At 33.3% G+C, this 71,582-nt stretch overlaps 5 protein-coding genes across 11 annotated transcripts; all 5 read left to right on the top strand.

Annotated features, from left to right (window-relative positions):
- The first annotated feature begins 24,293 nt into the window (after positions 1 to 24,293).
- On the top strand, positions 24,294 to 27,820 carry LOC131627696 (uncharacterized). Its single transcript, XM_058898534.1, has 4 exons — positions 24,294 to 24,591; positions 25,752 to 26,353; positions 26,764 to 26,850; positions 27,263 to 27,820. Exons 1-4 carry the CDS (start codon positions 24,385 to 24,387, stop codon positions 27,507 to 27,509), a joined length of 1,143 nt encoding a protein of 380 aa, XP_058754517.1. The 5' UTR covers positions 24,294 to 24,384; the 3' UTR covers positions 27,510 to 27,820.
- A 7,570-nt stretch (positions 27,821 to 35,390) lies between these two features.
- LOC131627694 (transcription initiation factor TFIID subunit 12b-like) lies at positions 35,391 to 41,578 on the top strand. Of its 2 annotated transcripts, XM_058898532.1 has the most exons (9): positions 35,391 to 36,082; positions 36,241 to 36,465; positions 37,851 to 38,417; positions 38,504 to 38,578; positions 39,376 to 39,454; positions 40,480 to 40,544; positions 40,719 to 40,754; positions 40,858 to 41,096; positions 41,385 to 41,578. In XM_058898532.1, exons 1-8 carry the CDS (start codon positions 35,555 to 35,557, stop codon positions 41,038 to 41,040), a joined length of 1,758 nt encoding a protein of 585 aa, XP_058754515.1. In that variant the 5' UTR covers positions 35,391 to 35,554; the 3' UTR covers positions 41,041 to 41,096; positions 41,385 to 41,578. The 2 variants fall into 2 exon arrangements, with proteins under 2 accessions (XP_058754515.1, XP_058754516.1); XM_058898533.1 differs by lacking the exon at positions 41,385 to 41,578 and having other exon boundaries at positions 40,480 to 40,596; positions 40,858 to 40,960.
- A 1,186-nt stretch (positions 41,579 to 42,764) lies between these two features.
- On the top strand, positions 42,765 to 46,513 carry LOC131627659 (transcription factor MYB114-like). 5 transcript variants are annotated; one of them, XR_009291545.1, is made up of 7 exons: positions 42,765 to 42,842; positions 42,938 to 43,080; positions 43,174 to 43,303; positions 43,625 to 43,988; positions 44,053 to 44,177; positions 45,485 to 45,538; positions 45,773 to 46,513. XR_009291545.1 is itself a non-coding variant. In XM_058898500.1 (5 exons), exons 2-5 carry the CDS (start codon positions 42,960 to 42,962, stop codon positions 44,068 to 44,070), a joined length of 633 nt encoding a protein of 210 aa, XP_058754483.1. In that variant the 5' UTR covers positions 42,765 to 42,842; positions 42,938 to 42,959; the 3' UTR covers positions 44,071 to 44,313. The 5 variants fall into 5 exon arrangements, 3 of the variants coding, with proteins under 3 accessions (XP_058754483.1, XP_058754482.1, XP_058754481.1); XR_009291544.1 differs by having other exon boundaries at positions 42,766 to 42,842; positions 43,625 to 44,177; positions 45,773 to 46,507; XM_058898500.1 differs by lacking the exons at positions 45,485 to 45,538; positions 45,773 to 46,513 and having other exon boundaries at positions 44,053 to 44,313.
- Positions 46,514 to 46,848: 335 nt separating this feature from the next.
- On the top strand, positions 46,849 to 49,948 carry LOC131627693 (ubiquitin-like protein ATG12). The gene is made up of 5 exons (XM_058898531.1): positions 46,849 to 46,984; positions 47,064 to 47,122; positions 47,584 to 47,652; positions 47,734 to 47,796; positions 49,543 to 49,948. The coding sequence occupies exons 1-5, from the start codon at positions 46,951 to 46,953 to the stop codon at positions 49,600 to 49,602; spliced, it is 285 nt and encodes a 94-aa protein (XP_058754514.1). The 5' UTR covers positions 46,849 to 46,950; the 3' UTR covers positions 49,603 to 49,948.
- A 2,205-nt stretch (positions 49,949 to 52,153) lies between these two features.
- Positions 52,154 to 55,515, top strand: LOC131627658 (AP2-like ethylene-responsive transcription factor AIL1). 2 transcript variants are annotated; one of them, XM_058898496.1, is made up of 9 exons: positions 52,154 to 52,687; positions 52,904 to 53,495; positions 53,596 to 53,678; positions 53,800 to 53,808; positions 53,969 to 54,057; positions 54,236 to 54,309; positions 54,411 to 54,461; positions 54,570 to 54,646; positions 54,753 to 55,515. In XM_058898496.1, exons 1-9 carry the CDS (start codon positions 52,462 to 52,464, stop codon positions 55,352 to 55,354), a joined length of 1,803 nt encoding a protein of 600 aa, XP_058754479.1. In that variant the 5' UTR covers positions 52,154 to 52,461; the 3' UTR covers positions 55,355 to 55,515. The 2 variants fall into 2 exon arrangements, with proteins under 2 accessions (XP_058754479.1, XP_058754480.1); XM_058898497.1 differs by lacking the exon at positions 53,800 to 53,808 and having other exon boundaries at positions 52,155 to 52,687.
- Positions 55,516 to 71,582: the final 16,067 nt, after the last annotated feature.

Below are 71,582 nucleotides of genomic sequence, written 5' to 3'. Positions count from 1 at the left end.
AAAATCAAATTATATCAAGCATTTTGATCCAATCACACTGTCTAAATTGAAAATACAAAACCTAATATAATGAACAAAATCTTCTATTTTAACTCTTCTTGTCAAATAAACTAGGGTCACTATGTTTTGACTTTTAAGAAAAATGATTTTTATAATATAATATATTTTTGTTTTAAATAAATTCATAATTTTTTTATAAAAAATATTTAACTGAAAAATCAATTTAAATATTCTTATTAAAATATTATTTTATGTATTTCATCATTTTATTATAACATTCTTTTGATATCCAAATTTTAAAAAATCACTTAAATTTAATGTTATTTTAAATATTTTTTCATAAAAATTACTTTAAAAATATACCATTTTGAAAAAATTGTGATTTTAAATATGTTTTGATCTTCAATAATATATATATTTGTTTTACAATGTCAAAACTAATTTTTCATTTTATAAAAAACAAATTTAAAAAGTTTTAATATTTTGAGAAACATCTTTATAAAAATCATTTTTAAGAATTCAAAAATATTTAGAAAATTTCTTTAGCCACCTCCCTATGGGGGTCACCCCCAACGAAAATTCCAAAATACCCCTGCTTCGGAAATGAACTTCCGAAGCGCTTTTTTTTTTTTTTTTAAATTTCCACAATTCGGAAGTGCATCTCCGAAAACACCTCATGGGGGGTGTCTTCGGAGATGAACTTCCGAAAACACCTCATGGGGGTGAATTCGGAAATGAACTTCCGAATTATGCAGAAACTGTGTTTTTTTTTTATGTTTTTTCTTAAACTGTCTCGCATTTTAATTAAACGCAAACGCCAAATAAAAATAAGCAACAGATAAACTGAAAATACTAAGATGATAAATCCAATCCAAAAACACTCTGCGAAAGATACAATCCGAAATCAAATCAAAACAAAACAAAGACACGTTATTCTGCCCGACGAGCATTACAAAATACACATCAAACAAAACAAAAACATGTTATTCTTCCCGACGAGCGAACTCCTCCGAATGAAGATAATTATACCAATCCTCATCCCACTCAGTCTCAGAACCATCAGCGTTGATCACGCCTGAAGACTGAGCCTGCACGTCCGAGCAATGGACCCCAAGGGGACGAGAAGCAGAACCAGTCAAAACCTTCTTCTTCTCCTTCACCTCCTTCACCTCCTTCTTTGAAGAACCCTTTCTTCCCTTAGCGCCACCCATTCCTGCGTAAAAATGAAGAAAGAAAGGTCCATGAGACTTCCTTTTATAAAAGAAGAAAGGGGACAAAAACGCTTGGGAAACAGACAAGTCATTAAAGAACAAAGACGTTGGAAACCAGCGACACGCCGTCAAAGAAGTCAGAACGCATGCACACAAACTTCAAAGAAACAGGCACAATAAACAAAGGCGTTAAAAATAAAGTACTTGTAAATTAAAACGGACACTCCCTACCCTCTCTAGCCGACGCAGGCGTTAAAAATAAAGTACTTGTAAATTAAAACGGACACTTCCCTGTCTGATGCGTGCTGGTTGGTTGTCTGACATGTTCCTGTAAACAATTGAAATCGATTAATATGCAAGACAAAATAAAAAACAAAAAAATTTGAACTTCTGATACATTTCGGAAGTTCATTTCCGAAAACTGGGATGGAGGTGTTTTCGGAAATGAACTTCCGAAACACCCCTGCGATGGAGTTTTCTGCAACTTCCATGGCAGACCCCTAAACCAAACTTCAAACCAAATCAAAATGCTTCTAAACAACCTAAATACTACTAACAACCTAACCGTATATCATTTATGCAATTAAAACCCTAAATAACATGCATTTGAATAATGAATCTAAAAATTTCAAAACTTACAAAGTGTTAGGATTGAGGGCTTTTGAATGTTGTTTAGCAGTGTGATTGGAGCCTTGATGCAGCCTTGGAATTCTGTTTGCACAAATTTTCGCCTTTGCTTGTTTTTGATTTGAGTTAGGGTAAATGAATGGGAGGGGGAGTGTTTTAATAAATCTGCAGAACGCGCAGTATTTCGGAAGTTCACTTTCGAAATGCTGTTTTCGGAAATGAACTTCCGAAATAAGACAATTTTTTCAAAAAAAAAAAGACGCTTTCGGAGATGCATCTCCTAAAACGCCTTTTTCTTGCATTTCGGAAATGAACTTCCGAAGTCAGGGGTAGTTTGGGTTTTTCACCAGAGGTGGACTAGAAGGTTGGGAGGTCTATAGAGAAATTTCCTTGATTTTATTCTTTTAAGTTACAACAAATGTGTCCTAAAGCCCGTATTTTTATCCGACTCTTCCTTTTCTTTTACTTTTTTTTCCCTTTGCTTCAACAACAGTTGCAGCTTCGCCACCAAATGTTGTACAAACATCAACAACTCCACCAAAAGGAACTGATGCTAATTTCTCTCTTCCACTAACATTTAGCTTAACAAAATCGTTGTCATTGACTTTCCTTAACAACAATTTAGGGTGGCAAACGAGCATCCTCGTCTCATTTAGGTCTGCTCTGTAAAAGTCCGTTGAAAAAATAGGATGAACATACTTTATGGTGCGGGCCTAAAACCTTTGCCAGTCCGGCACTAAAAATGAAGGCAGGGTAGAACGGGTTTGCAACACTAGACTTTTTAAGTCTATAAATACAAAAAATTATGTAAATGTCTGTGCCCGCAAAAACCAACAAAAAATGGGATGGAGCGGACACAGTAGAGGGTGCAGCCCTAAACCCTTGGTCTGCCCCGCACAAAAGTGCGAGTGAAATTGACATGCCCAATGGGTCGGACTCATTTTTGCCACCCCTAGCAATAACACAATATGCTCATCCTCGTTCTCAAATCCAACTAAGCCTATGATATGTTTGACATCATCGGCGAAAAAGGCTATGTTACCTCCCAAAATGATCAACAAGTATGCTGCGATATATGATCTTCATATTTGACTGGATTGAGATTTTGCAACGACTCCTTATACGAATAGTGTGAGTGTAGATCTTGACAATTAAGTATAAGGTAAAATAGTATTGTAATTTGAAGAAAGAAAAATTAGAAAGATTGATGAATGGTTGAGATGTAAAAAAATAAAAAACTTAGATACAATTCTTTATGTGTGATTTTTACTGATTTCCAATAAAAATTTGATAAGTATATAATTTTCTCCCACACGTACATAATTTTCTCCTATTTTCATCCCTTAAAAATTATTTAAGTACACTTGTCATATTTTCATTGGAAATAATAAAAATCCTACATAAAAAATTGTATATAAATTTTTTCCTTTTAAAAATTGGTAAAATAGCTATTAAAATGTAACATGAAATAATTTAATAGTGAAATATTATCCAAAATTGATTGACGTATATTTCAATAATTTAGGAAGATGTCTTTTAAAGTATCGGTAATCATACATTTTTATTTTAGTGGTTAGTTACATGTACTCACTTCTATATTTATTTTTATTTGATTTTAATCTATCTATTATAGATTTTTTTTTTACGGATATCCATTAAATTAAATTAAATTATCATGTCTAATCACCCTATCATTTATGAGTAACTTAGGGATTTATAATGTTTTTTTTATTGGACTAGTGACCAATATATTTTAAATAATTATTATTTACATAAAGATAAAATACAGTGGTCCTAATTTAAATTTGAAATTCTATATAAAATATCTTTGTAGCTAACCATGTTAATATAAATGAATAATCAATTCTCTTAATAACCTGATCAAGTGTTAAGTAAAGGAAAGTTATTGTGACTTTTTAATTTTCTTAGATAGTTTTTAACTACTCATTATATATCTTAGATAGTTTTTAAATTATGGTAAATAATAAGTCAACATCAGCTATTTAACCACATCAAATACCAGCATCTCTAAATATAATTAGACTAAATCACGCGAAGTAAAAAAAATTAACTCATGTATCAATTTAGATGACTATTTTTATAATTTAAATTTTTATTTTTATGTGAGATGATACCAAAAATCTAGGGAGAATTCGATTAAACATGACACTCGACGACTAAAATACTAAGTTTTTTCAAATCTAAATTGTGATAAGGAGGAGAATGAATAAGATATACGAGTTTAATATTAAGGGTGTTTGACTTAGTGATGCAAAGAACTTTATGGGGAAGTGTATAACTTCTTCATGCAACTATTTCAATACTGGTTCTTATCATCCTCAGAGTTTTAAATTTTTAATATTGAAGGGGTACATCAAATTGGACAGAAGCTACATAATATCATTTTGCGATTGGTATTGGTTAATGAAGTTAATTGCGTTATCTTCTCAATATAGTCACAAATTGATAGAGAGTAGAATTTACTATTTAGTATTTAGATTTATTAAGAATTTATATAAGTACTAGTTTTATTTGTATTGTTATTTATTTGGGCCTTTATTAATATTTGGGCTTTTAGTTTGTTACCCAATAGTAACATTATATATTGTAGTCTCATGGAGACATTAGGGGATCAATGAAAAGAAATGAAATTTATTTTCTTAGTCTAGTTTTATTGTCTCTTTTAGTTTACAGCTTTTATTAGTTTTGTTAGGGTTCCAATCCAACTTCCTAACATTGGTGCTTTCATTCTTGAACTTCAATCCTTCCATGGCATATTCATATTCCCATACTTTCATTCCTCCATCACCATTTTATCATTCCTCCATTTCTCCTTATTATTCTACAGTTACATCCACACCACCTATATCATCTAACCCATATCAACCACCCATAAACTCATACCCTCCATGTTACTATTCATTCTCAAATCCTCCATTTTCAACATTCACTCCACACCAACAACAACACGTAGATTATTCTCCGCCTCAACCTCAAAATTTCTTCTCACAACCCGAAACACTTCAACAATTAGAAACAATCAAACAATATTTGGTTGAAACTCATGAGATCTCAAACAAATATAGAGAAGAGTTGAAAGAACAAATTCAAAATTTGAGTTATTCTTTCAAAAATTCCTCACAAAAGCTCTCTGAATCTTTGAAAAGGTCACGAGAAAAACTCAAGGAAAAATATGCATTCAAGAGTACTGTAGAAAAACAGACAGAAGAACAAAAAGAAAGAGAAAATACTGGTTCGCAGGTAATTTTTCCGACGAAATTTTCAACTCCGGTAACATTGATAACGTCATCTTCAGCCAAACCTTCCGGATCTGTAGCAACACTTGTGTCCTCTCCTCTAGCGAAGCAAATAATTCCAAAGTCACCACCAGCCCAACCAGAATCAAAGTCAGATCTGAAATCACTATATCTCTCATGGAAACCATCACTTCAAACATTATCAGTACAACCAATATCTTTATTTTTAGTTTTGGCTCTGCCATGGTTTCCACTACCTTCAAAGCCATCTGACAATAGACCGTCGCGACTAAATTTTATAATATTTGTTTTTGATCCCGGTGGCCATGGACACGCTGCTTCTTCTCCGCTTCCGGCTAGAGTTTCAGTGGGGAGAATGGATATGTTTGAATTAGAAGAAAGAAACGTTTTATTTTTCTCTCTCCTGGGTTTTATTTCAATTGAAAAGATCCCAGCCTTACAATGAAAAGCCAATCCGTGTAAGGTATTAAAGTTCAATCATATATTGACACGTGTTTAGATTTTAACTTTAAAAAAAAAAAAATTCCAATGGTCCTTTCTTTTGCTTTATTCCCTCATTTTGTGCTGATACACTTCTCTCACATGCTTTCCATAAACCACTTTTTCTCCCACTCAAAATATTCCTCCACCATCCACACAAAAGACAAAACATGTGTCTTTTTTTTTTCACCACAAAGTCTTTTCTCCAAATTCTCATTTACCCACTAATTCCTTCCCACGTAATTTTTTTTTTCAAACCCACAATATAAGTGTCACATGAGTCAATCCTCTTCATTTTGCTAGGTCAAAGTTTGGACAAAAAAAATTGCATGTAATCAGGTATAAAATTTCATGTTAATTTTAGAACCTTGAGGACAAGGTTCAAGTGGACCCCGCGGCAATGATAGAGAGTAGAATTTACTATTTAGTATTTAGATTTATTAAGAATTTATATAAGTACTAGTTTTATTTGTATTGTTATTTATTTGGGCCTTTATTAATATTTGGGCTTTTAGTTTGTTACCCAATAGTAACATTATATATTGTAGTCTCATGGAGACATTAGGGGATCAATGAAAAGAAATGAAATTTATTTTCTTAGTCTAGTTTTATTGTCTCTTTTAGTTTACAGCTTTTATTAGTTTTGTTAGGGTTCCAATCCAACTTCCTAACACAAATCCTTGTGTACATAAGGTTTTCAACCTCTTCTTAACTATTTATTGGTACATTTTTGGTAAAGATGTGTGACATCTTGCTCCTAAGGCATTTAGTACCTTCTTGATCACCACTACTAGAAAATTCGCTTTTAAGTGACCGAATTAGAGACCGAAAAAACTTAAAAATCGGTCACTAAAACGTTTTGAGACCGATTTAGCGACCAATACTTTTCGGTTGAAAAAATGCTAGTCGCTAAATTTTTGCGACGAATTTAGTAACCGATTTTAGTGTTCTTTTTCATAAAATAAAATTAAAAATTGTGATACCTAGGAATTGAACTTTGTTCTTTTTCATAAAATAAAATTAAAAATTGTGATACCTAAGAATTGAAATTGTGACCTCCGTGTATTTTAATAACAACTTGCCACTACAACACTTAACAACTATTGTTATATTTTATATTTAAATATATATATATATATATATATATATATATATATATATAGTTTTTTATAAATATATTATATGTTAAAACAATAAAAATATGAAAATTTTAGTAAAAATTTAAATTTGAAAGAGAATTAAAATCTTTAAAAATATGGAAAGGAAATAGTAAAATAATAAAGAGGATTAAAAATAGAAAAAGAAAACAAAAAATATTAGTGATCGAAATTTCGGTCTCTAATTTATATATAAAAATTAAATTGTATATACAATTATTTTTTATGACCGATTTAGTGACCACTTAAAATTGACTCATGAATATTAAATTTTGATGGCTAATTCGGTGACTATAGTGACTAAAATTTCGGTCACAAAATATTGGTCTCTAAATCGGTGGCTGATTTATTTTAGTGACCGATTTAGTGACATCTTAAAATTTGCTCATGAATATAAGATTTTGGTGACTAATTCGGTCACTACAGTGACCAAAATTTTTCGGTCACTAAAAGCGAATTTTTTAGTAGTGAATCTCAAACTAGTTGAGACTATGACTATCTTCATTTTGAAGGCCGATGCTTCCTTTACTCTAAAGAATTTTTCACCATTATTCTCTATGATATATATGCTTATCAAAAACCATCTATAAAGTTTTGGTTTTCCGCATTTGCGATCTCTTGGATAAATTCACTAACCTCAATTAAAAGTAGCTTTATACCTAAAAGTGGAAACGTAAATAATGATATTATTACAGAAAAGGTTATGCACCATATGCACACAAAAAAGGGAGAAAAAGTTGTTTTCTTTTTAAGATTGAATTCGAGAAAGCTTATGATATGATAGATTGACGATTCTCAAACTCACACTTAAAGACTTTGACTTTTCTATTAAAATTATTGCTCTTATTATGTGTTGTATCACCTATCCTTCTATTGTTTTGAAGTGGGATAAAGAAAAGTTGAATTTTTTTCTTCTAAAATAGGTTTTAGGATAGAAGATACGTTGTCACTTTACCTCTTCCTCCTTTGTGCGGACAAACCGTCCTTTCATACTCAAGAAAATGTTAACTTTAAACATTGGTTACTCGTAAAGATCTTCAATAATTGTCCTCTTCTCTCAAACTTTCTCTTTGATGATGAATGATTATTGTTTACCGAGGCTAAAGCCTCTCAGTAAGGTCAGTTCAAAATATTATTAATAATTTTTGTCGGTCTTCTGGTTTAAAGGTAAACATTCAAAAATATAGGCTTAATCTTTCTTTTAATGTCTCTAGATCCAAATTTTTGAAGTTTTAATCCACGATAGAGTTCCAACATACATACAATTTGGGTAAGTACCTTAGTTTAGCTATGCTTACAAGTAGAATGTAAACTTATGATTTCAACTATTTTTGGGATAAAATTAACGGTCATCATGTTGGAAGATAAACTTGCTCAATAGAGTTAGTCATATGACTCTTCCCTATAGTGTTATAATAATTATACATATTTACAATATGTAAAATCTTTGACTTCCTAGTTATGTGTATAATAATATTGATTTTACTATTCACAATTTTGTATGGTTTGACTAAGTCCTTTTTTCATCAATTGTTACAAAATTTGGAAAGCTAAAAATGAAAAAAAAAAAGTAGTCAAACAGAAAGCCTACTTCATTGATTATAATTTGTATTTTTAACCTATATGCTTTAATTTTGCAAATTTTGAACACTCTTATTAGCACATATACCACAAGGCAAGTAGAGTGGTTACATTCAACTGCTATTGAAGTTGTTCATAAATGAAAGTTCTTTTGACAAACGGAGGCGTGCTAGTTTTGAAGGTCTTTTATACAGTAAGCTTGGCTAGTGAATCCATGATTTCTTTGGATTTTGTGGACGTGCTTATAATCGCAAAACTCTATACCATCCTTAAAAGGCTCCAGTTTGCTTGACTTATGATATCCTACACCCTCTTTGAGTTAGATATCAAATCGACTATTGATTTCATCCCGAAATAGGACAATACTTACCAGTTGTATGTTAGTGTTCTTGACTAAATTTGTGTAATACGGTGAACTGACTTTTTATCGATCGAAATGTCGCGGTAAGCAAGAGTCGCCACCGACTTTTATTTTATCCAAACAATATTCGGAAAGGCAAAAAGAAACAGAAAAAAAACCTTTTAAGAAATCTAAGTTCGGGGGGTAATTTATGCAAAGGGAAGGTGTAAGGCACCCTTTGCATCCATGGTTTTCCATGGGCTCTTAATTGCTTTGCTTGCTCGTTTGTTTTTTTAAAAAGGTAGATGAAAGAAAAAAGTGGACTTTAGCTCGTAAATGAGCGTAGCCAGTTTTCGAAGAATTGTGAGAAAGAATATTAAAGATGAGCATTGCAAGGCAATTAGGGGCAATTACCTTAAACTCAGATGATAGGTCTCTTTTTTAGCCTTTCAGGATGAAAGGGTCTATCCTTGCCATAAGAGGGCAGGAAGCCTTTCGTTTGGAGGTTGAAGGGTCGTCGAAGCATCCTTTGCCATAAGACTGTCCCATGCCATAGAAGGGCAGGTAGTCTAAGGCAAGAATCAGAATAAGCCATTTTCGTTAGGCAACCAGAAGATACCTCAGCCTTTTTCCGTAGGAAACTTCCGAGGGTCGAGGTCATTTGTGTATCGAAGGCAGCATCATTTAGGGTCGTGACCTTTTTATCGAGGCAACATGGCTGAGGTATCCTCGTATTCGAGGGACTTGGCTTATTCTGCAAAAAAACACAAGGCAACAGACAACAAGGCAACAAGGCAACAGAGAGGTTACCCAAAAGCGTGCGTGTGTGCACCAATCACGTGATTATATTCAAATTATATTATCTTGTAAATTAGCGATTCTAAATTTAATTCATGGTTGCCACTCCCTATTTTACTAACCACGCATTTAAATAATATAACCAAAACAGATATGGGGGAGGGAAATTGTAACCAGCGGATCCCTTAATAGGGTTTGACATAAGTAATAATAAAAACAGAAAATATCAAGGTTAGGGTTTAGGGTTACCAATACTCGTAGCTTTGGCAGTCGACAACCCCTGAAAAATTGGAAAAGAAAGAATAAACAGAAAGGGGTGAGTGCATTATCGGTTCAGAGGCAAACGGAATTAACCCTAAAAATAAGGATATAATGAATTTAAAATAATAAAATAAACAAAAGTACTTAGCTTGATTTGATCTGATATGGTTAGTAGTCGGGAGAGATCTCAGGGTTAACCCTGAAAAAGGCAAAGGCAAAAAGAAGGAAGAAGGCAAAACAAACCCTACTTTTTTAAAAGGAAACCAAATAAGATTTAACTCAGAATAAATAAAATACTTAACTTTGCGTTTTGGATCGTGTGCCTACTCGGAGGATCTTTGAAGAGTAGACCTGAAAAGGCATAGGAAGGAAACATTCAGTGCAGGGCATGATCTTCGTAAACCCTGATTCGTGCACAAGTTAGCCATGGTTAATAGAATAAATAAAATCAATTTAATTAATTATTGGTTTTTCAACCTAATCAATTAAATCGGCGAAAATAAGGTTTCGATTAAATATCTAACCCTAGCGTGTATTTTCAATCAATGAATAAAATTAATAATTGACTAAATAATTTAAACAATTTAAATTAACTAAAAAACAATTAAAATACAATTAAAACAAAGAAATATGTTTTTATTATTAATTATGTTTTAGAAAGAAAGAAAAAAAAAAGATTAAGTTTTATGTAAAAAGTAATGTGTTTAAAAGGATTTTTAAAACAAATAAAACAAATAGTCAAACAAAATAAGAAAAAAAACTAAATTATGTAATTAAAATGAAAGTAATTTAGAAAACTTAGCTGAATGTTCTGGTGTGGTGGGCCTGGGAAGGACCATGGTATGTCTGCATCTTCAAGGGCGTAGGATTTGATTTCATGAAGATCCTGTGGTTGAGGCTGAGGGTGCGTCATGAATGCGCCTAGGATGAGATGCGCTGGATCTGCAACTATAAGGAGTCAAAGAAACAAAGAAACAAAATATTGTGGAGGGCGAGAATCGAACCAGCTCCCTCCTGCATTAAGTCCTTACGCGCTTCCTTCTACCAACAAGCCAAGCTCCGTTTGCTGATAACACATTAACCACAACGCATAATATAAAAAACAAATTAAAGGACTTAAATTTTTACGAAAATTTCGCGCCCCAGGAGTCGTCCCCTTCCTTCACGTTCTGTAAAAATGCAAAGACTTTTACCAACGGTTTTCACACCGTGGCCATATGTATAGGACCTCCAAACCTGCAAATCACTTCCAAAAAATACCGAATAATAGCCCAGATTATATAAACAAAACCTCACGGATCGATTGGACTCATTAATTCACCCTGAAATTGTCTCTAACCAAAAAGCCCCTTTTCAAAGGTTGTGAACCCTAACAATGGCAGCCATTGATTTTTGTACCAGAACTCGCAATTGACAATTCAAATACCACAGAAACAATCATGGGAATATGTATGTATGCTTAAATGACATTTAAATAGCATAATTTAACGAATATGGCTAAAACATAATCAAGCAAACCGTGACTGCTATGGTGTTGATTCCGTGCGTCCAGATTAATGATGACGGTGCGATTACGTCCAGAGATATCCCAGGATTCGATTATGATGCTTGGTTGTATCTGAAACGCTCCAAAACTTCTTCTGCTACTTCACTTTGTTCCACTTTTTCTTTGCTTGAACTCGGTTCTGTTATCTCTCAAATCCTTGTCAAAACCCGAAAAAAAAACTTCTGAATACATTTGGGCATTTATAAGGATGCATTAGGTCACCAAAAACTGAATGAATCTTGCTCAATCAAAAGATTGCAATCTTGAGAATTTTGGTTTTTAAACTTTTCTAAAATTGATTCAATTTCAATCTTTTTCCAACCAATCTTATTTATCACGAAATTGAATTGAATATATGACTTGAATGCTGATTGAAATTGATTCCCATGTGTATTTGATTCATATCTTGATTTTCCTTTCGATTTATTTGATTTTAACCATCTTTTAAATGAATAAAAATTCATATAAAATCAAATAAAACTCAATAATTCGTGGGAGTTGGATGGGATATCTTGGATATCATAAGGAACAAGATTGGGCCAAAAGAAGTTGGGTCCCTTTGCAAAAAAATTCAATTTGAGGCCTTTTTATTTCACATTTTCCTCTTAAAATTGATCAACTTTGACGAGGCATGTCTCCCTCAATTTTTAAGATATGGAAGAGTTCTAGGACTTTTTGGAAAGCCCAAGATGTCTTCTACAAGCCACTTTGGAACATATTTTTCATTTGGAGATTTTATCTTGATGATATTCCTCCTGACAAAAAACTGCTTTTTTGCGATCTTCCAGAAGGACCTGTAATGTATTAGCTCATATCTCTTAAACCATTGACCTAAGAGCTCTGATTCTTGGACCATTAGATAGAGGAATGAATTCCCTTTAAAATAAGCTTTGGTGGGAATTTTTCTGATGAAGTATGAATATTTGGTGAATTTTCAAAGTTTGGTTGACTTTTCAGCTCATGCCCAAAATAGTAACTTTTGACTTTTGACTTTTCTGATCTTTCCTTGCATCATCATGATCAATCTTTGATCACATGATGATTTTAGGGTTATGAGGATGTTGTTGACCAAATATCTTGAGCTTTGACTGTATATTGACTTGAAATGACTATTTTGCCCTTGAGAGTCGACTGTTGACCTAGTCAAGATTTGAGGGACTCAACTTGCCCTGATTAGCTTGAAACTTTATATGGAGATACTTTGGGATGTTAATGACCCTATGGAACCACCTTGAGCCATTGATTCAATGATTTTCCATCGAATTAATCAAACCCTAGTTCAGAGCTTTTGTATAGGAGAGTGTGTTTTGGAGCTTTGTCTTTTGTTCTGTTTTTATGTGTGAAAAAATAACATGGGCAAATTTTGGGGTATGACAGCTGCCCCTGTTCAATTATCTTAAACCTGAAGATGTAGAGTGGTCTGGATGCCAGTCGGTATCTGAAGGTGGAAGATGATTGAACACTAGAATACCAAGAAATTTGCCCTAGCTAAAGTAGGGACTTTTGTCGGAGATGGGCTTAAAGATGCCATCTGGATAGTGTGAAGTGAATTAATTGTAGTGACTCTATTGTCATGATTGTTTCTGTACTGAATACCAGGATTAGACATGTGACTTAATCGTTATGACTCCATTGTCGTGACTTCGTTGTGGTGATTCCATCATCGTGACTCAGTTGTCGCGATTCCATCATCGTGACTCAGTTGTCGTGATTCCTTTATCGTGACTCAGTTGTCGTGATTCCTTTATCGTGACTCAGTTGTCGTGATTCCTTTATCGTGACTCAGTTGTCGGGATTCCATTGTCTTGACTCAGTTGTCGTGATTCCTTTATCGTGACTCAGTTGTCGTGATTCCTTCATCGTGACTCAGTTGTCGTGATTCCTTTATCGTGACTCAGTTGTCGTGATTCCATTGTCTTGACTCAGTTGTCGTGATTCCTTTATCGTGACTCAGTTGTCGTGATTCCTTCATCTTGACTCAGTTGTCGTGATTCCTTTATCGTGACTCAGTTGTCGTGAGTTTTTCTGAATTGCGTGTCGTGATTAAGTTTGTTTCTTTCTTTGATTGTGTCAGCACCATTCGTGGTGGCCGAATTAGGTCTTGGAGAGATGATCGTGTCAGTACCGTTCATAGTAACTGAATTAGATCGTAAATATTGTTTATCTGCTTGTACTTGTGTCCTGAAAAAAGTAGAGTTAGTCTTTATGCAATGTTATGATGCATGTATTATGAGTTTCTCAAAATAAATGAGAAACTTGCATGTGAGGTAATGTATGCAATGTATGAATATGTTTATGATATATGATGTCAGGATGTGGTTTGTCCTTGATTGAGAAAATAAATCTCTGCATCATTGTGATTTTGATATATGATCTTTTTTGAAGATGCTCAGCTGGGGATTTATGATTTTTGCTTGGGGACAATCAGTAACTTGATGCACCCTGATTGGGAATAAAAAATATTAGTAAACCATGTTGGAGAAGAGCGAAGTGTTGAAGAAACCGGTTGTGTTGAAGATGTAAACTCTATTGGGGAGCCATATCTTTGTCGGGACGAGAGCATTTGAAGATATCTTCTTAATGATTGCTCTGTGGGGATATGATCTTGTGAACCCGACTCTGTGGGGGAGACATGGGTGTCTTGAAAGTTGCCCCCAGTATTATAGCGGCCATTCATGGATTTGTATTGGGACACACCGCTGAGTATTGATCAAGATGTCGGACTGGACTTGCATAGATTTGCCCCAGTTAGCAGGAACTTTAGAAAGATTCGCCTCGCGAGGACTTTGTGAGATGTATACTATGGGCGATATGCCCCCAGTAATCGTAGGTTCAAGACAGTGTCCCATGTTGATTGGGGACTAGCTTTAGATATACTTGGATGTATGCTCCTGATTGTTCGAGCATCCATGAGAGATTCTCGGAATCTTGACTTGATTGCCCCAGACTGATTGGGAAAAACATGTCATGCCCCTTGTATACGTAAGAGACATGGCTTCTTGGAGTGATTTTGTTTGTCGGGATAACTTTCAGTCATTAGCCATACCCTGTGCAAATTTATTCTGATGCTAACATTTGGAATTACGTAGCAGAATATGTTTAATAATGAATTCATGAGATGCAATGCATACGTTTGTCTTGAGTTTTTAAAAAACATTAAAACAAGAGATGTAAAAGCGAGATATTTGTAAAACATGCTATTTTTGTAGAAGCGAAATATCCACTCAGCATTTTAGTAAACCTTAAGGAGTCGGGATACCTTTTTGGTGACAGTATGCTTTCGAACTAACCATGCTTCAGTTAGGACTTTTAAGGGTTGTAACGTGGTTTGGTTCACGGTTTTAAGAAACAAAAGATAAAGGCTCAAAGTTTATTTACACCCATCCCCTTCTTCGTGATGTTCTTCATTCCTAAGCTCAGTTAATTCAACTTATGCATTCAGGTCCCAAGAGATCTATGGATTTGCGCCTTCGATAATGTTTATGGTTCGCAAGTAATGAGAACATCTGATATGGCAGTCATTTCTTCCTTTTGGTAGTCACAACTTTGTGTTGTTCAAGAATTTATTGACTTCTCTTTTTTCATCTTTTTGATATCCCTAACTTTTGCCTGAACTGTCTATTGTGAGCTTACAGTCAGCGGGATGCCTTGATTTTTGCCTAAGTCATCTTTTTTATTTTTGACTTGGCATGCTTTTCTTTGTATATATGTTTTTCGTTTTTTCCTTTTTGAAAGATAATGACTGCCTTGTTTGATTGATGAACCGTCATTGTCTTTTGATTGATATCTCCAACACTTCTTTGATGTGTGCGGATGAACGCTTGTGATTGAAACCTTTGTTGAAATGTGTACTGAATGATTCTCTTAAAATAGAATGCATAACCAACTTAACTGAGAACTACCCTGCCCCAGGTTAAAAATGCGGTTTTTTGTACAGAAAGAAACTCCTACTTCTAAGGCTCAAAGTGGTTGACAAGGGATTAGCATCCTTATATCTCCGTTATTTTAGGAATTGAAACAATGCCTGTACATCGTCAACATAGTCTGTTCAAAAGCATACTGTATAAGGTTGCGGTATCGTTTTCGTCATCCTCCCTCAAAAGGCTTACAGTTTTAGCAGGAGTTGAGTATCATAAAAACATATGTAAAGTAAAGACATAACTTTAAAATGAGTGATAACGAAATAAATTATTCAAGACAAACATATGCAATGCACTGATGATGATTATTAAAAATAGATAATGTCTATCATAATTCGAATGTTTACACAAACAGAATAGGAATTTGCAAACGAAAGTAAAACTAATGATTAAAAGTTTATCCTTCTAGCCATCCACATTATTAGCAGCTACATTAGGAGTCTCAGGAGGATCAAACTCGACTTCTCCAGCATCGATCATATCTTGGATTTTGTTCCTTAATGTCCAGCAGCTATTCGTATCATGACCAGGACTATCAGAGTGGTATGCACACCTCATATTGGGGTTATAGCTTCGAGCAGAAGTACTAGGATTCTTAGGGGGATCCTTTAGAGTGATCAACTTTAACTTCAACAAGTGTTGTAGTGCTTGAGCTAGTGACATATTGATCTTTGTGAATTGACGTCTGGGTGTAACTTGTTTGTCTTGACGACCTTGTTGAGGCGCCGGTGTGGAGCTCAGAACTGCCCCAATAGATTGATCATGGTTTATCCTTTTCTGCCCATACACAGCATTGGAATCTGCCCTCCCATTGAAATGCTTCTTTGTAGTACCTGAGGATGTCGCTATTTGAATCTTACCACTTCGAATGCCACTCTCGACACGTTCCCCAGTCAGTATGAGGTCAGTAAAGCCAGATGAGGAGCTACCCAGTAAGTGACTATAGAACGGCCCAGTTAGTGTGCCCATGAATATGTCCACCAACTCTCTATCATTCAAAGAAGGTCGGACTCTTCCAGCTAGATCTCTCCACTTTTGTGCGTACTCTTTGAAACTTTCTTTAGGTCCCATAGACATGCTTTGTAGTTGCATGCGAGTTGGTGCGAGATCGGAATTATATTGGTATTGCTTATAGAAGGCAATAACTAAATCTTCCCAGGTATGGATGTTGGTACTTTCCAGTTGATAGTACCATTCGAGTTGACCTCCAGATAAGCTTTCTTGAAAGAAATGGATCCAGAGCCTCTTATCGGCAGTGTGAGGTTGAATCTTCCTTACATAAGACCTCAAGTGTAGTTTAGGACAAGAGACTCCATCATACTTAGCAAAGGCGGGAGCTTTGAATTTTGGAGGAATAACGACCCCAGGCACAAGTCCAAGCTCTTCAAAATCCAGCCCAGGTACCTTCTGAATTTCCACACTTCTCAGACGCTCTTCTAACATCTTGTATTTGTCATCGGGATGTTCGCCCTCATGGTAATAGTCCTCTTCTTCTTCAGAGAGTTCGGCAGAGTCGTGGTTACTTTTTGCATCGGTTTTGATACTAGCATCATCATCTTGCTCATCCTCATCACTGTCTTCAGAGGTTTCAGCATCCCTGAGTTGCAAGATTGGTCTAAGCTTTTTCCCTCGAGTCTTCTTACCCTCTTTGGGAGCTTCAGCTTCTTCAACCTTTTTGAGAGGGCCTTTGAACCTTCTTCCCATATTGAGGACACCTTTAGGTTTCTTGGTCTTCTTTTCCTTCTTAGTCAGAAGGGATTTCAGCTCATCTTGCCCCTTGGACAAATTCAAAATCAAGGCTTGGAACTCAGTGTTTTGAGCTTGGAGATCCTTAACTGATTGTTCGAGATTCATGATGCTGAAATAAACAGCGAGGAAGGATGAGAGACCTATTGTAAGAAACCTGTTATGCGATGTTATGAATGTAAATGCAATGCTTTCGAGGATCCATAGGAAATTTAGTTTGCAACGTTTAGACATTGAATCGAACACAGCTATGCCTAGAGAATTCTGGCTTTCGTCTTTGGACGTCCTTCTTTGAGAATCAAGCTCACCATATCGAGTGGGTCATCGCCTCTGATTCAGGATACTTATGAATTTGAAGATACGTGGCCAGAGGAAAATAAATCCTCTTGCCCCTTGATAGGTACTGGATCTCTGAATTGGAAGGTATGTGGCCAGAGGAAAGTAAATCCTCTTGCCCCTTGATTAGGAGATCAACCTTTGATAAGGGCACCTGAAATTGTGCGCCCTAAATCCCTAAGATCCTTGAAAGGGTTAGTTAAATCATGTTATGCTTATGATGTCATGATGTCATGAATGTTATGCGAATGCAATTCATTAGGCATAGTGTGAGATAGTAAGGGCAAACACGTCCTTTTAACAAAACCTGCAAAGAACAAAGGTTAGTAGCAAACACAAACAAGTCACACAAGTCACACAATTTTTGACTTAAGGCTTGCATGGAGTCTGATCAGGTGTCCTTCCCAAGGGTATTTCTATGGATAAGGAGATTTCAGCAACGGGTCCTACAAGTTATCCAGAATTGTCAGCCCTTCTAAAGCACCCTCGGACATGATGCATTCGCACCATGCAATGATACTTTGAGAAAGAACCTATCTGAATTGTGTAGGATCAAGCGCTTACCACTGCGCTAAAAGCAATTGCTCTTAGTGAGGGCGCAACTTTATTTCCTTATAGTATGAGCCCTCAGGGGCTGCACCTAAAGCGAGGTTTGTAAGCTCTCTCTAGGCGCCATGGGTTGGGATGTTAAGCCCATTCGAATCCCTAAGGGTGACGCTGGATTTATTTATCCAACAATCTCCCCCCCAGTGTCAGCCGGGGGGATTCGAACCCATGACCATGCTCTGATACCACTTGTAGGATCAAGCGCTTACCACTGCGCTAAAAGCAATTGCTCTTAGTGAGGGCGCAACTTTATTTCCTTATAGTATGAGCCCTCAGGGGCTGCACCTAAAGCGAGGTTTGTAAGCTCTCTCTAGGCGCCATGGGTTGGGATGTTAAGCCCATTCGAATCCCTAAGGGTGACGCTGGATTTATTTATCCAACAAATTGTAGTATCGGGTAGCGACTAGTCCTCAACATTTGTCAAGGGTAGTCCCCCCACTACGTTCCTAAAGGCCAGGATGGGTTAAGGGTAACTAAAGGTCCTTGAGCTCCGACGCACCCACAGACACATACATAGACCCCCCTCATTTGAGGAAGGTGTGCATATGCTATGGAGTCCTAACTCAAGCGTGAACTTCATATTGACTCATCTCCCACATATGTGAAAGAGGTCGCCATGACTATGCCACTCCTAATCTTAAGTGTTCTTGAATCCGGGAATAGGATTCGTCCTTCAATTTTCCCAAAACGCCCCTGAAAGATAAAACAAACAAAGCAAACAATAGAAAACATTTAAGTGAATCCTAAACTTTTAAGGTAACCCCTCTTTTATCGAATTTTCATCCCCAGCAGAGTCGCCAGTTCTGTAATACGGTGAACTGACTTTTTATCGATCGAAATGTCGCGGTAAGCAAGAGTCGCCACCGACTTTTATTTTATCCAAACAATATTCGGAAAGGCAAAAAGAAACAGAAAAAAAACCTTTTAAGAAATCTAAGTTCGGGGGGTAATTTATGCAAAGGGAAGGTGTAAGGCACCCTTTGCATCCATGGTTTTCCATGGGCTCTTAATTGCTTTGCTTGCTCGTTTGTTTTTTTAAAAAGGTAGATGAAAGAAAAAAGTGGACTTTAGCTCGTAAATGAGCGTAGCCAGTTTTCGAAGAATTGTGAGAAAGAATATTAAAGATGAGCATTGCAAGGCAATTAGGGGCAATTACCTTAAACTCAGATGATAGGTCTCTTTTTTAGCCTTTCAGGATGAAAGGGTCTATCCTTGCCATAAGAGGGCAGGAAGCCTTTCGTTTGGAGGTTGAAGGGTCGTCGAAGCATCCTTTGCCATAAGACTGTCCCATGCCATAGAAGGGCAGGTAGTCTAAGGCAAGAATCAGAATAAGCCATTTTCGTTAGGCAACCAGAAGATACCTCAGCCTTTTTCCGTAGGAAACTTCCGAGGGTCGAGGTCATTTGTGTATCGAAGGCAGCATCATTTAGGGTCGTGACCTTTTTATCGAGGCAACATGGCTGAGGTATCCTCGTATTCGAGGGACTTGGCTTATTCTGCAAAAAAACACAAGGCAACAGACAACAAGGCAACAAGGCAACAGAGAGGTTACCCAAAAGCGTGCGTGTGTGCACCAATCACGTGATTATATTCAAATTATATTATCTTGTAAATTAGCGATTCTAAATTTAATTCATGGTTGCCACTCCCTATTTTACTAACCACGCATTTAAATAATATAACCAAAACAGATATGGGGGAGGGAAATTGTAACCAGCGGATCCCTTAATAGGGTTTGACATAAGTAATAATAAAAACAGAAAATATCAAGGTTAGGGTTTAGGGTTACCAATACTCGTAGCTTTGGCAGTCGACAACCCCTGAAAAATTGGAAAAGAAAGAATAAACAGAAAGGGGTGAGTGCATTATCGGTTCAGAGGCAAACGGAATTAACCCTAAAAATAAGGATATAATGAATTTAAAATAATAAAATAAACAAAAGTACTTAGCTTGATTTGATCTGATATGGTTAGTAGTCGGGAGAGATCTCAGGGTTAACCCTGAAAAAGGCAAAGGCAAAAAGAAGGAAGAAGGCAAAACAAACCCTACTTTTTTAAAAGGAAACCAAATAAGATTTAACTCAGAATAAATAAAATACTTAACTTTGCGTTTTGGATCGTGTGCCTACTCGGAGGATCTTTGAAGAGTAGACCTGAAAAGGCATAGGAAGGAAACATTCAGTGCAGGGCATGATCTTCGTAAACCCTGATTCGTGCACAAGTTAGCCATGGTTAATAGAATAAATAAAATCAATTTAATTAATTATTGGTTTTTCAACCTAATCAATTAAATCGGCGAAAATAAGGTTTCGATTAAATATCTAACCCTAGCGTGTATTTTCAATCAATGAATAAAATTAATAATTGACTAAATAATTTAAACAATTTAAATTAACTAAAAAACAATTAAAATACAATTAAAACAAAGAAATATGTTTTTATTATTAATTATGTTTTAGAAAGAAAGAAAAAAAAAAGATTAAGTTTTATGTAAAAAGTAATGTGTTTAAAAGGATTTTTAAAACAAATAAAACAAATAGTCAAACAAAATAAGAAAAAAAACTAAATTATGTAATTAAAATGAAAGTAATTTAGAAAACTTAGCTGAATGTTCTGGTGTGGTGGGCCTGGGAAGGACCATGGTATGTCTGCATCTTCAAGGGCGTAGGATTTGATTTCATGAAGATCCTGTGGTTGAGGCTGAGGGTGCGTCATGAATGCGCCTAGGATGAGATGCGCTGGATCTGCAACTATAAGGAGTCAAAGAAACAAAGAAACAAAATATTGTGGAGGGCGAGAATCGAACCAGCTCCCTCCTGCATTAAGTCCTTACGCGCTTCCTTCTACCAACAAGCCAAGCTCCGTTTGCTGATAACACATTAACCACAACGCATAATATAAAAAACAAATTAAAGGACTTAAATTTTTACGAAAATTTCGCGCCCCAGGAGTCGTCCCCTTCCTTCACGTTCTGTAAAAATGCAAAGACTTTTACCAACGGTTTTCACACCGTGGCCATATGTATAGGACCTCCAAACCTGCAAATCACTTCCAAAAAATACCGAATAATAGCCCAGATTATATAAACAAAACCTCACGGATCGATTGGACTCATTAATTCACCCTGAAATTGTCTCTAACCAAAAAGCCCCTTTTCAAAGGTTGTGAACCCTAACAATGGCAGCCATTGATTTTTGTACCAGAACTCGCAATTGACAATTCAAATACCACAGAAACAATCATGGGAATATGTATGTATGCTTAAATGACATTTAAATAGCATAATTTAACGAATATGGCTAAAACATAATCAAGCAAACCGTGACTGCTATGGTGTTGATTCCGTGCGTCCAGATTAATGATGACGGTGCGATTACGTCCAGAGATATCCCAGGATTCGATTATGATGCTTGGTTGTATCTGAAACGCTCCAAAACTTCTTCTGCTACTTCACTTTGTTCCACTTTTTCTTTGCTTGAACTCGGTTCTGTTATCTCTCAAATCCTTGTCAAAACCCGAAAAAAAAACTTCTGAATACATTTGGGCATTTATAAGGATGCATTAGGTCACCAAAAACTGAATGAATCTTGCTCAATCAAAAGATTGCAATCTTGAGAATTTTGGTTTTTAAACTTTTCTAAAATTGATTCAATTTCAATCTTTTTCCAACCAATCTTATTTATCACGAAATTAAATTGAATATATGACTTGAATGCTGATTGAAATTGATTCCCATGTGTATTTGATTCATATCTTGATTTTCCTTTCGATTTATTTGATTTTAACCATCTTTTAAATGAATAAAAATTCATATAAAATCAAATAAAACTCAATAATTCGTGGGAGTTGGATGGGATATCTTGGATATCATAAGGAACAAGATTGGGCCAAAAGAAGTTGGGTCCCTTTGCAAAAAAATTCAATTTGAGGCCTTTTTATTTCACATTTTCCTCTTAAAATTGATCAACTTTGACGAGGCATGTCTCCCTCAATTTTTAAGATATGGAAGAGTTCTAGGACTTTTTGGAAAGCCCAAGATGTCTTCTACAAGCCACTTTGGAACATATTTTTCATTTGGAGATTTTATCTTGATGATATTCCTCCTGACAAAAAACTGCTTTTTTGCGATCTTCCAGAAGGACCTGTAATGTATTAGCTCATATCTCTTAAACCATTGACCTAAGAGCTCTGATTCTTGGACCATTAGATAGAGGAATGAATTCCCTTTAAAATAAGCTTTGGTGGGAATTTTTCTGATGAAGTATGAATATTTGGTGAATTTTCAAAGTTTGGTTGACTTTTCAGCTCATGCCCAAAATAGTAACTTTTGACTTTTGACTTTTCTGATCTTTCCTTGCATCATCATGATCAATCTTTGATCACATGATGATTTTAGGGTTATGAGGATGTTGTTGACCAAATATCTTGAGCTTTGACTGTATATTGACTTGAAATGACTATTTTGCCCTTGAGAGTCGACTGTTGACCTAGTCAAGATTTGAGGGACTCAACTTGCCCTGATTAGCTTGAAACTTTATATGGAGATACTTTGGGATGTTAATGACCCTATGGAACCACCTTGAGCCATTGATTCAATGATTTTCCATCGAATTAATCAAACCCTAGTTCAGAGCTTTTGTATAGGAGAGTGTGTTTTGGAGCTTTGTCTTTTGTTCTGTTTTTATGTGTGAAAAAATAACATGGGCAAATTTTGGGGTATGACAATTTGTATCGATAAAACACATGTCAGATCTTTGTAGTTCATTCATACTCCTTGATTTTAGTTTTTTTTCTTTTATATTTGTAATAAAAAAAAGGCTAAATACCCTTTTTGGTCCCTTAAGTTTACCTCGGGGTCCATTCTGATCCCATATCTTTAAAAAGTTCCAAAGTGGTTCTTTAATTATTCAAAAAGGTCCGCGTTAGGTTTGTATACGTGGCATCTATTCATAATCAAAATTATTTAAAAAAATGCAAAATTTTGCTTTTACCCAAGATTCAAACCAAGAACACTTTGATTGTTAGACAACAAGCTTACCACCAAGCCAATGTATCTCAAATTGATATAATTTAGAAATGATATAATTTATATATATAAAAAAAAGAAATATGAGAGAGAGTAACTCCTTCAGCCTTCCCTCTCTTCCCATCATCTTCTTGATGTCCCTTCTAAAAACATCCATGGCCAAATTTTCCTCAACCTCAAAATTCAACCGAAAATTAAAAATGGAGATATGATTTAACTCGTTTTTTTGCCCTTAACTCGAATCTCCAAATCAAATTCCCAGAATTGTCATCAACCTTATTTAATTTTAAATTTTGTTCAAAAACCCTAGAGCTTAGAAATTAAATTAACTGATGAATATTTATAAACTCAAGAAAATAATACGAGGGTATTACTACAAAATTGGAAGAGTACACAATTTATAATTTCACAATTCGAAGCGCACACAATTCATTTCCAACTTCGGAAGCGAACTATTGATTTTTCAAATACATAATTACACTCTTATGTGCTTTATATCGCTACTAAAATGTTTTGTGCAGATCTGGGTTCATGGAAGTTTCATACTTTCTCATTTGTTTAACTATTTAGTTCAAATTTAGATGTAGTTTTTTCTTTTGCAAAATAGTCAGATTTCTTAAATTCAACTTTCCAAGTACAATGAGATATTTAAGCCTTTAGTTGTATGCATCTTTGATTATATAGCTTCTTAGTATTTCATCAAGTTCATTTCATGCTATTTGATTATTTATCAAAGGTACACCCAACTATTCTTCGTATGGTTTTGCATCTATATGACAAAGATGTTAGTGTCCGACTTGCCTGCTGGGTAATCAATCATCATCTTGGATATTCCTTGTATTGGATATTCATAGAGAATAACATTGTGAATCATTTCTTTTTGGAACATACCTGACATAATACTCTGAGATTAAGATTGTAAATCATTACTGCTATGGATGAAGTTTAATACTTTATTGCTATAGAAGACTAAGATTTAAGAAAAAAATGAAATATAAATATATATAAATTATTTGTAAATTAAGTAAACGTGAAGTAAATTGGCATAGTGGTACCCATGTTAGGTAGCAACCAAGTTAAAATTAAGTAGAAGCCGTTAATAAAAATTGGACGAAAAGAATAAACATGGATCTTTTTTAACAATTAAATGACCATTTTAAAACTTTTTAAAGATGAAGAACCAAAATGCAAACTGAACTTCGAGATAAACTTAAGGACAAAAAAAAAATTGACTATGAAAATTCCTCATAATTAATATTGTTGGAGGTAGAAAAATATAAAAAAAATCTAATTTTTAAAATTTTTAAATATTAATTAATTTGGAAATATCAAAATGACCTACTTCACAATCAATTAAAATCGATTAAAATCTAGTGAAAAACAAAAACAACTTGTGAAAAAAGCGTAGTAGTGGAATCCCAATCCCCAACCTCAGCAACTAGATCCAGTGGGATAGCACTTTGAATCGAACAATGATTGGGTTGCGAGCTTTATCTTTTCTCGGAATCGCTTTTCTTCTTTCCTTAGAAGATAGAATCTCAACGCCCGTTTGCAATAATCCCGTTGCGGAAGTAGATTCCCTAAAGGTCATGATGGTTGCTGACCTTTTGCTTCTAGGCTCGGAAGCTGGTTATATTAACCGCTTCTTCAGAGATCACTACATGTCCAAATTCTTTCGGGTATTTTTTCTTTCTTAGGATTCACCAATTCTATTATACTAGGGTTTTACAAGAGGTTCTAGAAAATCTATGCTTGTTCGTTCATAAGCTTTCTGTATAGTTTATAGTTTTTACACCATACAACTTATAATGTATTTACCTGTAGTGTCTGTTTGGTTCAGCGGTGACGAGAATTGATTATGAGGGAATTGATTTTGTAGAATTGATTCTGGTTAAAAGTGAGTTGAATGTTAAAGTGATTTATGTTTGAATACATTTATGTAAAAGTGAGTTGAACAATAAATATTGGTGTAAAAATCACATTTAAACTTAAAAGAGTAGAATCAATTCTGGAGGCAGAATAAATTTACTTTAAAAGAACCAAAAAATTCTCAAAATGATTCCAAAATCAATTCTACACCTTTAGAATTGGTGTTGTCTCTTTCAAAAAGCTAAGCCAAACATACACGTAGTGTGTTTGGTTCTGTGGTGAAAATAATTGATTTTGAAAGAATTGATTCTGTAAAATTGATTTTAGCAAAAAGTGAATTTAAGGTAAAGTGATTTATGTTTGGATAGATTTATGTAAAAGTGAGTTGAACGATAAATTTCAATGTAAATATCACATTTAAATTTCAACAGCTACAAAGTTTAGCTTAGAGTAAAATCAATTCTAACTTACAAGAACCAAACACCGAAAATCATTCCAAAATCAATTCTATGCCTCCAGAATTGCTTTTGGCTCTTCCAAAAGCTAAACTAAACATATACCCCAAACATACACATAGTTTGCCCCCACTGCCCATTCAATTGGATGTATAGGTCCGGTTTGGATAAACAAATTGTTTGTAGCTTATAGAAAAATGATCTGTCTAGCTTATTTCAGAGAAATGAAGTAATATATATATTTTTCTTTAAACACTTTGCAATTTGTAAAAAAGTTGTTTTTTAGAAAAGAATCTCAAAATAAGCTAATCCAAACACAATGCAGTAATCAGTTTATGTGACCTGTGTTGGATATCTCATGATTACAAAATTATTCCAGGTTTTGTAATATTTTTGTACTGCGAATCATCATGCCAAGGATTAGAATTCTGGCTTACTTCATTGTTGAATTTGAACCATCCACATGTGTTCCATTACTCCGACCCTTTTAATTTAATAATGCACCAACTGGCCAGAAATCTTTTGAAAGTTTGAAGCCTGATTTGCTTATTGTCTTGGGGGATGTTTCTGCAAAAGGTTCGAAGTTAACGAAAACCAAATGGCTGTCGGTACTCCATCAGTTTTACCAAATGGTGGGGCCCTTTGTTGATCTTCCATTCCATGCTACTCTCGGTGACAGAGATATTGGAGAATGCAGTGATCTTGATGTGAATAAAGTCAATTGGATTTCTCGCAAGTTACCGGGATTGGATCGTTCCGGTTGTGGTGCATTTGAGATTGGTAATGTCAGTTTTGTTTCACTGAATGCTGTGGCCTTGCTTTGTGACAACAGTAGTTTACGTTTTGATGTTGAAAAAGTAATAGAGAGCGAAAGTTTAGAACTTCGTGAGGTAATAGAGGCAACAACAACAAAAACAAGAAATCATTCCACGCACTCTGCGGATGCCAACTATAACTTTTTCTGGAGGGAAAGCACGCTGTCATCTGGATCAGGCCCTGTCCTTCTGCTGCACTTACCGTTGGACCGAACTAGAAACGAGCGCTTTGGTGGCACTGAAGGTTTTGAAAGATCTTCTAGCTCTTTTATAGAGCGGTTAAATGTGGTGCCAAAAAACAGGTTAGTAGACATTCTTTCATATGAATCACACATACCTTAAGATTTTTGAATTCTTGAAAATTTCTGAATGATGTTCGTGATTCACCGTATAATATCCTCAGTATATATTACTGAAAATTCATGAATGATAAATTCATGATTCTATGAGTAAACTCTGTAGTATGATTAAACTCTTCAGTGCATATTCTTACACACACATTCATACAATGGTTAGAAAGAGCATACATTTCCATGTCATCTGAGTGTTGTGAGGTTCTTTTATTCCCTTCGAAAAACTATACATTTAGTCACTGGTTATATTTTTGTTATATTGGTAGTTTTATTTTAGTTTATAGCTATACATTCTTGCAGTATTCATGCGTCTAGACTCTCTATTTCATATATTTATGTGGTAAATTTTTTCATATTAGGGAGCTCGTCGGGACTGGCCTGTACAATTTACTTCATACCCTCCCACTGAATGCTTCTGAGTATATTTTACAAGCTCTGAGGCCAAGGTAAGCAAGTGCTTATTTGATTGTGAATTCATATGACAAATACTTAACCATTCATATGACGAATACTTGCTTATTTGTAGAATGTTAACTTAACAAATCTTACCAGTAAATCATGTGATATTATCTTCATAATCTTGCATTTCAAATTTCAGATAATTTGAACATTCACAGATATGTTATCTAAAATTGAATATTTTTTGGTTACTTTTGAAAATTACTTCTGATTATTATTTTGGTGTGTGCATGATTGCTAGCTGATTCATTTTGCAGTTTCATATTCAATGTTTAAGTTGATGAATGACCATGTATGGCTTATCTTTCTGTCTATGTTTTGGTCAATTGGGGCAATGCTCAAAAGTTGATTCCTTCTAGGAGTTGTAAATCAGTTGACATGCCTCCCGTTTTTCTACAGGATCATCTTTAGTGCTCACAGGTATACATTTTCTGACCACGTCCATTTCGATAGAACTCGGGAGATTATTGTTCCGGCAATGTCATGGAATGCAAGAGATGACCCTGGATTTGTAATTGCTACTTTCCAAAAAACAGGAAGAGATGTGAATATAAGCTATTGTTCTTTGGCCAGGGAATCTCATATTCTTGTAGTTTATGTCTCTATAATTGTTTTGTTTTGTTTGGCATGTTTATTAAAAGGATAGTATGGATGATTACAAACAACTTCCAGAAAAACACCAAAAGAAAGAAGATAGTATTAAAGTAGAGAATGCTTTGTCTCTACCAATTTTGAAATCCAAGATAAGTTTTGTTGCTAAATTGAGTTTAGCTCAAGAATGGCAAAAATGGAGTGTTTATAACTTGGATCGGCCCATTGATCAAATCGACCCAAGTTAATTGGGTCGGTTTTGGATTTTATCTCTGAAGAAATGTCAGCATCAAATGAATCAATAATTTTGAACAACTTCAAAATCTAAATTGATGGACAGGATTTGATTTTATCAAAGGTTTTCAACTTCTTAGATTGCTTTGAAATGCAGATTAAACTGTTCACAAACCCATAGAGGCTAAAATGGTGAATCTTTTGCCTAATCCTATTTCTATGCACACCTATGGAGAAAACTTTGCATATAAGATCACATAAAGTCAAATAAGAGTGATGCATATTATAAATACAAATTTAATAGTTTATATAAATTGTGAGTCTAATTTTGTTTTGCACATACAAATAAATCACACTGATACTACTTTGTTAAATTATTATTTAAAATATACACTAGTAACGGAGTATATGATAAGATCTCATTGGATTAGATGCATAATTTAATATTACAATTGTTTAGAGAAACTGTTACTACTTTGTTAAATTAATTTTACTTATAAACTGAATTGTTTAGAGAGAGGTAAAACTGTAACGCTCAAGTTTGAGGGGTGGAGTTATGCAAGTGAATGAGAAGAAAACTTCAGTGTGACTCAGAAAAGAAACTGTTGGAATTATTCTCGCTTGATTTGTATGGGATGTGGGGATTGTTAGATGCACATCAATGATGAAGATGAATACAAAATGTGTACTCCTATGTGATGGAGATGAACACAAAGAAGATGAACACAAAATGTGTACTCTTATGTGATGGAGATGAACACAAATGAAGATGAACACAAAATATGCACTCCTATGTTATGGAGATGAACACAAGAGGCACACTCTTATGTGATGCTCCATAACGGATGTCCACATGTACGCCAGTTAGTGAAGAGTTTTATCTAGACTGAATTGTTGTATTGGGTCGGTTTTGTTGGACCTTTGGCCACCCCAAAATAGTTTCCCCCCAAATTCATCGCTAGTAGTGATGTTGAAGCAAACATTTTGAGACCAGTCCAAGTGTATGTTTTATTGCGGAAGATGGTCCATTGAGAAGGTGCCTATAGGAAGAAAGAGGTCTTTGTTGTGGTACTGAGTAGGAGTAAGTAGATGGCTAACCGCTAGGTGAAAGTGCACGACAATGCGAAGTAATATATAAGATCGAACCACATGGAGATGTATATGAGTATAGAATTTGATCCTAATTGTTTAGTTAAAGCGATCACAATATTGTTTGATTTAGTGCAAAATAAAATAAAATTAACAGGTATTAAAATAGGATACAAGGTTGTCATCATCTATCAAAACTTACCTTATTGATTATTCCAATTCACACACGAGAATATCTAAATAATTTATAGAAAAGTAGATAAATATGTACACACCCACTTTTGTGGAATGCATATCTAGACGCGTTTCTGACACGACTAAGCGATTTTTTCTATCAAGAGCGAATCATCTTGACACATCGAGTGCCTCGCTACTTTATTGTTTAGCAATCCGCGATTCGATATCGAATCATATATTTTTGAACTACGGTCATATATGGGTTGCCTTTGCTTTTGCAACCGACACAAATATATTTAAGATTTCGAATTCTAAAATAAAACACCTATAACATGAACATTTAGTAGACATTGATCATGATAAGTGGAGCTTCTTTGAAGCTACTGATATCGTGAAAGAAGTTTGTCAACTTGAGTATTCAGAATATTATTTATGGTGCTATAACAACATATCAGACAAGCATATAAGAATGGTTAGTAATAGTGATGCTAATGAGTTTATGAATACGCTTTTGAAACAAATTGAAATGTGGACATATATGTCGAGCATAAAGTAGTTGATGATAATGTTGATCGTGCAAATGTTAATGATGTTGGTGCTGGTAATGTTAATAATATTGATGTTGTTCATGTTAGTGATGTTGATGATGCTAATGTTGATGATAATCTTAATATTGATGATGATGATGCTAATGTTAATGATGTTGGTGGTTCTAATGTTAATGATGTTGATGATGCTAATGTTGATGATAATCTTAATGTTGATGATGCTTCTGCTAATGTTAATGATGTTGATGCTGTTAATCTTAAGGATGTTGAAGAAGAGGAATATGAAAACTATGTGGATGATTACTATTCCAAGGAAACATATATGGCATGTTATGATTTTAATGTAAGCCCAATTAATGGACAAGATATGTGGCATGAGGTTGATATTGAAGAAAAGATGTCTCCATCATACAAAAGAGGACTTGGAAGGCCAACGAAATTGAGGAGGAGGGAACCTGATGAAAACCCTAACAAGGGAATTGGACATAAACAACTTATTGTTGCCCAAATTATGGTGCACATGGTCATAATGCAAGAAGTTGTACTAGTCTTGTGGTGGATTCTGAAGCTCAAAAAAGGAAGGTATTTACTTATCTCCATATTATGTACATATGTTAATGCCAAGATATATGTCATATTTATTCCATCATTTCTATGTGGAGAAGAAAACCAAAGAAGAATGGAACAGGAGCTGCATTTGGGAATACAACACAACCACAAATCCAACCTAAAAATACTACACAAGAACAAGAACAACAACAACCTCAAGCTGAAGATGTATCAGAATAACAACAACCTCTAGCTGAAGTTATATCAAAATAACAACAACCTTAAACTTAAGTTGCATCAAAACAACAACAACCTCAAACTCAAACTAATGTTGATCCTCAATTTTAAGTGCTTGCTGCAGATCTTTGTGCAACATTTATGGCAAAACAACCTCAACCAAATATCAATGATGTTACTTCCCCAAATGCACTTGTTCCTAATGTTGAAAATGCGTCTGTTCCAAATGTGAAACCCAATCCTTAGGTAGTTGCACATGACTCTGGTATAACTGGTTCATAATCTGATTATATTTTGTCTATACCTGTTCCAAATGTGGAACCTACTCCCTATGTAGCTGTATCTGCACCTCAAAGAGTTCCTATATCGGTTGAGTTACTTATACTAATTCAATTTATGTGTTTCAATTGAGTTTATTGCATGTGGCCTAATGCTTGTGTTATGATAGTTGTAACGCCCAGAAATTTATTTATTCGCTTAATTTAGATGTTTGTGATGTTTATTGAATTTTTTGCGTTTTGGGGCGATTTAGTCGGTATTAGTTCGGGATAGCGGATCGAAATTTAATCGGAAATTTTAATATTTTTAGTATTAGAAATATTAATAAGCTAATATGTAGCGTTTTGGGAATTTTCTGATTATTTGAGATTAGACCGTAAATATGAGTTATTGAGTATTAACCGGTATATTAAATAATCAGATATTATGTTTTTTTATGGAATAATAGTGGAATATTATTAGAAGTAGTAATTTGACTTATTTATTTTATGTTAAGGAGAATATTGAGCCTATTTTATTTAAGTGAGGAATAGAAATGTGGTGTTAGTATGTTAAGCCCAAATATGAAATTAAATGGAAAATAGGTTTTGTTAAGTGTCAAAAACCAGAAAAAGAAATAGAGAGAAAGTCATTTGGGAGAAAGAAAGAAAGAAAACTAGGGGTTTAGAGGGAAGAAGGAGGCCAAAGAGGGATTCCATTCAAGAGCTATTTTCTCCAAATTTCTCAAAGAATCCATTAGAGCTGCAGTCAATCCAAGGTAAGAGTGGGGTTCTCTTCCTATAATGGGGCTTATGAATAATTGTATGTGGGAAATTAGGTGTGTAGATTTATTGCATTATATTGTGCTAGTTGTTGCTGTAAAAAGAAAAATGGAATTGGTTTAAGATAATCTGGAAATTGAGTTGTTGTGTCTGTTAACGATGGTTATCGGAAGAAATAGTATTGATGAATCTGGAAGTGAGATATCCTAAAAATGTCTATGTTGTTGATGCTGTACGAAACCGGAGATAAGAAAAATATGGTGCTATGGTGACAGCCGACATTGTTGGACCGCGACGGCCGGCAGCTGGAGTGTGTGGGAAGGGGGTGCCGAGCGGCACACCCCACTTAGGTCACTTTCCATCGTTTTCTTTTATTTTATTTTTATGGTAATTAGTATGTAGTTTAACTGACAATGTTCCTTCAATGATTCTATTATTTCTTTGATTTATGAATCCTGGAAAATTGGTACAGTTCTCATAAGATGCCGCCCCCATATGGTATGGTTGTAGTTCTTTGTTTCTTTTGTAATGAATCAACACATCCATAAAGAATATAAAGTTTAATTCTTAGTAGCATAACACAAGCACTTTTTAGTAACAATAGTTTGGAAATGATTCTTTGTTGAAAGCTGAGGCAGTTACAGTTAGATGTTTATAACAATAGCAGTGACACTGCTATTCCATATAAATTGAAATGAAACATGGTTATATAAATTGAAACATAATGAAAATAGTAGAATATGAAATTTGTGAACCAATAGAAATTATAGAACCAATATATTTCAAACAGTCCCGTTTGATCGAAATAGCCGAATTAAGAAGTAAAATTAGTTGTCCGGAATTTGATGAAAATTGACGTGGTAGTTAAGTTTAATTAGTATATTAACGCGGTGGTGTTATTTTGTCGAAATTGTGATATTAATCGGTCGATTAAATTAATAATTGAATTAATTTTTAATAAACCTATTTAATTAGAATAAATTGAACTTAGATTAACTATTCGATTTAGCGGTAAATTACGATATCTTGCGAATTTGACTGTGAATGTGATTGTTGTGAATATCTTTGTGATTCTTTTGCTAATGGCATCGTTCGTAAATTTGATGAATTGTCGGAATTGTTTTGTTGTTGTATGAAGTTGTTGTATTATGTGTGAAGTGTATTACCTTTAATAATCGGTAATAATTGTGATATGGGCGTGTGCCTTGTGACGAATATTTTTGTGAAGTAAATGATGATGATGGTGTTGTGTGATGTTCGGTTCATCGAGTCGCATGTATTTGCATATTTATTGTGACGGTCTGAATTGGCAAATTAGTGACGAAGGCTTATGCCTTGTGCCTCTGAATTGGGCAATTGGTGACGGGGGCTGAAGCTCCGATTGGTACCACATGCATATACATGAGTCGTGTCCCATATATATCTATGTGATTCATAGCATGACGTTTGTGACTTTGTTGTGATTTGTATTTTTGTGACTTATTAAATGATGGGATTATGTGAAGATGTGAATTTGTGACTTAATGATAGAATGACTATATTAATACTTGTGAATGCGATTAACCGAATATGTCTAATTTCTAATATATAATTTATCATGCGCTCGATTATATGAATAGATATCTCACCCTTTCTTTGTTTCGCCGTTGCCTTTATATTGGTAACGTCCAGGTGATTCGCATTGAGAGGAGGTTAGCCGAGTTGGTCTTGAGTCGTTGTCGCTCTAATACGTAGCACTCGGGGGGACGAACGCGTTAATTTACTTGCTATTGATTTATTATGTTTTGGCAAATACTTGAGTTGTTTATTTGAGATTGCCACTTTAATTGTGTTAATTGTTGAATTAAGATGCTATGAATCCTTGAACTAATTGTTGAGTTTCCGTTGCACTTCTATGGAAGTTGATTCATGTTAAAGTCTATTATTTTGATGTTGTCGGTTCTTCCGTATTTGGTGAATGCTATGTATCCGCTTATGCGACGAGGTGATTTGTCATTGAGAATGGATATGTGATACCTCAATTGCTTATTTTTGTGAATTTTTATACTTTGATTTTATTTAAATTCCGCGGGTAGAATTGGGGTGTTACAATAGTACCTTTGTAAAAAAAGTAACCCAAACAAAAAAAGGTAGCAAGGAAGTTGGAGTTAAAGAGAAGTGATGGAACAGGGGTACTAAAATGCAAAAAGTTCAGGAGAGAAGGAAATGAATCATCACAACCGATGACATTGTAGACATATAGTGAACTTTCATAATATGTTTTGGCTAACGTATTATGTTATGTTTAACAAATTCGAGATATGATGTATCTTTGTTATGCATATTTCTGTTATGTTAAACTAATTGGCTTATGTGTTTTCGCTTATGCCTTTTGGCTATATATATTTTAGATTCATTAACCATCATTATGTTTAGTAATATATGGGATTTTTTACCTCTTATCTTTTTTTTTTTTATCATTGATAAACAAGGATAACAATAAAATCACAAACATATATGGTCCAAATTAAAACCATCATATTCATTATTAAATAGTACAAGGACGAGATTCATAAGGACTTAATGTTACAAGGACAAAAAACAAAAAAATAGCACATACACATTCAAATGAGAATCACCACCATTTCTGATAAGCAAAAAAAGAAACCCCACGAGACAATCAACAGAAGCTTGAACAAACTGCCTTTTCTCTTTTCTGTCTCCATCTTCATCTTCATCTTCTCTTTTTTCCTAATCTTAATCTCCCTCACAATGCAACCTAAATCATTGACAACCTCTGGGAACTTGCATCCACTCAAAGTTTTGGGTTCACTTGATGTGTTTCGTTCAATTTTATCATTTCATATGAGCAACTTGCAACCAAACATTACCTGAATTTTGACACTTCCAATGTCTCCGTTTAGAGTTTTCAGCTGAGTTTGACAAGAACAATCCCATTGATCTATTGCAACCACATACTAGCACTTAAAACGAATTCGAGTTTGTAGTTGAGGGAGAAGCCATAGATGAATGGAGGATGAAGGTGCAAAGGAAAAAGAAAGTGCAAAGGAAGAAGAAGGTACATATATGAAGAGAGAGGGAATAATTTGCAAGATGAGAATTTTTTTTGGATTTAATCGTTTCTTTTACTAACCATGATATTGAAATTCCACAAACACACGTATAAAATAAAAAATGAAAAAACAAATGCGTACTCAACAACGTTAAACACATAGGCATTTTTGTAATATAACTTTGACGTCAGTGACAAATATCAACAAAAAAATTGACGTATAAGAATTTGTATAAGAAAAAAGGAAACCAAAATCAAAACGAGCTAACCTCCAATTTCCAAAGAATAAAAGACGATTTAAACCAATTTTTTTTATCTTTATAAAATAAGTAATTTCGAACTCACACCACAAACAACCACACCAAAGCAACTTAGTAATTTATAAAACATATATTATAAGGCAAAATCTGTTGATACAGGTGTAAGTTTAAAAAACTTATACTAAATCTCAACCATTTAAAAATTGATCAAACAATCATATTAAATAAAATAAAATAAATATGACCTATTATTTCTTCTAAAAAACATGTTATTATTATTTATAAGATGTTTTTTATTAAGGTTGAAATTTGGTGTGGAGTGGATGAATCCTGTCTTATATTATAAATAAGTTTAAAAAATTTACACTAAATCTCAACCGTTAAAAAAATTAATCACGAAGTTATATAAAATAAAAATAAAAATATATAACCTATTATTTCTCCTAAAAAAAATAGACTATTTTAATGTATGTTATTAAGGTTGAGTTTGGTGAGTAAAAGAATTTATAATATAAATTTGTTACTATAAATTTGTTATTATTATATATATTTTAAAAGAGTTAAAAGGTAGTGCACTGACACTATAAAACTATTTTACATTGTCATCCAATAGGGAGTCATAAATGTGTCATGTCATTAAAGTTTTTTTTAAATAAAATAATGTTTTAATTGGATGCATGGTGGTGATTGGTACTCTCAGTGCATAACCCCTTTTCTCATTTTAAAATATCATAACCTAGTATATCAATCAAATTAGGATTTTACATTTTTCACTTTTCACGATTGAATTGAAAAAACCACGAATTGACGCGTAGTTACGATTCAGATTCACCTTCTTCCTTCGATTCAACCAAGCTTCATCAATGGCGGCACAGTAACATCGATAAAGATCACAATATTCCAAATCATTACCAATGGCGGAAAACGTAATCGGTTCACCACCATTGACTATGGACAACCCCTCTTCTTCAAACCCTACAATTCTATCTCCTTCACAAACCCCCCAACAACAACAATCTCCTTCAATTCACATGAATTCGGCATCACCGTCTCTCTCTCAAGATCAACAACAACATTCGCAGTTACATAACATCAACAACCTCAACCCTAATAACCCTAACCCTAATGTTTCCACTTTTCAACTTCAACAAACGCTACAGCGTTCACCTTCCATGTCCCGCCTTAATCAAATTCAACCTCAGCAGCAGCAGCAGCAACAGCAAATTGCCAGGCAGCAAGCTGGACTTTATGGCGGGCAGATGAGTTTCGGTGGATCAGCTGGTGTATCTGCTCAGCAACAACAATTAAGCAGCGGTGTTGGTGTCGGTGTTGGCATTGGTGGGAGTGCTTCCAACTTGTCGCGGTCGGCGTTGATGGGACAGAGTGGTCACTTCCCAATGTTGTCTGGTGCTGGAGCAGCTCAGTTTAATCTGTTAACTTCGGTATATATGAATGAATTATAATGAAAAAATTGTTAGTTTATGATATAGGTTTTTGAATTTTTGTGCTTGGTGTTGTAAATTGAAATATTGCTTTCGAGGTTTTGTAATTTGTCATTGTTGTGAATGTGATTATGAGATAGAATTTGTGTTTGGTGCAGCCGAGGCAAAAGAGCGGGTTGGTGCAATCCTCGCAATTTTCTTCTGGTAATTCCGGTGGACAATCACTGCAAGGAATGCAACAAGCTATCGGGATGATGGGGTCGTCCAATCTAGCCTCACTGAGGGCTAATGGAGGTATTTATGCCCAGCAGCAACAGCTTCGATTGACTCCTAGCCAAATCAGGCAGCAACTCTCACAGCAGGGTTCGCTAAACAATCAACAGGTATGACCCAATTTGGATTAGTTTCCAGCTTATGTTGTTTCTCAATTTATATATGTTTATGCTTTTTCACTTATGAAAAAAGTCTATTTGTTTATTGGTGTTTAAGGAAACTTTACATACATACCACATCTTTTTGGGTTATGCCACCCAATTATAAAAATGAACTATTAAATTTGAATGGGTAACTGCCAATCCACCAAATTTATACAACCCGAGGCTTTATCTCTTTCTTGTTGTATTTGCATTTACTAGGCACGACTCGAACATGCTAACTTTCAAGCATCGAATGATTTGAATGTACCCTTACCTTTCTTTCATGCCGCAACTCCTTCCTTCAAAGTCTCCATTCTTGTTCACATCAGTTTGATTCAGAGTAGATATCATCCTTCACATATTTTTAAGCTTGTCTTATCTTCACTCACTTATGCCCTTTCAATAAGTATTCAGTCTTATTCGCCGGGTCTCTTTGAGTTGGTTTTTTCTCCACACGTTAGTTCACATCTAGAAGTTGAATTCATTGATCATCAGGTCAGTACCATTCTAATAGATCTATAAACCAAACCCTTAAACAAAAGGAAAATGAGCTATAGACCTATGTCCTGCAAGGTGATTCACACTTTATTTTTCTTTTGATGGCAATCTTATAGATTGACTGACAGCTTGGATTAGTTAATAGACATTTCATGTAATGTAAATTTTTTAATTTTTTCCAAGTATATCAGTGGTTTATGAAGGCAAGAGGAGCAGAACACTGTCATCCATAAAATAGTTTAATGTGTTTGTCTATTAGCACGTCTAGTTCAAAAGCTAAACTGTGTTTTTATCTTTTTGAGGTTAGAATGAAAACAATTAAAATATGTCACACTTCCTCTCCTAACAGAAGCCTAAATTAATTTCACTTCCCTCCCTTATTTAATAAATGCATTTCTCTCCCCAGATATATGGATATATGCAAGACTTAATCCTTTTTAATTTAACCAAAATTTTTGATAATTGTTTTAGGTATTAGTGCTTCCTAACACTAACATATATTTTTTAATCCCTATTATCAAATTATGGAACATTATAATGAATTTGGGAAAATTTCCAAAGCACATAAAATGAATGTTTAAAACTCCATTTTACTGGCCAAGTCCTAAACTAAAAAATGAAGTGTTTAAAATTTCAAAATTTGTTGCGGTGTAATATTGGAAGTTGTTGAAAAAGGAAAAGTTTCACTGGGAGGCTTATTTATAGTTATTCACTATCACTTGAAGATTTGTATGCTTTGCTATTGGTATAATGTAATAAATTAATGTAGTTTCCAAATGCATGTAAATATGTATATACTACTTTTCAAAATGAATTGAGTCGAATTTGAACATTGACTGTGCTGCTGACTACAGGTGCAAGGTTTACCAAGGTCATCATCCCTTGCTTTTATGAATTCTCAGTTGTCAGGATTGTCTCAGAATGGACAGCCTGCCATGATGCATAACTCTTTAACACAGAATCAGTGGCTTAAGCAAATGCCAGCAATGTCTGGCCCTGCCTCCCCGTTGCGTCTTCAACAACATCAGAGGCAGCAGCAGCTGGCTTCATCTGCTCAACTGCAACAAAACTCTATCACCCTAAGCCAACAGCAATTGTCCCAGTTGATGCAGCAGAAATCCATGGGCCAGCCTCAGCTTCATCAACAGCAACAGCAGCATCCATCCTCCCAACAGCAGCAACAACTTTTACAGCAACAACAACAACAATCTCAACTACAAGCATCTGTTCATCAACAGCAACAGCAGCAGTCTCCGAGAATGCCAGGACCTTCAGGCCAAAAAACACTAAGTTTAACAGGATCACAGCCAGATGCTACTGCATCTGGTACGACTACACCTGGTGGAAGTTCAAGCCAAGGGACTGAAGCAGCAACAAACCAAGTACTTGGAAAGAGAAAGATACAAGATTTAGTTGCACAGGTTTTCTTTAAACTTGATTAGTTTTTTCTCCAAGTATCTATTTAATGGCTATGGCTATATTTTGAATTTAATCTTCTATACAACAGGTGGATCCACAGGGTAAGCTGGACCCTTCAGTTATAGATCTTCTTTTAGAGCTTGCTGATGACTTCATTGATACTGTAAGTAATCCAATATGCTTACCTTTTCCCCCTTATTGTAGTAAACGTGTGCACGCCAAAAAGGAGATAATATGCCATGATTATCTCTAATTATATCAAATTTTCACTACATTCAAAGTTTTTAGCACAGGACTTTTTTTCCCCCTTCTTTTGGTATCTTGGATGATCCCTATTGGGATTAGGGAGTGGGGAATGTCATGCATGATGACGAACCCCCTCCTAACAGTTAGAGCTAGCTAATAAATAAGCAATATTCTTTAGTGTTTAAGGCTAGGTTGTTAAGCATGTGCATTTAATTTTCATTTGAGCAATCTCTAAGTGTGTGCGCGCGCGTGTGTAGGAATTTTTAAAATTTGACTCTTGATTCTGGATATTGTTAAGTTTTTTATGACTTTTTAAATCCATTCTGACCCCTTCCTTATCAGCAGAAGCTTTAAATTAAGTTCAGTGGTTCTTTGATATGACAATCTGATATTGATTGTTTCCTACCTTCATATTTTATAGTTTGAAATCTTTTGCTGCTTGCTGCTAATAATATCTGCATGAGTGAGATCCCCAGTTTTTTGCATAGTAAATGAGGCATACTGTAAATTTGAAAAAATTAACTTTTCTTTCCTAGTCTTTTGCAATTCATATTTTTGCCTTACTAACCCTAGTGGGATAAGGCGTGGTGGTGATGGTTGTAAATGTCTTCTATTCTATATTTGTATTTTGATGTTGAAAATCCATAGATGATTTTGTTTTTAGCTTAGAGTGTAATACTTTTGGGTACAAACTTACCTTGTTCTTATGCGCAGGCAACTACACATGGTTGCCTTATGGCAAAACATAGAAAATCATCAACTTTGGAGTCCAAGGATTTATTGCTGCATCTAGGTATGTTGTTAGTGCTGCTTATTCCCGAGTTTTAATCTTCCCTTCCGAAAGAAGAATGTGCAATTCAATGTTTCAAATTTTACTTTAATTTAACTTAAATATGAAATTTTTATTTACTTCTTTCACAAATTATTAATATAGTACTACTGTCTATTCTATTCTAATTGGATAGAAAAGAAAAACTGTTTTCTGAATCTCATTGGTTTTAGATGATATACAATAATGCCCTTGTGGTTTTTGTCTGTGGTTAAAACTGCACTGCACTCTTAATCTGAATATCTTTTACTCATGCAAAGGAGGGGGTGTGGAAGAGTTACATGCTATATCTTTCTTGTATCTATATGTCTAACATTATGCATGATAGTTCTCTATTTGTATCCCATGTTTGTGTTTCTTGTTTGATCTTTAGCTTTTCATTTAATGGAGTATTGAAATCTTTATTGTTGGCCTACATCTATTATAGCTTTGGGCTCTTCGGACATACTTTTTGACCCTTATTTTCTTCAATCATTCATACACTTGAAGAAAAACAATGCTAGTTAATAGTTATGAGTAATTTATTTAGCAACATGTATTAAGTAAATAGCATATATCATATTAATATGCTCTTACAGATTTACATTTGGTTATTAATTATTTCCGAAAATAGAATTATGTTGCTAGGTTTCAAAGTTTAAATATTGACGTGCATAAAAACCAAATTAGTGTAATTTCACCTCTTAAAAATCTTGGTTAAGTGCCATTGTTTGATGTATAAGATGGATTTGATAGGTAAACGTGTGCATTATACTGTATTTGTGCAGCAAACTGCTGATAATTGTTTCATTGTATTGTACTGGTTTATGCTGTCATATGTAATATTGATGTATCAAATTCAAATGTAAGCTCTAATGTGCTCTTCTTTGAAACTTGTATAATGTATGAACGACCATTGATTTCCCTGATATCTTGGGTGAGATATATAATTTAAATGCTTGAATGTGCTCTAATGTGCTGATTTACTTGTTTCCGGTGTCATTATTCAGAGAAAAATTGGGATTTGACAATTCCAGGCTATTCAAGTGAGGAGAAGAAGTGCCAGAATAGACCGGTAAGCACTGAATAGTGTTTCTCTCTCTTTCCCTTGCGTGCCTGTTTGACCGGTAAGCACCAAATAGTGTTTCTCTCTTTCCCTTGTGTGCCTGTTTACCCTACGTATGAAAATCAATGTAAATCTAAATATATATGATAATAATTTGACTCGTGCTGTGCTTTAAACTTGCAGCTCTCCAATGACCTTAACAAAAGGCGGCTAGATGCGGTAAGTTTGAAGGATTCATTTGATCGATTGATCTGCATTCTTCCATTGGACAATAATATAACTGACACGTTCTTTCCTTTTTTGCTAACTATTCTACAATCAGGTTCGCACATTGATGGAATCGTCTTCACACCCCCAACCAACTATTAACAATTCAAAAGATATCAGTAGACAGGGACATCCTAACCCTGTAGCTTCCAATCATCTAATAAAACCCTTGAATTCAGACCAGTTGGTTTCTCATTCATCTGGTTCTCAAATGTTACAGCAGATGACAAGATTTTAATAAACCTGTCTAATTCTGGTCTTCATTCTACTAGGTTACACTGCCTGTAAGCTCTGGTAAGGGGTCTTCTTTGGTTCATTCTGTTTCGAACTAATCTATTTATTTTTGCTTACTGTTTCCAACAAGTCAATATAGTTCAAAGGATGTATAATTATTGTAATCTGGATTTCCTCTTTCTCAATTCCATTGCAAAAGTCATGGTTATTGCAGTTTAAATGCGAAAGAGTAGCATATATTTATTCTTTTTTGGTATACAATTATGACCTCCACCATTAACTAGTATACATATTTTAGATAACACAAAAATTTACAGGATGCATTTCTTCCCTCTTTTTTTGGTTCAGGTCTGAAACAGAATGAAGAAATTGGTTGCTGTAATTTATTAGAATTTGAGAAAAATTGTAAATAATTTGTATTTAGATATGATTTAGCTGTTAAAGGATCCCTTGCCCACTTAATAGTTAAACTTTCATTGTTTGGCCCAAATAATGGATTTGTTATGGCCATTAAAGTCTATATATTCATTTGGTTATTTAAATTTTTTGTATACTTGCTATGGACTTAGAAAAACTTTTGTAATGTTTTTCAGTTTTGAATAGTATTGTTTGTGAATTTGTAATTCATTTATGAACATTTTGCTTGACAAATAATACTAAGTTCTTATTGTGTGTTTGATTATCGATGCAATTAATATTCAGGGGGGAATGCTGTAAGAGAAAAGTAGAAAAGTGTAGTAATCATCTGACTCAACTGCTTTCCCTTTCATAATTCTCGGAGTTATAGCAACTACCCTCGTTATTAGGTAAAAGACTGTAAATGGTACCCTCTCTTTAATCAAATAAAAAATGTCCTCGTCACTCTCATCAGTATCAAAACCCTTAGGAAATCAGTATCAAAACCCTTAGGAAAGTTATCCTGGAACTAGGAGGTTGTCGCTAGATATTTGAGCGCGCTTTTCAGCCTGAATTCCATTCCCGTAATTAAGCAAATAAAAATACTTTATTTATTCAATTTTTTTTAAAACTACTTTCAAGTAAAAACTAGTATTTAAACAACATTCTAATCATCAAAATCGTAGTAGTCTATCCATAATTTAATCGTCAAACATACTAGTTAAATATATGTTTGTTTCTATGTGTGATAAAATTTAATATTGAGTGAAATAGTTTTATAAAATTAATTTTATAGAAAGTAAATTGAATGTAAAATAATTTATATTTCGATAAGTCTATGGAAAAATGAATTGAATGATAAATTTTAACATAAAAATTACATTTATATTCTGCTATAAATTTTAGCTTCAAATTTGAGTTAATTTTAATAACAATCAATTTTTCTAAATGAAACATTTCAATATCAATTTTAAAGAAAAGTTAGAACCAAAAATAGTATGATGAAGATCGCATATACTACTTTTTATCATTTTGTATTTCTACAATTTAGATGATTCGTCGAACTTGACATTTCCTAAAAAGAAAAAGTTTTGAACTAAACTTTTCCGTAGGTTTTATGTCTCACAACACAAGTCACAAAACCCATAAGAAATGTTTTCAATGTATGTGGGAGGAAATTTAAAGCAAGAAAATTTGAATAACGAAACACAATCAGTTGTTGTTTGGTCCCCTTCCTTTATGATGTCGACGTACGAGAAGTACGATACGCAACACTCTCACCCAAAAAAAATAACTCAAAGCTTTGCATTTTTTCTTGTCTTGTTTTTCATTTTTGTCATTAATTAATGACTCTCATAACATAGTTGTCCCTTTTCTTTGTCACCTAACAACTCTATGGATCCATGGAAAGTACGTATATTTTTCTAAGTATTCAATTAAATGCACTATATATAGTCATTGTTTTCACGAGTGGCATAGTGAAGTGTTTTTTTTTTTGTGTGAAGACGAAGAAGAAGAAGAAAAAACATGGGTAGAATTCATAAGGAGATCAATAAAGGTGCTTGGTCTCGCGAAGAAGATGATATTCTCTCTAAATATGTTGCCATTCATGGAGAAGGAAAATGGCAAAAGGTTGCCCAAAATGCAGGTATATATATGTGCTCTACTAATTTGCATGCTTCTTCATTTTTCTCTAGCAACATGTTTTCATAAGACTTGATCTCTTTGGTTTTGTGCATAGGTTTAAAGCGATGTGGAAAAAGTTGTCGACAAAGATGGTTGAATTATCTAAAACCAGGTATAAAGAGAGGCGACATTTCTCCGGATGAAGAGGATATGATCATAAGACTTCATCGTCTTCTTGGTAACAGGTGATTTTATTTTTGTGACAAATTTTTCATCAACTTATTTTACTAACCAACACTAAAGTCTCTTAATGTTACTCAAAATGCTAGTTTCAATTAACTCTTAAGTTTATTCATATGTATTTTCAATATTTGAAATCTCATCGGGCTAATAAGGAAAACCTAACCGATGATTGTTCGAATATGTATTTTCAATATTTGAAATCTCATCGGACTGATAAGTAAAACCTAACCAATGATTGTTCGAGTTAGAAAGTTGAATTATCATAATTCATTTTTCTTTGTTAAAATGAATGGCTAAAAATATAACATTTGTTATGTATATAGATGGTCTTTGATAGCTAAGAGATTACCCGGACGAACAGACAATGAAATCAAGAACTATTGGAATACGAATCTATCAAAGAAGCTACAAAAACGACATACATCATCATCATTTTCTGTCTCACTTCAAAACAAATATAGTCATGTTGCACCAGAAGCTCCAAGGCCAAGGAGATTGAAGATTGTTCATCAAAACAACAAAATTTCGGAGAATAACAATGTAAGCGAATGTGATCAAGGAAGTGATGAAACCTCAATCGCCGATTTCCTCATTGACAATGATCATCAAGACAATTTGTTGGTTGATGATGATGAGTCCAACACTACAAACTCAAAGATTCCACAAATGGAAGAAGATCACAAGAAGGTAGTTTCAACCAATAGTACTCATAGCTCATCATCACCTTCTGATCATTTTCATCTTGTATCAGAGAAATTTGATCCTCTAGATAATCTTTTGGATGTGGAGCTCAAGAAGATGGCTTCTTTTCTTGGACTTGAAAATGATTGAGAGAGGTTTGTTGCAATCAAAGGACCAAGAGAAGAAAAAAGTCAAGTGAGTTGGGAATCATATAGAGAAAGCTATATGATATCTATATATGTATTGCCTAACTAATTAAACATCTAATTCTATTGCTAAATATATTCAAATTTAATTTATAGACACTTGATAAGTATTTTGATCCCTTTAATTTTAATTCTACAAGTACACTTGTTAATTAATTTGCACTGTCAAGTTATTTCTTAATTAATACTCACAGCTAGCTTCTGTTGTAAACATTGAAGGAAGGGTTTTGATTGTGCAACAATATAAATGAGCCATTTCCTACACTTCTCTCCTAACGTTCTTATGTAGAATATGAAAGTTTGTTGGTGTAGGAACCTCAAACTATACGTTTATTTCTTCCGTAAAAAAAATAAGGCATTTCTTACGTGTGAGGTTCAATAATATTAATGGCATCAATACTAGAGTACTTTGTACATCATCTGATTTTAAATACAAGTACTTTTAAGGGTTAAATATGTTTCTCGTTCCTATAAATAATTTAAATTTGGTTTTAGTTTCTATAAATAATTTCATCGAAGAATGGTCCTCCTAAATAATTCCATCCACACTTTGGTCCCTCTTGCTAAAACTCTTGCTAATTCAGTTGCTAAGTAGAAATCGTCACTAAAACCGCCGCTAATAAAAACCGTCGCTAAGTTGCTAGAAAGACCGAAAGTGTGAGTGAAAATTTTTAGGAGGATCATTCTTTGAATTTTTCTTTGAGAAACTTAAAGTGAAATATGAGATATTTAGGAGACCACAAACATATTTAACATTTTTTTAATGTATTTGATTCAAATATGTTCCATAGAGAACTAGAGATAGGCCAAAATTGAACGAACTTATGTTCCGATGCGGTGAAGTGAAACCTTTGATGCGGTAGAGTGAATTTGCAAGGTTAACATTTTAACGTTTAAGTCAGTGAATGAGTGATAAAGTAGTTTGAGTATATGAATGAATGCCTGAAATAACGCGTGTTGTGTGTCTCCATGAGATTCACCGTCTTATGTATGTGGCCTTTTAATCAGGTCCAACAGTGGGAAGTGTGGTGGTTGGAATCACGTGCCCTCAACTCGGGTGAAATCTAACCTGTTCTAAAGAAGTAAATCTCTTGTATTTCAAAACTTTTGAAATTTCATAGAGACTCTTCAAAGAAGTAGCAACATCACGAACTTTAAATCATAGCCTATGCTATTGAGAAGGCATTTGATGTTTGTGATGTTTTCATTTCACATACACGTGCCTTCTCACATGCACTGACAATGAACTTTTGACTTTTTTATTTTGACATTTGGTTAATTTCTTTTAACTTGCAGAGGGATGATGTTTTCAAAGCTGTCTTTCAAGTCAATGCTCACAATAAACTTGAGGTTTTTTCATATTTTGATAGTTACTTTTACTTTTGTTTCTTCATCTTCTCATATATTGTATTTATGCTAAATTGGAAACATTAAGATTTCATTAACTTGTGGATCCTGTTGCTACTGCATTTAACTTATATAGTAATGCATTTAACTTATTGTAAATGAGAATTTGAGCTATTGCTGTCATGCTTGTTCGAAATATTGGGAATTACCAAATAAGAATGAAGTATCTTATTGCAGAACGAAGGTTTTTCAATGGTTCATCGAAGAAGATGGATGTCTGCGCGCCTCTCAAATCGGATAGTAGATTAAAGCACCGTGCTTTGACCATTCTTAGGTTTATAAGGGGTGTGATATGTTTGGTGGTGTTTCTTTCAACAACTTTAATGTGCTTGGTATATCTTTCGTCACTTGCAGTTGTAGGATTGCAGTTTTTCCAGTGTTCTCGTTTTTCTTTAAACTTTGGTTATCTATGTGGGCGTTTCTTTTAAAAAAGATAAACACAACTAAAGTTGTGTTTTCTGGCGATAATATTCCATTGAGGGAACATGTGTTACTTATTGCAAATCACAGAACTGAGGTTGATAGGATGTACTGCAGTACTGGAAGATTGTAACCTTCTTGTCCAAGAAAATGTAGTGGATGATAAAAATGGTAAAGAAGAAGACAAGTTAAATGCTGATAATGTGTGTATTTACCATTGATTCTTCAGCTACAACTGATATGGATGATGCACTATCAATTGAGAAGTTGCGTAATGGAAATTATACAGTAAACAAAATTGGATAGTTTGTCTGATTTTTGAATTTGCTACAAATAAGCTATGAGATTAGCTACATATTATTAGCTGAGAATTTTTATGGGTTCAAGTATGATGTTAACCTTAGCCACATGACACACCACATCAACATATTTGCAACGCTGCCGCTGCCACGTGTATACTAAACAACCAAAAAACTTCCATGTGGTGTGCCACATCAATTTTTTTTAAGTGACGTTCACACGAGAGACCACAAATGAAGACGACAAATACTTCAAGATTTAACAAAGTTTAAAAAAAAATTATTAAAGAGAATAAAAACATATTTAACCAATAAGAATAAACTTCGTTATTTTTTATATACAAATCCTTAATTATTTAATTTCACATATTTTTCTCAACTATAAATAAATAATTAGAGATAGTTTTATCAAAAATAATAATTAATGGAATATATGTTTACTCTTTGAAAACATCAAATCAAATAGTAAAAAAAAAAACACACACAATTTCTAAAACAGCGATGCTTAAAAATAATACTAACAAAGTATATATAATACAGCAAATTTTAAATAACTATTCGAAAAAAAGGATCAACACCATAGAGAAGAAAAAAAAAGGGTTTGAAAGTTCTTCAGTATTCTCAGAATTTACAACCATGGCTGCTGAATCTCCTACTTCTGTTCGTAAAGGTTTGTTCTTTTTCATCAATCACCCTAATTTCGATTTTCCCCTTTTCAAATTGATTCAGTTTCGCTCTTTTTTTCACAGTGGTTGTTCACCTCAGAGCCACCGGTGATGCTCCTATTCTCAAACAATCCAAATTCAAGGTATTGTCTTTTCTGATAATGGGTGTTTTTTTATTTCTTCAAATTTCTTATAAAAATTGTTAATTGAAGCATAGCCCCTTTACAAATTACTATTTTCCGCAATTGAGCAAATTGAACTCTAGTGTGTGTAGCTTTGAGTTCTACATGAGTTAGTTACTACCACATAAATTAGGGTTTGCAAATTAAGTCTATGATACGTCCCAGTGTCAACGTGTCAGTGTCAGTGTCAGAGTGTTATGTTTGATGTTTGTGTCCGTGCTTCATAGAGGATGGTAGAATCTCACATATGGAAAATGCGGGTTTGGGGTGCATGAATAAAAACTTGAAGTTTTAAGTTGAAGTCTGAAAGTCATTATATTGAGGGATGTCCGTATAAATTTATCTAGCCTAATCCTATGTTTGATAAGTATTCTTAAAACTTGATGTGCTGAACCACTCTTTACGCCTATTTGGATTGGTAGATCGCTGGAACTGATAAGTTTGCCAAAGTGATAGAGTTTCTTCGCAGACAGCTCCATAGGGAGACATTGGTAAACAATTACTATATACTCTACCACTATTTGGTTCTTTAAAAGCTCTGCATCCTAAATTTTTGTTTTCTCGTTTTGCAGTTTGTATATGTCAACAGTGCTTTTTCACCAAACCCTGATGAGCTGGTTGTTGATTTGTATAATGTAAGAAATTAAATTACTGGATTCCTTTTTCCATCGTTTTTTAATATTTTGGTCGAATGTAAATCGCATATATCCCTGATTCTGGTTCTGCAGTTATGAATCATATTGTGATAATACTTCTTTTGGTCTTTGCTGTGGAATAATTGTATAGTTAGGTCTTTTTATGGTTATCTTTTGGTTTTGTAAAATTTAAGTAGTACATTTAGAAGTTGCTTTAACCTTTTTGTGGCTATTTTGTTTTGTAAAAAACTAGATATTAGGCATTTTTTAAGCGATTCCTTGACCTAGACCTACTTGATGAAGAAATAGGTAAGGTGAATTTAAGATCACATTCTACAATTCATGTCTAGGTGAATTCACCTACAGATGGATTTCCCTTCAAAGAAAAGAAGAGAGTATGAAATTGCTTGTCTTTTGCAAGAAGGCTAAAAAGTTAAATTTTCATGACTTTTATTTCTTTGTTAGTGAATATTATATCTCTTGCTTTTTCTTATAATGTTGGTGTCAATGTTGTAGTGTTGCACTCCCTCTGTCCCACATAGTTGTCACATTTGCAACAAAAAAAAATCAAAATGATTGTCAAAATGATTGTTAATTTTACTTTCCAATTGTGTACCCTCTACTTTGCATCTTTGATAATGAAAATGCACCAATAGTTAATGAGTATTATGGTAAAATCATCTTTTTCTTCTATGTGAAATAAATAATCAACATCAAATGGAACAAATATCGATGGACGAAGTGAGTATATGACATGTATTTTCTTGCTGTTTTGGGGGAGGGAGAATTGTTAGAGACCTATAGTATTTTGGTAGTTGTCGAGGTTCTCTACTGGGTGTAAGTAACAAGCCACTTTAAAATTCCAAGCTCCTATACTTTGGGCTTTCCCGCCGGCAGACCCTAAGTAGGTAGCCATTTTCGAGCCACTGACAACAAGCTCTTGTACCAATTGATAAATATCCAAACACTCTACTATTCTTCCCTTAAAAGTTAGCTATCAAAGAGGAAGAGCCAAGCCACATCAATACCCAGCTAGCATCTCATGCCATTTGATGTGGGACTTGGACACCCTATAATAACCTAAGTAGTTCCAAAGATTTATTATTTCATGTAAATGGTAGAATCTAATTAACTTAAAGTGCCTGTAGTCACAACACCTTAAGAAATTTTACTTAAGAGGTAGAATGAATCTATTATTTCAGATCACTTGTAGTGGTGTTCATAAATTTCTTCATGTAAACTAGTTTTGCAAGTTAGAAAGAAATCTAAATTTCAGAAATAGTAATAGAACGGAAGCATAGTTTTCTTTGTTGTTCAACTAGTCTTAGAGCTGGTACTTCGTTAAAGCTTGCTATTTTTTGTAAGCCTAAGAGTCATATGTTCATCAAGCCATCCCGTAAATGACATATGCGAACTAGCTTGTAGGAGAATGTTGATATTGTCAGCTATAATCATCACATAACTATTAAGTGGCTGGTTTCAAGTAATATAATAAGAATATAAGAAAATACCTTAGAATATTTATGTATTATGTTTGAGTAACTTAGTTTATCTCATAGAATTTGTTTCTAATATTAGATCACTGTCAGTGAAAACTTTCCATTTTCTTAATCCAAACCTTCTCTCAAGCATATTCATGATTCTAATTGCTTGTTTTGTATCCTTTAGACATCCTAACTATGCTGTTTATTTATCACATGCACTTATGCCATTTCTTTTCTCTTATGTTCCTCCCCGGTTTTTCAGAATTTTGGTTTTGATGGAAAACTGGTTGTCAACTACGCATGTTCTATGGCATGGGGCTAACACTAAATGGAGGTTGCTGATTGATATTGATATACTTGCTCTACTCATTTCAAATTGTGAATACATCAAACTCAAGACTTCAATTGCATACAACCAAACTACACTATTTCTTATGAACTTGAAGGTTTCTCCGACAAGATAGAAACGGAACAAAAACTGACACGGTACTCTTGTTAATTTTCTGGTTTGAAATACCTTTTAGGACTGTATTTACATATTGGAATCACCCTTTTAATTTTATTCATTCATGTCAATATAGTTATGTTATGGATGTTGATAGCGTATGGACTCATATGCTTGTTGAAATGATAATCTTTATAAATCTTTAGCCAATAATTTTATTGAATTTAAACCCTGAAGAAGTCAACCATAGTTTAATAATTTAATACTGCAATATCAAACAAGTGTCATTAGCAAGACCTTTGCAATTTGTCTCCATGCATGAATGAACAATGGTCACTGAAAAGCATGTGATTCATTGATTGAATTCACTGCGAAGCGCGTGACGAAAGTAACTCACATTGGCCTGAATTGAAGCAACTCAGTCAAGTGATGACTTATTTGGTTTGATATTCAAAGTCTGCTATCTGCACGGGCTTCGATGCAATGATGCAGCAGACAGATAGGTGAATGAATAGCATCCAACATAAAAACAAACGATAACGCCGATTCGGACTTTTCTAAGTTTCCTTCCTAATTTACCACAACTTCCCTCCCAATGAAATCAATATTAGTATTTTCTTATGGAATTATCTGTGTTTGTGTGTATACATGTTGCAGAGTTTTAATCCAACCATAATGTTGCATATTTTTGGATATTTGATGAGTATGATGAATCCAAAAAATGAACTAGAATTATGGAAATATAGAGATAAAGGACAAGTTGAAGAAGTGATGTTGTTGGTTACTGTTCACACTTCACAGTGGATCTGGACCAATTGCCATCACTGCAATCACCACTGACCTATAACCATCCATGCAATGCAGTTGCAAGTGGTAGCCAGTTCTACCTATTGGTTCCATTCGGTCCAATTGAAACCAATCACACATTTATTTGAGTCAAATTATTTGTCCAATTCTTAAGTGAAAGATAAGTCTTGATATAGATAGGAATAAATATATATAAATTTTTTGCATGCAAACGTTATTACACCTCATAAACCACCATGCTTTCAAATTCAAACATTTTTCTTTTCTCTTTTTGTAATACAAATTATTTCATTTTATTTATAGTAGAACTACACCGCCTTAAGAAGTCAAGATATGAATTATTTGAATTAAAAGACAAAATCAATTCAATAACGTGATAAATAAGTTTAAACACAACAACTGCGAAGGTATTTTCAGGTTGAGGGTTTTAAAAGACAAAATATATGTTTTTAAATAAAGATAAATTATTTAATTAAAAAAGAGAAAAGATGAGACATAAAATCTAACTCATCAAATTAAATATTTAAATTAAATAATTAATAAAAATGCTAATTGAATATTTCGGCCAAAAATAATTTTAATGTATTTAGGCTTCAAACAAGAACCAATATGGAATGTGGATAGAAGATATATCAATTCGTACTTCTTTTGTTCTTTTAAGAACTGGGCCCTGTTGGGCCTTGATATCCATCTCTTTTATTAAACAAATAAAGCATTTGACAAAAGTGTATTAAGAAAATATTAATTATATAAATCAGTAATTATCAACAAGTTTTTTTTTATTATTAAAAATAACTACTTTTTTCAATTTAAAATGAATATTATTTTATTTTTCAATATACAAATGATTATTATTTTTCAATTTTACCATTAACATAATCAAGATTATATAGCATAAACAAGAATTAAAAAAAATTGTTTGCTGTATAAATTATTTTTATAATTTTATAAATTCAATCTCAAGAGAGAAAAATATTTAATATTTGTATAAGAAATATAATTCAAAAATATGAATAAAAAAATTATTAATACACTTAAATTTGAAGGGAGTTTTATTATGTATATTATTTTGAAAATATTATATTTTTACTTTCTATTTATGACCTTAAAAACAAAATAAGTCAAAAGTTATCAAAATTAGATTATAAAAAAATTTATATATCTTATAACAATTTCATTGTTTTTCTTAATACTCCTTCTAGAGTCTCACATGCTAACAAAAACTTCAAAATTGATGAAGCAAAATTCAATTTTCAATACTATAACCAATACATTTATTTATTATTTAAAAAAATTTATTATTTTTTTTAAAAGGAGAATAATTTTATTATTAAACAACATTTTAAATATTTTTTTCTTAATAGATTCAGCTGATATCATAAAAATAATCCACTATTCAACAAACCACACTATCACACACCTTCATTCAACCCTCACCATTGATGAAATCACATTTCCCAACAAAACCAAATCCAACACTTCACAAAAACACTACAACATAACATCAACCTCTACTAAATCAAAACCTTAAAACTTTTGTCATGTTCTCTTTCTCTCTCTCTCATAAAATCTCAAAACTTAAAATAGATTATTTTGTTATTAGACTGGTACTACATGCCGTGGCCACTTCTGCAGAAATCTGAGAGAGAAATGAAAGAGCTGGCACAAAACCCAACACTCTCATTTCCTCACAATATAACACGACACACACAACATCACTACAAAAACATCCTCAAAAAATATAATATATATATCTATTCATTATTCACACTCATTTCACAATCCTAGCCTAGAACAAACCCACGATATATCAAACTCATATGATTATTATGACTCTCATATTTTAATCTTTTCAAAACCAAACCATTCTTAGCTTTCATCTTTCAGCTCTAACTCCAACGTTCCAAACTCTTTCTTCTGTTTCTTAATATGAGTAACTGGTTAGGATTTTCTCTCACTCCACACTTTGGTGAAGAATTTCCTACAGAAAACCATAACCATAACCAGAATCAAAACCATGGTGAAGGTTCAGAAACTGGAAGAAACTATGTTCCTTCTTCTTCTTCTCATCATCATCAACATCATCAACACCTTTCTGTTATGCCTCTACGATCTGATGGTTCACTTTGTGTTTCTGATTCCTTTACACCTCAAGGTATGTATCTATATATTTATATATCATTTGCATGTTTTAATGACTTTTTTTGGTTCTTATTCATAAGTACTCAAAAGGGTATCTTTTATTTTTCTCAAAACAATTTGCATGCTCATAAAAATTGTTTCTTTTTATACTCCTTTGAAAATAAGTACTTTTTTTTTTAATAATTTTTTTTTAATTTTAAAAGTTTGTATGTGATTTTTGTGATAACAGAATGGAGATATGAGAATGCAATAACAGGTGGAAATTCAAATGAAGAAGGACCAAAACTTGAAGATTTCTTAGGCTGTTACTCAAACCAAAACCAGAATAGTACTAATATTTCCAAAATCAATGTTAATGTTTCACCAAGTTTTTGCACCAACAATACCACAGAGATTGAAACAGGAGAGAATCATCATAATCACAATCACAATCACAATCATAATCATAATCACAATCATCTAACAAACCAATCTTTGATTCACTCTTTCCATCATCCATATAACAATAACACCAACAATCATCATGCTTTAATCAATAATAGTCCTTTGTACAAGTCATGGATGACTCAAACTCAGTTTTCTGAGGGGAAAAGTTCCAATGATGGAAATGGTTGTAGCTTTCAATCTCTTAATTTAACCATGAGTCCAAGTGTTTCAAATGGTGTTAGTGTTGGTGGTGTTGGTGCAGTTTCTAATGTTCAGATGAATGAAGATCCTAGGAAAAGGTCTTTGTCAAAATCTGGTTCTGCTAGAGAACCTGTCCCTCGCAAATCTATTGATACTTTTGGACAAAGAACTTCTCAATACCGTGGTGTTACAAGGTAGTACTATGTTTCATTGTTTTTTTAATGTTAATTTTTGTTGATTTTTTTTTGTTGAATTTTATGTTTTTACTTTTTTGGGTTTGATGGATTTGTTTAGGCATAGATGGACTGGGAGATATGAGGCACATTTGTGGGATAATAGTTGCAGAAAAGAAGGACAAACAAGGAAAGGAAGACAAGGTTGAAACAAACATATATGTTTTTTTGATTATTTTAATGTTTTTTTGGTTTATCTTGTCACATTGACTAAGGTTTTGTTGGATTCTTCTTCTTTTCATGGCTTCTTCAAAATCTTTCACAGTTTATCTTGGTAAGTCTTTCACAACTCAATCTCATTTATTCTTTACCAATATTTGATTAGATTCATTACTCAATATAAAGCTTTGGAAGGTGTGTTTGGTTTGGTTTTTCTCAAAATTATTTATGACTTTTGGCAACTAATAACTTATTTTTTCCATTATTATTATTAGGTGGTTATGATAAGGAAGAAAAAGCAGCAAAAGCTTATGATTTAGCTGCACTCAAGTATTGGGGTCCAACAACTCACATAAATTTCCCTGTAAGGTTTTCTGAATCTTGAACAGTTTACTCCTTTGGAAAAAAGCACTTATACAAATTCACTAGTAGGAACAAAAAAAAATTTAAATAACTTATATATTTAATGTATGCAGTTTGAAACATTACATTGTTAGTAACTGTGATGACTCTATGTATCTACTACTTTCTTAAATGCTCAGTTAAGCACTTATGAAAAGGAACTTGAAGAAATGAAGAACATGACTAGGCAAGAATTTGTGGCCAATTTAAGAAGGTAACATTAAATTTTTTCAATGTGAATTTGGTGAGTTATTTTTTTTCAACAAATTTTATTGATTATGGAATGAATTGTGCTTTTTTGCTTTACATGGACAGGAAGAGCAGTGGATTTTCAAGAGGTGCTTCTGTGTATAGAGGTGTGACAAGGTATGGCCTAAAGTGATTTTCTTGCTGTGATTTCAGCTTTTTCTTGAATCAAAAGATGAACAATTATTGAGTGGTGTTTATCTTTTTCTTCTTGTCTCAATTTTTCAGACACCATCAACATGGAAGGTGGCAGGCTCGAATCGGACGGGTTGCGGGAAACAAAGACTTGTATCTTGGTACATTTAGTAAGTTCTCTTACCCTCCCTCGCTATTTTGAACCCGTTTGTTACGATTTTTTTTTAATGTTCAAAATTTCTGGATCCGTCACTGATCTCCTATACTATCCTATAGGCACGCAAGAAGAGGCTGCAGAAGCATATGATATTGCAGCAATCAAGTTTAGAGGAACAAGTGCTGTGACAAACTTTGACATAAGTAGGTATGATGTCAAGAGAATTTGCTCAAGCTCAACTCTAATCGCGGGAGATCTCGCGAAACGGTCACCTAAGGAACCCGTGCCTACTACTACTACAGCTGCTGCCGAGGACTTCAATCCGTGTGGCAGTACGTCGACGTCGACACCTTCTCAGCCGCCTCCTCTAGCTATTACCGATGGCGAACAACAGCATTCTGATGAATTGTCCAACATGGTGTGGAATTCGAACAAGGAGGAGCAACCACTGCAGAACGAGTGCGGAAATAACGCCAATGCCAACATCGCTGAATCGTCCCAGCACGGTTCGCCGAGCAACAAGAATGAGATGAATGCTCAAAGTCTTAAATTACCAAATGAGTTTGGAGGGAGTGGAGCAGATTATGGACATGGTTACTTCACATTGCAAGGACCAAAATTTGATGATGGAAACAATGAAAATGACCACATGAATAACAATAGGCTTGGGAATTTGGGTTTGGTTAATCAAGTTCCTATGTTTGCTTTGTGGAATGAATGAATATGAATGTAGTGTTTGAGTTTGACAAAAAAAAACATTAGCTTAGGAAATTAAGGTCAAATGTCAGAATTTTTATTATTGAATGATTATTGTTGTTTAGTATTTTGTAACTTGTTTTTCTTTTGGAGGAAAAGGATGTGTCAGAAAAGTTGAAGTTGATTCCTTATGTGTTCAGTAGGTAGGGTATATATACTTATCCAAATTCAATATGTATCTCTTATGCCTATCTTGATCATCTGATCAAGATTGAAATTTGAATTGTTTGATCTTAGTGAACGGTTGGATTATTCTTAATACGAGTCTAGGTCATTCGATCAAGTTTAAATTGCCTAGATTTAAAGTTGATGTGGACGATAAATTTGAATCGTCTAATTTTAACTATCGATCAGACGTGGGTGATAAATTTAAATCTTTTAAATTATTAGTCCCAACTATCGGTTGAGATGTGAGTGCTAAATTTGAATGATCTGATCTTAATCATCACTTGAAGATGTGGGCGATAAATTTGAATTGTTTGATTTTTAGATATGCATGATAAACCAAATCTTAAACTAAATATCCCAAGATTATATACCTTGATGGAAATGAGAATTGTTGTGAAAACTAATCATGAGATTCGTACAAAGCTATGAAAATGATAATTACTATATCCTCTTTGGCTAGTAACTTAAAATTATCATTTGACAAGATGTCATGACTCATAGTACTTTTTCTTTGACTAAAAAGATATTTTCATGCATGAATCTTTATAGAAAATTGGTTCAGTTTGTCATGCAAAGAGAAAGAGGGTAATAAATAAATGGAATGTGATGGGGAAAATAAAACAGTGACATATATGTCATTTGGCATCAAGACAAACTAGAAAGACAAAGATGAGAGATTTCTTAACATAACATCATAATGTTACTTTCATGTTCTTAAGCAGGTGTTTGAAACAAATAAGAGACAATTAGAAGTAGATAATTTAGTTTTTTTTTTCTTAAGTGCTTTATGTATTTTCAAAATTTTTTGATGTGTTTATGCAATGCTCTTTTGGTTCATAAAAATCACAAAAAAAAGTAAATTAAACAATAAAAAGTTTGAATCTAAAAACTGTGTTTTTAGAGTATAAGACCACATAAAAACATACAGCATTGTATGATAACAATGTCATGAGGCATGTCAACATCGCGGGTAGGGATGACAACGGATAAGGTCGGGTGCGAGTTTTAAACTATTCAAATATGCACTCGAAATCATCACCCGAAGCTGAATTCAAATTCAAAGGTTATTTGGGTGGCAAAATAACACCCATGCTCATATCCGTTAGGTTCGGGTTTTTCGATCTGAACCCCAACCCGCAGCAAAACACATTACAACAACAACATTGAAAATTTTCGTCAATTCAAACGGATGGGAAAACACCATAGAAATAAAATATATTTAGAAGCATAAAATATAACAACAACATTAAAATACAAAGTAGAATTATACATATTTAGAGGCACTTATGTAATTTCTGTTTTAAGCGGCTATAGTTTTGGGTTTCGGGTGCGGGTTTCACACTATCCAAATTTGCACCCGAAATATCGGGTGGCACCTGAACCCGAATCCAGTCAATCCGGGTTTTCACCTGTTGACTCGGGTTTGGGTGCGAGTGGATCCCACGAGTTTGGGCCTACCTGCCATCCCTAAGTGCGGGTCCAAAACGATTATCACCTCCCCCAAACCTAAGTTCGAATCTTCAAATAATACCTATTCTCCACCTTAAATCTAAACGGAGATGTAGTATTAAAACTCAAACCCCACCCAAACAGGTTCGAGTTAGATTCGTGTATTTCCGCCGTTAACTTCAGGACGGGTTTAGATAGGTATCTGCAAGTATGAATTTTGTTGCCATATCTAAACACAAAACTAAAATAATATGGTTCAATCTAAAATATTATTAACTCTTAGAGATCATCTATTGGTGAAGACTTACGACTCCATACATAATATTGCCTCTGGCTTTATCAATTTTTTTAAAAAAAAAACTAAGACATTGAAAATAGGAATTGCATTTTTTTTATAAAATTTTTTTAATTCATTTTTAATCAATGTAAGACTAATAAATTACATTTAAATTTTAAAATTCGGTCTCGTGTTATAAATAAGGCTATTGATAGTAAGTATGAACGAATTGCAATCAAATCCATGTTTTACATGCCAATAATACCAAGATTGTAGATAATATTTTTTTTTCGATGCAAACTACAAGTCAAATGACATAGAATTATACAAATAGAGTTAGTTTAGGTTTGTTGCGAAATTCTTATGAAGGCGGAGTGTAAAAACAATTTGATTGAGTATATTCTAATTCTGCAGTAGATCCATAAAATGTGAGACTTGGATTGTGCTATGCTATGATGATATTACTCCATATATCAAGAATCAACATTCTCTTACTCATGTTGTTGAATATTGTTACCCCGTAAAATCCACCTCAGGTTATGTTGCATGTCAAAATCTTACATGTTGTTGACTTGTCTCATATTAGAACTTTAAAACCAAAAGCTAAAATTTATGCATTTTAAAAAAATTTCAATTGATGATTTGAAGAGGTTGTAGAGAAGAGACATATGATATTGCTCATAAATAAAATTTTACAATGTGAGTGGCTTTCATGTGAATTATTTACGACTTCCTTATGGTATATTGCTTGGTTGCGATACTCATACTTTTATTTGGATACACATCATCGTAATTTATTTTTAAAATAGTGATTAATTTTTTATTAAATATAAAAAATTTAGTTTTAACAATTTAAAAATAAAATAGTTTATTAGATAATATAATTAATTTAATAACATAATTAATTTAAAAGGGGATTTACCCCACACAAAATAGTGATAATAATTAGTCTTTTAAACTATATATGTGTTAGCTGATTGACACTAATTCAATCAACTCAGCATTTCACACGGATATAATGAAGGTAAATTGTGATAAACACATTAGACAAAATATAAAATAAGAATTTTGTAGCGCAATTGATTCTTATGAACGATCTTGAGTTAGGGATTAGTTGATTATCTCTTGTAACAAAGAGTTTTTTATTGTTGAAACAAATTGATCACGAGAACAATACGAACGTCATCTTTTCTATTCATTCCTCACCAATATAATCTTCTGCCTACAAAGCTAGTTGTGAACGAAAAAAAGGTTTAGAGAGAACACAAACTCAAAGTCCTAGTGTGGCTAGGGTTTTGAGATTACATGAAAGTGAGTGACTGTTACTTTTGTATAAGGGTTCTATTCATATAACCATTTATATGCACCGTAGCTTACGATGTTTCTTATTTCTCTAAATAGTGTTGGTTTGTCTTAAGAAAACCCTTCCAAATTATAAATGAATCTTATTAATGTATTTAATATATCGTTTATATGTTTTTATGCGTATGATCTGTAGGTTCACATAACATTAAAAATAACATTAAATCACTTATTAATTTTATAAACAAATGGTGATGTCTAACACATTACATATACCCAAGTGACGAGAATGTAATGTGATATGACATAACCTTTATATGATAATAATCACATGTATAATTATTCTTTTATCTTTATATCTATATAAACAATCAATAATATGTGTCATCCTTGTATATTACAATATTATACTCCTTGATACCTAATTATACTTTGAAATTTTGTTTTTGAGGGGACAAATGTTGGAACAACTGGTCCAACAAGTTAAACCAGATTTACCACACAGATGGATAGCAATACATAGTCAATGTAAAAGCAATAAATAACAACAAATATTGGTAACCTAGTTTGGTGAAACCACACCTACGTCTGAAGTGCACTCTATCCAAGAAAAGAAATTCACTAACAATAGTTTAGTACACTTAGTCTTCTATGAACACCAAGAGGTTGTTGTTCAATGCATCTTCCTAATACTACCCAATAAAATTCTATTTAGGACTCCCCCTGAATATGAGAACCCCACTCATTTTCTCACAATCACTAATCTCAAGTGATCTACTTCAATAACAACCCAATTGAGTGTTGAATTTACACCTTAACTGAGACAAACCAGCAACTATGCCAAGTTACTAAAAGATAGGGTGGTGTACACAAATATTCTATCCTAACCCTTGTGATGGAATTAACATGGAATACAAGTTACAAAGACTTTAACCCGAGCACAAAGATTCTAAACTTTGCCCACAAAATCCATGTCTCAAATGTGAGACTGAACCTCTTTATATGAAATGTTTTCTGTGCTTTTCTTTTTTGGATACCTGATTTGATTTAGTCCAAAAAATAGCTGATTCAGTTGGATGTGATCTTCTTCACGATTGTCTCCAACAATAAAATATGATTTATTATATTTCAAATTCAAATTTAAATATGATTTGAGCATCTCCAACTGTCAAACAAATCAAACAAACATTGCTAAAATAACCGCAACAAATCTAATTCAATCCTAATCAGAACTTCCGCACCAAGAAACATCTATATGACATGCTTTCAAGGCCGAATGTTGCACTGCACACATGTTCAAGCATTGTATTCAACATGTTGCACTAGTAAATCCAAATTAACTCTTTAGCTTGAATATGTAGATCTTCTTTGTAGAGTGAATATTAGATAGAATAACTTTGAACCATAAGTGCAATCACATATATATGTTGTAAGAGACTAGATACCTGAGTACACACATGTTAGAACACCGGGTTCCATATGTGTTCCTTCTGCACCATAACTAGCTTGAACAAACTCCATGTTGTTTTGCATAATGCAGCCAATCCAACAGGAATTTCAATCTCCTCCTTTGGCAAAACAACACTTCAAGAAAAAACGCCACTAAGTATCATAAATTCCATACTCAGAACAATCATCAACAGTAGCAGAAGTCAAACCATCAAAGCATATCAGCAACAACAACAATTTGTAGCACACACAGAAAATCACGAGGTAGTTACACATACATGAGATTTCATGTTAGATGTCATGAGGTAGTTACACACACATGATAATGCTACAGTATCATTCATTAGAATGCTCCAAAATAATCAGTCATGCAATCATTCAAGATGATTTAGTCAAGTATGAACATACATCAGTTAGTAGTCAGTAGTCAAAGATAAACAAACTACTACTAAAACATAGCAATATCAACACACACAGATCTGGACCAGATGACAAGCTAGATAATGTAGCATGTGTGTTTTCTCTAGAGAATCCGAGAACAACATAAATAAGCTCCTCCACAATCACTAGTTAGTAGTCATAAAAACTACCCCTTTCACATATAATTTCTCCTCCTTTTTACCATAATTTGACAAAAGTATTCCTCAATAATTTTGGTCAGTAATCACATAAGATCAGGAGTAGAAAACCACAACCAATAGTCAGTATAAATTCATAGAGGCTAGCAAGCCATAACAAAACCATAAAAAAAATGCCCATATACAAGGCTAAGTAAAAAACACTCAAAATCGACACCCATCAATCTTCATCTGCAGCCCATTTTCTTGAATTCATGAAGGTAACCCAGTCTTCATCAGCCTCTTAGTCAGATTCACGAGTTTGAACATGTTTCTTCTTCAAGGACTTCATCTTGGTCACAAATTTCTTCCCAGTCACAGATGCTCCACTTGATGACCTAGCAAGTGTGACCCCACTATGTACAAAAGAGGTAGACCCAGTGATGCTTGATTATTTGTGTCACATGCAAGTATACATGTATGTTTGATTGCAGCAAGTGATGAAGATAAGAGTATCGTACCCATATGAAATGAATTTGTTACCTAGATTTATTTTTGCAATTACCTATCCTTGAGATTAAGCATAAGCAAGGAGAGAAATAATAGTTGATGCTATCAAGTTCAGTTTTCAAGTAAAACAAATCCTAAAACAGTGCAAATTGAGAGTGGAAATATATCAAGAGAGATTGAGTTTAGCTATGATCCATTAATATCAAGGAAGTAAATATATGGTATGATGTGTTTTGTCATGACAGGCGAGGTCAGAGTGATCTTGTGGTGTATTACTACAATATCAAAATGTGCATAAAAGGTCAAGAGAACAAATCTCTAAGCCTCACTTATAACCCTATCATACGTCTGTATTTATTCTGAAAGCCTCAATAGTTACAACTCCTTATCTTTAGGTGAGCTAGGTGAGTGAATATCTCTATCCTACTCGTTTCAACCATTTTATTATGAAATCCACTTGTTGTTGGATCTCTCACAACAACAAGCTGTTATCTATTCCTAAGTTGATCATTCAAAGAAACAAATTTATAAACAAGTTAACACATAGTAATACGATTCACTAAACCGCACATCATTTAACATTAAAACAACTTAATATTAACTTCACATTGCTCAACTACAAAATGGTTAGCTCATAATGGAATAAGTACCAACTCCAACCATGGTTCTCAGAAGGAACATCCTTAGATAAATAATGAAAAAGAGATATAAACTTAAGAAAGACTTGAGAACTTCTTCAGATGGACAGTCTTCAAGAGGTGACTCCAGTTGCGCCAGAGCTCAGCAGCTGGTATAATAAGATTGAGTGAGAAGAAGAAAAACTCTTTCCACTCTCCACTTTCCACACAGTACTTATATATTTTCTCTTGGAATTGCTGAACTTTTTTTCTCATTTTCATCAGGGCTTTATATATTGAGCTAGGGTTTCTTGCGATGTATTGGATCATGGGCCCAATATGAGGAAATTACATTAAGCCCATATAATAATCAGCGCCACCTCATTCTTCTACTTAGCCAATAAGGAATTAGGTACAAGGAAACGTTGGCGAGGGTTAAGGTGTAGTGTGACAAACCGCCACAGCAGGTGTAGGCGGCGTTGCACAAGCTGCACAGAGTACTTTTGTACTATTTTTGTCTTCTAGCACCTCCATGCCTTATCCACTTTGATCCAAATGAATTTTCCTCTAAGTACAACAAATATTCCCTCCAATGCTTCCATCCTTCTACGTTTGCCCTAGAAACATACTAACTTTATCATTCTTTTCTCCCTTACTAAGTCCACCTTCTCTCTTTAGTTTGCGCTTCAAGTTATAGACAAATTCAGTCTTGCCTAAACTCGACAGAACTAACCTTGATTAAAACAAAAACACATCCAAACATAAAAGAGAGCACCTATTACGCTCCAAGCTAATTCTTATAAAAACAACTAAAATGTAGTGAACTAACAATTAAAAAGCAATTAACTACTAGTAAATGAAAATATTAAAGCATATATTAACTCATAAAAAGTGGGTTAACACCCAACTCCACTGTTCTTGTTATTTTTAGTCTCACGAAATCTTTCGAGAGCCTTCATGATTGAGACTCCTTTTGTAGAGGAACTCTTCCTTTGATTTCTCATATTTTTGGTTCATCTTGAGAATAATTTGCACTTGATGAAGAGAGAAAGCAAGAAAAAGGTAGGAGAGAAATATTCTTGCTTTTAACGAAGGTTCAAATAAAAATAGGTTTTGAAACAAGTAAAGTCTTCTTCGTTTCATGTGAAACACAGACCAAAAGAAACACCGCTTACACACCTCCCTAGCATTGACTACGATAGACCCTCATAGATGAAAATACTAAGGGCACCCTGCAATTTTCCAAATTGATATGCATCTAACGCTTTAGTGAAAACTAGTAATATACCCGTGCGTCCGCACGGGTAAAAATTATTTAGTAGTGTAAAATTATATTGTAAATTGAGAGTTATGTTTATGTATATTTAGCTGCAAATTGAAATAAAAATTTCGTGTCTCAAATAAAGACAATTGTTAATTAAAAAAAAGATATTTTGCTGATAATGCCCTGTGAGAAAAATAAAACTTTTGACATTTGACAATAAGAATTTTGTGTTTTAAATAAAGGTAAATGTTTATTAAAATAAAATATATAGCTGCAAATTGAAAATAAAAATTTCGTGTCTCAAATAAAGGCAATTGTTAATTAAAAATAAAATATTTTGCTGATAATGCCCCTTGAAAAAAAATAAAAATTTTGACATTTGAAAATAAGAATATTGTGTTTTAAATAAAGGTAAATGTTTATTGAAATAAAATATATATATTTTGTTGATAGTGGCCCGTGAGAAAAAGAAAATAATTTGACATTTAAAAATATAAATTTTGTGTCTCAAATAAAGACAAATGTTAATTAAAATAAAATAGGTGCGAGAAAAAAAAAATTAACTAACAACGATTCGTTAGAAATAAGAAATTTTGATATTTTAATATAAAAATTTCGTCTAAATTTTAAAAATATATTAATTAATATTTTTAATAATAGTAAATAAGTAGAAATGATTTTATATAGTGTAAGATCTATTTAAATAAAAATATAAATATAAAATAAATTATTTAATTGTAAAATGAATAATAATAATAATAATAATAATTTAAGTTCAATTGTATTGAATAAGTTTATATAAAAATAAATAAAGAATTCGTAAGATAAAGAAAAAAATGGAAATTTTAATGTTTGAAAAAAAAAATTCATTGTGAAATTCAAACCACAATGATTTTAATGAAGTGGTTTTAGTCAAGAGAGTATTAAAAGCTATTTAGAAGTGAAGTGGAAATGTGTTGAAATGGGAGGGTGGTGTAAGATGGTTTCAGTGAAAAGAAAATATATTTGTCCATTGATTTATTACATGTGGCAACATGAGAAATGATGAGAAGGTTGAAAAAATAGGTTGATTATGAATAGACCATTTTGACCTTTATGCTTTGTAAATTTAAAAATAAAAAAGGGCATTTTAGGGAGTATGGTGATATCTTCTATTAATTGCTAGATAGTTGATGTCAGCCAACTGTTGCCCAGTTCCCACATGCTCAAGAGCTACAACTTTATCTTCAACAAGCTTCCGAATAAAATGATGACGAATGTCAATGTGTTTGGTTCTACTATGTTGAACAAAATTCTTTAAAATATTGATGGCACTCAAATTATCATAGAACAATGTCATGACATCTTGTTCCATACTGTACTCCTTCAATATTTGTTTCATCTAAAATAGTTGTGTACAACTACTCCCTGCAATAATATATTCCATGGGTCATCGGGCAGAGTGCTTTTCACGCTAGAAAATTCCTTCTTTGATTGGATGATGCACCAAGGTGTCCCATATATATATATATATATATATATATATATATATATATATATATATATATATATATATATATATATATATATATATATATAGATGGCCAGGTTCTCCAAGAATGAAGCTTGAGGCCGACATTGGAGTCTTAGGACCCCGAGGTGCTATTTGATCACCGAGGCTGAGACCCCCTAGCTTCTTTCCTACTTTGGAGTGGATATCGACCTAAATCAACTTAGGGATGACTCATGACCTATCTCTGGGTGATCTGATATGATGATCACCTTCCCTTGAACCTAACATGACAATCGGATGCAGACAGTTTGATTTAGAAGATCTGCCTCTTTGACCTACGTGGAGAAATTCCGGATAGACATCCTTTTCTAGTATTTCCTTTGGAACAACGATGCCGGTTAGGAGTTTGGGATTACGGTCAACTGGTCGCTTTGCGATCAGAATTTGGGGCGCCTTCTCTCTAATTGCATGGACGATTATTTCCATTCGCTTTCATTAGCCTGACTACAAAGACTCAATAGCCAACTTACCCAAGCTGGGAAATGCCTTTCATAGGATGTTGTTTATGAGAATCCTCTTCCGGACCCCGTCCTTGATGGAATTGTCGCGCTCATTTGGGAATCAATATTTGAGTGCAGATGCTTCTATCCTTAAAGCGGTGTCCCTGTGCCAGCCTTTCTAGTAAGGATCAGACCAAATGATCAGGGAAACACCGATTCTAACCTAGATTAGGCCCATCTACCATCCTGATATCCTTTGGTACCCTTAAAGGTGCCTTAAAACTTTATTAGAAATGTAGGCAATAGATCAAAAATATATCACGAGTTCCCGGCGTGACCTTCATGGATATAGCCTTTGCACCAGGAGAAACCCTATATCTGAATCTCAAATCCTCCCTTTTCCCATTTTGCGGAGCCTCTAAGAGAATCAGAGATTTGAATTTTGGAGGATCGCGGCTGAGAAGTTGATTATTCAAAATAGTTGAAAAAGGTCTTCACGTTCAACTCTGAATGCTCTTGATTCTGAGATCTAAGGAAGTTCTAAATAATGGTGTTGGAAAGTGATTGTGAATATGTGGAAATTAGAAGTCAATTTATTCTTGATTTGGTGACCTAAGGAGGTTACGAATTAGTAAATTAAAGATTAGTTCTAAAATTGTTAGAATCCATATCTAGAACTTCTATGTTCGCCCAAGGTTTTTACAAATTGATCATGATTTTTGTCAAAATCGTAGGAATCAGAAGTCGATTCACATAGACGGCGCAACTATTTCATTTGAGAACCATAAATGGATGCAGTTTGAAAACTGATGATCTTTAATGTTGGCGCGGGGTGGACTTTAATGGTTAGCACTCTGACGCCTAAGTTAGTTTAGTATTCAAGATGAGTATCGTGAAAATATAGATCAGAGATTGTACATTGCTCTTGATGTGTGAACTAATTTTATGCTTTGGGTCAAGTGAGTGAATTTGAGATAGATTGCGCCTTTGTCAATTTGGCCTTTGGCTGATCCAAAGCAAATCACATGAGAGTTACTTGCATATACAATGAAAATTTTGTTTGATCCTCTTCTATAGAAAAAGTTACAGGTTGTTCAAATAAAATCAAAAAATTGGGATTCATATATATTTCACAAAAGCCAATAGATTTGAATCATGATTATGTCTAAAATTAAATGCAAGTATCTTAAGTCAGATTTGTTCAAGAATCAATAGCAAGTCAGGATTTTGTTGATCGCAAAGATTTTTTATAGCCAACCTAGTATCGAGTTTTCCTACTCCTCCATCGTTCCAATAAATGGCTATCATTGAGTGATGTTGTGTTTACCCGACATGACTCAAGTGTTGATTTCCATTCTAGGTTTTGTAAGTTTATGTCTTCCCTTACTCTTTTTATTGATCACAAAATTATTACTATTATTTTTATAAGCACAAGATTAGGATTAGGTTGCTCTCTTCTATCATCAGCTATCTCTTTCTCAATCTCCAAATTCTCATTCAAATCATTTATAGTCCCTATTTCTATTTTTTCTTCTTTCGAATAAATTATTTCAGATAAATGCTTCTTATTAGCTTTAATCTCATTCTCTAATTGAATGACTACAACAAAGTCATCTTTCTTTATGTCATTCTCAAGAGTATGATTACCTTCCTTATTCAAATATACATAATTATCATTCTTTATGTCATTCATTATAACATTTACAGATTCAATATTATTTGTGTCTTTTACACTTTAATTAACCAGTATAATTTGTTTGGACTTTTTGGCATGTATCTGTAGATTCTTTAACCAATGGCTTTTCGAAATTATTTCATTTTAACTTCCAACGTTTGTCAATACTATGACCAACACACACACACAAACACGTAATGATCACAAAATGATGTAACCTCTCGTATTCCAATTCAACAAAGAATGCATAATCATGTTGTTTGATAAGTGCCAAATTGTAGTTATTTTTGTATGTAGTTTTGCGACACTTATCGACTCTTTTTTCTCGACTTATCAAGTGAAGCAAATAAATGACCTCTTATGTGATTTCCATGGTAAATATGCTAAAAGAAAGTGCACTCAGTTGTTGTGGAGTAACTAATTACAAATCAGAGGAAGGATGAGCAAGTTGTCATTGGTAAATGTGAAGAAACTAAAATACGTAATTAAGTGACAAAAGCTGAAGAAAATGCCTTGGACATAATGTTCATCATACAGAGAATGATGCATAGCAAAGAGATTCTCGCAATCAAACTGTCATTCTACTATGAGGAGTGTATGATGAAGAGGAAGTGTTTGTGTCACAAGAGGATATGCCTTGAAAGGAAGCTGTCAAAAAAAGTTTTGACATTTGAAGAAGTTATTTTGCTATTAGAGGAAGTTTTTGTGACAAACAAGAAAAACCTCATGATAAGTTACACTTGTGATGATGATAGTGTAGGTGATAGGAAGAGTACATCTGATGGGTACTTCCTTCTTGTCTACATCCTAATTTCTCTGGTCATTAAGAAGCGAATCGGTATGACCTTATCTTTTGATAAAGATGAATATGTTGCTGCATAGAGCAGTGGTTCACAATTACTTTGGATAAAGCAAATATCGAAGAGGTATAATGTTGAACAAGATGTCATAATATTAGTCGGGGACATCTTTAATAAAGTTTTGAATGCAAATCATTTTGAAGAATTGAGGTGTGCCTTTGACATTTGCATTTATATAGGTCTATAGCAATCAATGCTAGGGAGTTATGCCAAAAGAGAAAAAGAGTTTCTCTCCCCTGAGATCACTTTGGCACAAAAAATAAGGCGGATTCTTTTGTTATCTCAAGTGTGGTATAACTGGGTTGTCGTTTACAAGCAAGAAAAATGGACATCTTGCCTTATCCTGCTCTTAGATTACAAATATTTCTCTAATCCTTCAAGCTCATCCTCATAACATGCAAAATGAAGGCTAGTTTGCAGATGTTTTCAATTCAGTTTGTTGCCTTATATTCTTTCTATCATGAACGGAAATTGCAGCTTCAACTTAAGAATTTAAATATGTCAATAGTTATTAATATTATTTAATATACTTGATTTTGTATGAACAAATTTCAATTTGACAATGTTCAAACTAAATTTTCTATTGTGTTGAATAGAACCAAGAAATATGTTCGCTTATCCACAAACTTATCCAAAGAACATATGCAGTATTGCACCCTTGAACTTAAAATTATAAATAAAAAAATTGATACTATTTTCATGTTTCAGATGCTCCTAAAATCACTCAAATTAAATGACTCGATATTCTCAAATATAACACTGATGGGGAATTAGAAAAAGCCTGATCTCTTAACTTACGATAACATTTATAGAGATTTTAGAAACTTAATTATAAAAATTATTGTTAATAATTTTGGTGTCTTCATTTTTTTTATGCCGAGTTAATATTCAATTATTTTATTTACTGAAATTGATCTTGATAAGAATTGATTTAACCTTCTAAAACATTAAGAGGAGGACACTCTCACTCATGATAAGAATTGATTTAACCTTAAATAAAAGTAATTATATGTTAGTTTATCGATTTTTCTCCAATATAAAGATCGCACATCGAAAGCTTTAAACACATAGTCTATCTGCTTTTATTTAATTAAAAATTTTCATATTGAAATCTCTTATATTCAATTTGAGAATGTTCAAACTAAATTTTCTATTGTGTTGAATAGAACCAAGAAAGATGTTCGCTTATCCACAAACTTATCCAAAGAACATATGCAGTATTGCACCCTTGAGCTTAAAATTATAAATAAAAAAAAATTGGTACTACTTATCATGCTTCAGATGCTCCTAAAATCACTCAAGTTAAATGACTCGATATTCTCAAATATTACACTTATGGGCCATTAGAAAAACCCCGATCTCTTAACTTATGTTAATATTTATAGAGATTTTAGAAACTTAATTATAAAAAAATTTGTTAATAGTTTTGGTGTCTTTATTTTTTTTATGCCGAATTAATATTCAATTATTTTATTGAAATTGATCTTGATAAGAATTGATTTAACCTTCTAAAATCTTTAGAGGAGGACACTCTCCCTCATTCACTCATAATTCAGAATTGATTTAATCTTGGACAAAAGTAATTGTATGTTAGTTTATCGATCTTTCCCCAATATAAAGATCGTATATTGGAAGCTTTAAACAAATTGTATATCCGCTTTTATTTAATTAGAAATTTTCATATTGAAATCTTTTATATTCACATAGAATGAAATGTTTGTGTTGATAACCTTGTTAATGTTAATTTGATTTTGATGATTTTAGGTATACATACAACACATGAGAGAGAGTTGTACCTCTTTGTGACTAATGTAAACAAGTAAACTAAGAAACCTACGAGGCTCTCAATTGAAATCACAAAAGCATGTTCAAAATTGTTGGATACATTTACTATTTGTATATGTAGCATGAAGGAAAAAGGAGACAAACAAAATTGATCACTGCAACAAATTAAGTACGGATTACGGGGGGCCCTTTTTGGGGGTTTGCTGCAGGGAGAAAATTTAGAGAGAGATTCTGTGCAGAAGAGAAAATATGCACATAGTGGCAGAGAGGGCCATGAGATGTAAAGAGACACAGAAAAAGACACAACATGCATAGGACAAGATGCTTAAACATTCAGAGACATTTCTCCATCATTACTTCCCTATTTTCAAACCTGTTCATCAAATAGTCTCTCTTGTGTTTTTATCTCATGCAATCCCCAAATCCATCACAAAAATTCAAACTGAAGAAAATATACTTATTTTATTATATTATTCTTATTAATTGCTCATTCTCTTTTAATTTATAAACAAAAAAAATTCACTTTTTTTGTCTCATAGGAAAGTGTACGTAGAAATGTGTATTGTATAGAAGTTCACAAAATTTCTCTATAGTTTTGAGTATTTGTTGTAATATTTGTATAAAAATTTTAAAATATTATTCAATATTGTTGGTTAATTTATTTATTTATTTATTTATTTATTTATTTATCTATCGGATGTTAACTATAAAACTTTTTAAAGGATGATAAAGGAAACACATTGTGTTGATAGAAGTCGAGAATCAATTTTGTTATGGGAAGTGGATTATAATTCATGTCCATATAGATCGAGGAAATATTTAATCCTATTAAAGTATTAGAGTTTGACCTAACTCGTCTTTATAAAACTGATTTGAAAGGTGATGAGTGTTAATCTATATAAACTCTTTTAATGATTTATCTTCAACTAATGTGAAATTTTAGAATCCCTAATATCATAAAATGGTAAACTACCTAAAACTATTGGCATCCATAGTGATGTTGATCCCTAAAAGAAATAATCTCATCTATCTCAAATCTTATTGTCAATAACATGGAATTTTTCACTAAATATATTTTCAAAGTTCTCCAAAATAAAAACTTGTCATGTTCATTTTATAAATAAGTAGAGTGAATACCAAATCCTTAACACTTATGTTATACTTATTAAAAAATATATTAACATACATAAAAAAAAAAAAGCAAAAAAGTAAAAGAGAATAAAAAAACAAAATTATTTTTTTGTGTATTAGACTTCACATTAGTTCTGTTCATAATACATTTAGTTATATATCATTAGTTACATTGCTACAAAAAAAAAAAACATATAATAACGATTGTAAAAGACTTAAAATCACGGTTGATGGTCTGTTGTAGAACAAAGGGTGAGAAAACTCTTTTAAGTGCTTGTTCACATGATCATTTGAAATTCTAGAAAACTACTTTTGTTCAAAAAAAACATCATTGGGTTGAATTCAAACATAGCCACAGTTACATGTTGACAATGGTCAATATTACCTTCGATTATGCACACCATAAGCTTTAAGTAATCTATCAGGGTGAGATATTAGTGGATCTTTTATTGTGTTATTTAACTCGAACTCCTTTTAATCATCTAACTCTTTTTTATTTGCCTTTTTGTTTCTTTGTTTTCTTAAAAGAGTCTCACTTTGACTTGTACGCGCATTTAATTTGATTATTGCGTCAAAAATAAGTTGGCTTGGCCTTTTATACAAGATTAAACTATTTTTTATATTAAATAATACCTAAAATAAGGGGTTAAATATGTTTGTGCTCTCCTAAATATACTAAATTTTATTTTCAGTCCTTCAAAAGATTTTCTTCAAATATTCGTCGTCCTAAATATTTTTGTCCACACTAACAATCCCTCCAATTAACTTCAATTGACAGAGAATTATGTGGCATGCTATATGGCATGACATGAACAGTTTTTATCCTTTTATATTAACAATTAAATATATAAGAAAAGATTGGATGCTAAATTTATCGCATAAGATGAAGAAGATGAAGATTCATAGCTAAATTACATAATTTGTCACTAAAATGTAACAAAAGATTAATATTTCTAGAAGAATCTAAAATCTGACACAAAACGTGTAATGCATCACTAAAACTATCTCATAAAAAATTCATAATTAAACCCAAAATATGTCCAAAAATAATTATCGCGAAGATTATTCATAATTGAACCAATTTTTTTCACTAAATTCATCACCAAAATTGTAATTTTGCATTTAATTTACTAAGTAGGTGAAAACACACCTATTAA

This window comes from Vicia villosa, unplaced genomic scaffold (assembly GCF_029867415.1).
Source record: "Vicia villosa cultivar HV-30 ecotype Madison, WI unplaced genomic scaffold, Vvil1.0 ctg.000393F_1_1, whole genome shotgun sequence".
NCBI lineage: Eukaryota > Viridiplantae > Streptophyta > Magnoliopsida > Fabales > Fabaceae > Vicia > Vicia villosa.
Note: the sequence above shows the minus strand (reverse complement) of the source record. Positions and strands in the feature narration are given on the sequence as shown.

What these genes read in the sequence shown, in the direction of transcription:
- LOC131627696 (XM_058898534.1), top strand. Translation starts at nt 24,385, where the DNA reads ATGATTGGGTTGCGAGCTTTATCTTTTCTCGGAATCGCTTTTCTTCTT. An exon ending in AATGTGGTGCCAAAAAACAG is followed by an intron (nt 26,354 to 26,763) that starts GTTAGTAGACAT and finishes TTTTCATATTAG; the next exon opens with GGAGCTCGTCGGGACTGGCC. An exon ending in TTACAAGCTCTGAGGCCAAG is followed by an intron (nt 26,851 to 27,262) that starts GTAAGCAAGTGC and finishes GTTTTTCTACAG; the next exon opens with GATCATCTTTAGTGCTCACA.
- LOC131627659 (XM_058898499.1), top strand. Translation starts at nt 42,960, where the DNA reads ATGGGTAGAATTCATAAGGAGATCAATAAAGGTGCTTGGTCTCGCGAA. An exon ending in AAAGGTTGCCCAAAATGCAG is followed by an intron (nt 43,081 to 43,173) that starts GTATATATATGT and finishes TTTTGTGCATAG; the next exon opens with GTTTAAAGCGATGTGGAAAA. An exon ending in CATCGTCTTCTTGGTAACAG is followed by an intron (nt 43,304 to 43,624) that starts GTGATTTTATTT and finishes TTATGTATATAG; the next exon opens with ATGGTCTTTGATAGCTAAGA.
- LOC131627658 (XM_058898496.1), top strand. Translation starts at nt 52,462, where the DNA reads ATGAGTAACTGGTTAGGATTTTCTCTCACTCCACACTTTGGTGAAGAA. An exon ending in TTTGTGGCCAATTTAAGAAG is followed by an intron (nt 54,310 to 54,410) that starts GTAACATTAAAT and finishes TTACATGGACAG; the next exon opens with GAAGAGCAGTGGATTTTCAA. An exon ending in GTGTATAGAGGTGTGACAAG is followed by an intron (nt 54,462 to 54,569) that starts GTATGGCCTAAA and finishes TCAATTTTTCAG; the next exon opens with ACACCATCAACATGGAAGGT.
- LOC131627694 (XM_058898532.1), top strand. Translation starts at nt 35,555, where the DNA reads ATGGCGGAAAACGTAATCGGTTCACCACCATTGACTATGGACAACCCC. An exon ending in AGTTTAATCTGTTAACTTCG is followed by an intron (nt 36,083 to 36,240) that starts GTATATATGAAT and finishes TGTTTGGTGCAG; the next exon opens with CCGAGGCAAAAGAGCGGGTT. An exon ending in ACAAAAGGCGGCTAGATGCG is followed by an intron (nt 40,755 to 40,857) that starts GTAAGTTTGAAG and finishes TTCTACAATCAG; the next exon opens with GTTCGCACATTGATGGAATC.
- LOC131627693 (XM_058898531.1), top strand. Translation starts at nt 46,951, where the DNA reads ATGGCTGCTGAATCTCCTACTTCTGTTCGTAAAG. An exon ending in TCCTACTTCTGTTCGTAAAG is followed by an intron (nt 46,985 to 47,063) that starts GTTTGTTCTTTT and finishes TTTTTTTCACAG; the next exon opens with TGGTTGTTCACCTCAGAGCC. An exon ending in TGGTTGTTGATTTGTATAAT is followed by an intron (nt 47,797 to 49,542) that starts GTAAGAAATTAA and finishes CCGGTTTTTCAG; the next exon opens with AATTTTGGTTTTGATGGAAA.